General features: G+C 43.8%; 1 protein-coding gene across 1 annotated transcript; it reads left to right on the top strand.

Moving 5' to 3' along the window:
- Positions 1–25,743: 25,743 nt before the first annotated feature.
- On the top strand, positions 25,744–41,260 carry LOC115460078 (uncharacterized protein C17orf98-like). The gene is made up of 3 exons (XM_030189920.1): positions 25,744–26,005; positions 30,270–30,369; positions 41,065–41,260. Exons 1-3 carry the CDS (start codon positions 25,766–25,768, stop codon positions 41,220–41,222), a joined length of 498 nt encoding a protein of 165 aa, XP_030045780.1. The 5' UTR covers positions 25,744–25,765; the 3' UTR covers positions 41,223–41,260.
- Positions 41,261–72,089: the final 30,829 nt, after the last annotated feature.

Raw genomic sequence — 72,089 nt, forward strand, 5'->3', positions numbered from 1 at the left:
GGACACCCTGGAGGGTATGAATGACATGAGGAAGGACCTAGCGAAGCTAAAAGAATGGATTGATATTTGGCAACTAAGGTTTAATCCCAAAAAATGCAGGGTCATGCACGTGGGTTACAAAAATCCGAGGGAACGGTACAGTATAGGGGGTGTAGTGCTTCAATGTGTGAAGGAAGAGCGGGACTTGGGGGTGATTGTGTCTGATGACCTTAAAGCTTTCAAACAGGTAGAAAAAGCGACGGCCAAAGCCAGAAGGATGCTTGGATGCATAAAGAGAGGCATGACCAGCAAGAAAAAGGAGGTGATAGTGCCATTGTATAAGTCTCTGGTGAGGCCTCATTTGGAATACTGCGTGCAGTTCTAGAGACTGCACCTACGGAAAGATATAAACAGGATGGAATCGGTCCAGAGGGCGACTACGAAATTAGTAAGTGGTCTTGAATGCAAAAATTATAGGGAAGGGCTTATGAACCTCAACATGTATACGCTGGAAGAGAGGAGGGAGAGAGGAGACATGATAGAAACATTTAAATATCTCAAAGGCATTTATGTACAGAAAAGAGCCTTTTTCAAATGAAGAAGAGCTCTGGAATGAGGGGGCATACGACAAAGTTAAGAGGGAATAGGCTTAGGAGTAACCTAAGGAAGTATTATTTCACAGAAAGGGTGGTGGAGTCGAGGACTGTTTCAGAGTTTAAAAAGGCATGGGATAAGCATGTGGGATCACTTAGGAACAGGAAGAATTAGGGGTTACAGAGGATGGGCAGACTGGATGGGTCATATGGCCTTTATCTGCCGTCATGTTTCTATGAATAGCTTTGGATATAGTGGGGCCTCTAGCTGTCCCTAGCCAGACTGGGAAAAGATATATATTGACAGTGTTGGACTTTGCTATCAGATATCCTGAAGCGGTAGCCTTATCCTCCATAGAAACAGAGAAAATTGCCACTGCCCTGCTAGAAATATTTTTCCGGGTAGGATATCCATGCAAAATACTCTCAGAACAAGGGACAGAATTTATATCTGAATTGATCCAGAATCTGTTGCCACACTGTGGAGTGAAATCTGTATGTACCACCCCATATCACCCTGAAACTAATGGGTTGGTGGAGAGATTTAATGGAACATTAAAACAAATGTTACTTTCATAGAAACAGGGAACCATGACTGGGAAAAATACTTACCCTACCTACTGCTTGCATACAGAGAAGTACCTTAGGAGTCTACATGGTTCTCTCCAATTGAGCTGCTTTATGGCCGGAGGGTGAGATGTACCCTTGACATAATAAGAGAACATTGGGAGGGGAAAGTGGAAACATCTGACACCCCTATAGTTGAATATGTAGTTATTATGTGGCAGAGATTAGAAGAACTTGTGGGCTTTATCAGAGATAACTTCCAGGCAGCCCAAACTAAACAAAAGACCTTGTATGATCGTAAGGCCCGAAATAGACAGATTTATGAGGGCCAGCAGGTATTTGTTTTAGTCCCAGTTCGTCAGAATAAACTTCAAGCTAATTGAGTGGACCTTACAAGGTTACACGGTGCTTGAATGATACAAACTATGTTATATCTATGGACTCTCAAGATAGAAAGCAGCGTATCTTTCATGTAAATAGGTCAAAGGCCTATGCAAATCACACAGCTATGGTGCTAGCTGTGTGCAACCTACCAGACCAGTGTCAGGATAGTGAGCCCATACCTGACCTCTTAGCAGAGACATTAGCAGAGAGAGCTGACACTGAAGGTGTGGGGAAGTAGAATACTTGCATAGGTTGCTGAGTCAGCTTCAAAGAGGCTGTTTAAAAAAGGCCCCTTAGGTTCAAAACTATATAAAGAGGAAAGGTCCCACTGAACTTTCTTTCTGAGAAGTTCTGAGAGAAGAGGACATTTCTCTGGTAAGTGAACAGTATTTTGCTTTGTGCTTTGGGAACTTAAAGATTGGGGTTTAAAGGAGGAATTGTAGGTTAGTGATAGGCAAAATAAAAATATAAAAAGCAAATTTTATCAACTAATCTCCATAGTCTTTTCCACTTAGTTTTAAAAACTTTGAACCACAGCATTAACAGATAGAATCTAGCAGGCACTGCAGAATCTAGTTTAGTCTTCCCGTTCACCCTCCCCAACACCTGCCCACCCCTAGGACAACTCTTCATTTATAGTCAGTTATTTTAATTAGGGTAACAAGCAAGGAGTGCTCTTACAGAGTTTTAAATACATTTCATTATCATCTAAGAAGGAAACACTAAATAAAACATACAATATACTATATAAGCTCAAAGACACTTTTATATTAGGTTAATATCCTTAATACTGTAGCAAGTTTTAAATTATTGAAAAACTCAAAAACACTAAGATGGAGTCAGAATTCCAGTAGCGAGAGGGGTGCTATCCAGTCTTTTGCATTGAGTGTCACATGTATGATTATCTCCCAGTTGGTGAGATGTCATATGTGTGTGCCCAATGCAAAGAGCTCCTAGCTCTCAGAGAGCATGTCCGTTTACTTGAGGCTAGAGTAGCAGACTTGGTGGAGCTGAAGGAGACAGAGAGGTACATAGAGGAGACCTACAGGGATGTTGTAGAAGTCTCACCTCCACTCTGGTAGCCCCTGTGCTAACTTGGAGAGCATCACCTTGGTGAAGTAGGAGGTACTGCTGTAGCCAGGACCTGGCCACCAGGGGACGTACTATCCTTTCACACCAAGGATATGTCTCCAAGTGCTACCCAGGAGGGAAAGGTTAGGACAGCTGTTGTAGTTGGCGATTCAATCATTAGGCATATAGATAGCTGGGTGGCTGGTGGGCGTGATGATCGCCTGGTGACTTGCCTGCCTGGTGCAAAGGTGGCGGACCTCACGCGTCACCTAGATAGGATATTAGATAGTGCTGGGGAGGAGCCGGCTATCATGGAACATGTGTGTACCAATGACATAGGAAAATGTGGGAGAAGGGTTCTGGAAGCCAAATTTAGGCTCTTAGGTAGAAAGCTCAAATCCAGATCCTCTAGGGTAGCATTTTCTGAAATGCTACCCATTCCACGCACAGGGCCCAAGAGACAGACAGAGCTCCAGAGTCTCAATGTGTGGATGAGATGATGGTGCAGGGAGGAGGGTTTTAGATTTGTTAGGAACTGGGCAACATTCTGGGGAAGGGGGAGCCTATTCCGAAAGGATGGGCTCCACCTTAACCAGGGTGGGACCAGGCTGCTGGCATCGGCATTTAAAAAGGAGAAAGAGCAGCTTTTAAACTAGAAACAGGGGGAAGGCCGACAGTTGCTCAAAAGCGCATGGTTCGGGATAAGGTATCTTTCAAAGATATCACCAAAACAGGGAAGCTAGAGTATCCTGATAGTGAGGATGCAAAAGAGACCATAGTAGATCAGGTGTCCTTAAATAAAATAAGACAAAAGATTGCAAATTAATACTGTGAAGTACTAAGCATGATGTAAATAGGAACAATAAACATAGTTTGAAATGTCTATATGCGAATACCAGAAGCCTAAGAAATAAGATGAGAGAGTTAGAATATATTGCACTAAATGAAAAATTAGATATAATAGGCATCTCTGAGACCTGGTGGAAGGAGGATAACCAGTGGGACATTGTCTTTCTGGGGTACAAATTATATCGTAGTGATAGGGTGGATCGAATTGGTGGAGGGGTAGCATTGTATATTAACGAGAGCCTTGAATCAAATAGATTGAAAATTCTGCAGGAAACAAAACACTTCTTGGAATCACTGTGGACTGAAATTCCATGTGTAAAGGGGAAAAGGATAGTGATAGGAGTGTACTACCATCTGCCTGGCCAGGATGAACAGACGGATGCAGAATTGTTAAAGGAAATTAGGGACACAAACAAACTGGGCAACACAATAATAATGGGTGATTTCAATTACCCCAATATTGACTGGGTAAATGTAACATTGGGACATGCTAGGGAGGTAAAATTCCTTGATGAAATGAAGGACAGCTTTATGGAGCAGCTGGTACAGGAGTCGACGAGAGAAGGAAAAATTCTAGACCTAGTCCTTAGTGGAGCGCATGATCTGATGCGGGAGGTAATGATGCTGGGGCCACTTGATAACAGTGATCATAATATGATCGGATTTGATATTAGCCTAGAAGTAAGTATACATAGAAAATCAAATACGTTAGTGTTTAACTTTAAAAAAGGAGACTATGATAAAATGAGAAGAACGGTGGAAAAAAAACTTAGAGGAGCGGCTGCAAGGGTCAAAAATTTACATCAGGCGTGGATGCTGTTCAAAGACACCATCCTGGAAGCCCAGGCCAAATACATTCTGCGTATTAAGAAAGGAGGACGGAAGACCAAACGGCAGCCGGCATGGTTAAAAAGTGAGGTGAAGGAAGCTATTAGAGCTAAAAGAAAATCCTTCAGAAAATGGAAGAAGGAACTGACTGAAATTAATAAGAAACAGCATAAGGAATGTCAAGTCAAATGCAAAGCGCTGATAAGGAAGGCTAAGAGGGACTTTGAAAAAAAGATTGCATTGGAGGCAAAAACACATAGTAAAAATGTTTTTAGGTATATTAAAAGCAGGAAGCCGGCAAAAGAATTGGTTGGACCGCTAGATGACCGAGGAGTAAAAGGGGCAATCAGGGAAGACAAAGCCGTAGCGGAGAGATTAAATTAATTCTTTGCTTCGGTCTTCACCAAGGAAAATTTGTGTGGGATACCGGTGCCAGAAATGGTATTAGAAGCTGACGAGTCAGAGAAACTTAATGAATTCTCTGTAAACCTGGAGGATGTAATGGGGCAGTTCTACAAACTGAAGAGTAGCAAATTACCTGGACCGGATGGTATTCATCCCAGAGTACTGATAGAACTGAAAAATGAGCTTGCGGAGCGATTGTTAGTAATAAGTAATTTATCCTTAAAATCGAGCGTGGTACCAGAAGATTGGAGGGTGGCCAATATAACGCCGATTTTTAAAAAAGGTTCCAGAGGAGATCTGGAAAATTATAGACCGGTGAGTCTGACGTCGGTGCCGGGCAAAATGGTAGTGACTATTATTAAAAACAAAATTACAGAGCATATTCAAAAGCATGGATTAATGAGACAAAGTCAACATGGATTTAGTGAAGGGAAATCTTGCCTCAAAAATCTACTACATTTCTTTGAAGGGGTGAACAAACATGTGGATAAAGGGGAGCCGGTTGATATTGTGTTTCTGGATTTTCAGAAGGCGTTTGACAAAGTACCTCATGAAAGACTCCAGAGGAAATTAGAGAGTCATGGTATAGGAGGTAGTGTTCTCTTGTGGATTAAAAACTGGTTGAAAGATAGAAAACAGAGAGTAGGGTTAAATGGTCAGTATTCTCAATGGAGAAGGGTAGTTAGTGGGGTTTCCCAAGGGTCTGTGCTGGGACTGCTGCTTTTTAACATATTTATAAATGACCTAGAGATGGGAGTAACTAGTGAGGTAATTAAATTTGCTGATGACACAAAGTTATTCAAAGCTGTTAAATCGCGGGAGGATTGTGAAAAATTACAAGAGGACCTTACGAGACTGGGAGACTGGGCGTCTAAATGGCAGATGATGTTTAATATGAGCAAGTGCAAAGTGATGCATGTGGAACCAGGGAAAGAGGAAACCAAATTATAGCTATGTAATGCAAGGTTCCACGTTAGGAGTCATGGACCAAGAAAGGGATCTAGGTTTCGTCATTGATGATACGTTGAAACCTTTTGCTCAGTGTGCTGCTGCAGCTAAGAAAGCAAATAGAATGTTAGGTATTATTAGGAAAGGAATGGAAAACAAAAACGAGGATGTTATAATGCCTTTGTATCGCTCCATGGTGTGATCGCACCTTGAATATTGTGTTCAGTTCTGGTCGCCACATCTCAAAAAAGATATAGTGGAATTAGAAAAGGTGCAGAGAAGGGTGACGAAAATGATAAAAGGGTTGGGACGACTTTCCTATGAGGAAAAGCTAAAATGGCTAGGGCTCTTCAGCTTGGAGAAAAGGCGGCTGAGGGGAGATATGATAGAGGTCTATAAAATAATGAGTGAAGTTGAATGGGTAGATGTGAAGCATCTGTTTACACTTTCCAAAAATACTAGGACTAGGGGGCATGCGATGAAGCTACAATGTAGTAAATTTAAAACAAATTGGAGAAAATCTTTCTTCACTCAACGTGTAATTAAACTCTGGAATTCGTTGCCAGAAAATTTGGTAAAGGCGGTTAGCTTAGCGTAGTTTAAAAAAGGTTTGGATGGCTTCCTAAAGGAAAAGTCCATCGACGTTTATTAAATGGACTTGGGGAAAATCCACTATTTCTGGGATAAGCAGTATACAATGTTTTGTAATTTTTCGGGGATCTTGCCAGGTATTTGTGACCTGGATTGGCCACTGTTAGAAACATGATGCTGGGTTTGATGGACTTTTGGTCTTTCCCAGTATGGCAATACTTACGTACTTATGACCATCTAAATGTTAAGACTGTGAAAAAACTTTCATTCAAAAGGGGGAACTAGAAGAACAGGAAACATGTATAAAAGAGACATATTTTACCTGAAAAATAATAAAGAACCTGGAATATGGGAAAAGCTGTATTAATAAAGCAACATTACAGAATATCAGAAAAACACTGATAATAGAATATCTTTTTTGTCCTGGTTATGACAGTAGCTTCAACCAGGAAGAAAGATCCAGAAGAAATTCAAAATTTTCACCCAGGAGAGAGACCAGTTTCGAGAGTAAGAAAAGTTTCAGTTGCTGGAATTTCTTGTCAAAGCAGCATAGAATCCATTCAGGGAAGAAACTATTTACATGCACTGAATGTAGAAAAAGCTTTATTCGTAAATCATAGCTAACAAAGCACCGGAGAATCCACACGGGAGTAAAAACATTCTTTCAGAAGATACTCAATATTCACAAAATGAAGCATACAGGATTAAAACTGTTTGATGATTCCCAATGTGTCTGTTCCAATAATCCTTATTCTACCACAATACTACATTGTATCTGTCCTAACGAAGCCGGCGTATGCCTCTATGGTATTATGTAAGCCACATTGAACCTGCAAATAGGTGGGAAAATGTGGGATACAAATGTACCAAATAAATAAATGTACTGAGTGTGGTAAAGTCTTCTGTTATAAGCACCGGAAGGGCAGTGAACATTGTAAAGCTGATGGACTCTCCAGAAAGGAAGAACCAGAACCACCCTGACACTGGACTCTCAAGTCCTCATCAGCGATCTATAGAGGTCGCAGTCCAGAGTCTCTCTCTTGCGGAGGGAGGTGTAACAGAACAGTGTGTTTTAAGCCTGTAAAAAACTGCCTTTAATAATTCTTGAAGTGCATTTCTCTAGGTTGGCCAGCAGGTGGTGCATGTTATGTTTTAAGCTGTTACAAAGAACTGACCTTTTCCTTCTTTAGTTAACACAGATAAAGGAAATGACTGTAGTGATGTAACCAGCTTTTTTAAAATGTTGTTGACTGAGCTCTGATTGTCCCAGGAGCTTTTTACATTTGAATTGTATTGACTTTTGCCCCAGTTTCAGCCTGGGAGACTGAGAGAATGCTCTTTGCTTAAGCCCTGTAAAACAGTTATATTTGATAACTGGTAAGTAGCTATATGTCCTGATCTCCGCAGGTACTTTCTAGGAAGTAAACAAATGTTTAGTTAGTGTTATAATTAATCCATATTTCAGTTACCTGTTATTGTTTGCGGATTGCACATTTTCTGTCCACTGTTCAAGGTCTGAGAATAAACACATTTATTTGTTCGCCCTGCCTGTCTGGACTGATAAAGAATCCTGGTGGTTTGTGTGTTGGGTCTGTGAGTGCTTTCTGGGAACTGTGGGACCACTGGGAATGTGTGACAAAGCTATAAAGTTTGTACCAATGATCTACAAGCTGACTAGCTGAAAAAAGATGCAATCATTCTCAGTTTTAAAAGGTGTTAAAAGCTTGCATTGATTTGGGGTTCAAGTGTTTAATTCTCATCAAGAATGACACCTAATATTTTTAGCTGTTTTTCCAATTGATAAGAGATTCCTTGAATTGTGATAGATGTGTCCAAAAATGGTTTATAGGAATTCCCCAATACTAAGAATTGTGTAAATACTGGCATTTGTCCCAAACAATTGTCAGCTTTTCTTGATAATGTTTCCTATACAAATTGGTGTTACTATCTAGGTAACTGTAATTTACTGAGGTTAATTTGGGTGTTTAAGTATTGCATGTATGGCATCCATTTCTATAATAATTATTTCTATGTTTTTCCTACTGAAATTTCTCCCTTAATTGATGGCTGAGAGCATAAATATTGTTCCTTTAATTTTTCTTCATTTCTGTATCCGGTATTTACTTGTTTAAGTCTTTGATAAGCTACTGTAGTCATAAATAAAACATTTTTAAAAATTGGCATTTGCACGTGCATATTTTATTCACATGTAAAAGCTAATTTTAGAAAACTGATATTTATACTTGCAAAGAGGGTGTGGATTAGGCCTGAAATAGGTGGGGCTTGAGTAGGACTAAAATCTACAAGTATATTTCTTATATCACAAAGGGACTACATGTGAATGTGCGAAAATTCACATGTCAAGATTTCCACGTGCTCTAAAATGCATATAGATTTTTAAAAGGGCTCGTTTTGGCCAGTCCATTATAGGAGGAACTAGAGGACTCATCCTCCTTAAACCCTTGTTGTTTCTTTCCCTCACTAACCCCCCCCCCCCCCCCCCATCTTTTACAAAACCAAGCTGGTGGCTGCTGCATGGTAATTATTTTATTACATTTGTACCCCATGCTTTCCCACTCATAGCAGGTTCAATGCGGCTTACATATTATTTTCAGGTACTTATTTGTACCTGGGGCAATGGAGGGTTATGTGACTTGCCCAGAGTCACAAGGAGCTGCCTGTGCCTGCAGTGGGAATTGAACCCAGTTCCCCAGTACCAAAGTCCACCAATCTAACCACTAGGCCACACTCCACTCCACTTTGAATGGGCTGTGTTGGCATTACTGCACTGGCAGCCGCTAGCACGGCTTTGTAAAAGGGGTGGGGTGGGGTAAATAAGAAACAAAAAGAGACTGCAGACTCTGTGCTTAATTAGCAGCAATTACACACCTGTAGATTTGCAAAATGGCTGACATAGATGTATAAGTGTCGCATTTCCAGTTGCACCTGTGGCACATGCCAGCACATACACATACACTCCTGCCTATATTTTAGAAATGGTTCTAGATCAGGAGATCCTTTTCTAAAATGCCACCTAAATTAAGCACACCCTGACCTGGATATCTCAATTCCAATCTCTATGTTTTGTGTAAAATAGGGCTCTGTGGCAAATTTATCCAGCAACATCCTAGCTCATATGAATGGAAAAATGAAAACCTGTGCTCATGTGTTGGCAGGAAGCCCAGAATGATAGTGGTTCATGGGTGTGATCAGAGAAAGAAGCTGAAAGGGTAAGGAGTCATGGATTTGATATACCATCTTTCTGTGGTACAACCAAAGCAGTTTATGTATATTATATGCAACTACTTTCTCTGTCCCTGGTGGGCTCACAATCTAAGTTATGAGCCCACAGCAATGGAGGGTTAGGTAACTTGCCCAAGGTCACAAGGAGCTGCAGTGGGAACTGAACCCAGTTCTCCAGGTCCTTAGCTCACTGCACTAACCATTAGGCTACTCTTCTGAAAGGCAGATCTGGTGCCCTGTAGTGTATGCAAACATAATAACATAGTAAGTGATGGCAGATAAAGAGTTGTACGGTCCATCCAGTCTGCCCAACAAGATATACTCATTTTACTTGATACGCGATACTTTATCTGTATATCCCAGTTTGATTTGTCCTTGCCATTCTCAGGGCTCATATATGTCATATGTCCTGGCTCACCACACTGAAAGGGCAAAGGAATTATTCCCTCATTATGAATAACTAAAGGACTCCAAAGAGCAATTACTTTGTTTGGGTGTTTGAGCAAATCACTTTTCCTCCTTGTACTTTTGCTTGTCCCGTAGTTGTTCACATGCCCTTTCTCTGCCTCAGAATACCCCAGGCAGGCCCTCAGCATCAACCACACCAGAGGCCTTCCAGACCAGAGGGGATTCACTTCACTTTCTAAAGACCCATAGAAACAAACCTTATTGGGATCATCTCTGTCTGAAACATATTCAATTTCAGGCTATTCTAGCGTGCAAGAATGCTTCCTATATAGTTACGTAATGTCTACACAACTGTGCTGGGTTTCCTTATCAGGCTAAATGGCTCGTACTCAGTTTTTAATGTTCTGTGAATACGAATTACAAAACATTTCAAAATTAACAGTGAGCAACATTGATGATAGTTATTGGTCTTTTGCCAATTAATTAGTTTATGTAACAATTTGCCATAAATGCTTCATGTGAGAAGGGGAAAAGCTGCATTTCTCTCCCATACGCATATCTTGACTCATGGCTGCTTAACCAGCAGAATTCAGCAGCTGAAGTGTCTCTGCTTGTTCTCTCTACATCCAGAGGCGATGATTTGAAACTTCCGTATGTATAGGTCATAAGGATTAACCCGTAACATGCATTCAAATGCCTTGTTTACATCAATGAATCTCACTTACAAAAGAATATCTTCTTTCCAGTAGCACTTCAGTCTACTTTTAATAATATCTTTGTTTGATTATTATGCCCTGTGGCAGTTTTAGGACTGGCCAGCTCAATTTTTACCCAACACTGCAATTGTCTAACTACCTTCTCTTAGCAACTCTAGGGTTGGATATTCTGGAAATGCAACATTTTGCGATACTCAGCCTTTCCATGCAGCTTGGCTTCAAACATCACGCTGGCACCCTCAGCCAGATCAAATAATTGGCTCAAACTTTCAGCGTGAATAAATCTCTCTCTGTGAATAGCATCAAAAGATTACTTAGTTCGGTGACACATCCAGTTTGCCTCCTGCTTGAGTCCTCAAAGCCCAGCACCTGTACGGCCTCATCAGCCGAAATCCAGATCACAAGGCTCTGTTTGGCTTTTGGCACTGTGCAGGCCTGCCCTATGCAAATAACCAATGTGAAATCCATACCTTCTTTGAACCTGTTAAGATAAAAGAAGATAGTTAATAGCAATGATGATAATCAGAGATGAGGGCCAGCTGTAGTCAGTTAAGCTAACAAATGACAGATTCAGATATAAGATTTATAGTAATTAAATTACCACCTGCTATTGCTTTGCTCTGAACTCTGGAGGCCTGATTGTTTGGTGTAGCTGCTGCCGAAGGAATACAGAAAGACCATGTTCACAGAAGGGAAAGACCTGCTCTCCGCCTTATTGGTGGAAACAGAAGCTGGAAAGCAAACTCTGGGGGGCTTTTACTAACTTAGAACTAGGAGTAGCAGACAAACATCAAAACACTATTATGCTTTTGCTAAAATTATGAACTGAAAGACAAGCAGACAAAAATTAACAGCTTAGGTGGAAACCTCTGCGTTGTACAGCCCTATACATACTATGGGTCAACTGTTAGGAACTATCCAATCATTAGTCTTCTCCAGCCAAAGAAACAAGCATTAGAAACTGAACAAAAAAATGGCCAGAAAATTCCTGAGGAGACTGATGTCGCTTGACTTGCAGATCATATATATTTAATAAAGTACAAATTGTCATACCAGATATGCACAGGAACATAGAAACAGAAGAAAATGAAGGCAGATAAAGACCATGTGGTCTATCCAAGCTGCCCATCCCGGAACAAATTACAAATTTCTAAACAAATAATTCTCAGTTCAGAAAGCAAAAATCACATTCTTAAAAATCAAATCATAAAAACGTCTCTCTATGCATTCCAGTCATTTATTCACCCGACAAGGACCCCTTGTTTTGCTGCTCACTGCTTCATGGGTTTAGATCAACCAGCCTTTTATCAACCCAATAATCATACAAATACTTTGCTGCTCATGGCAAAGGACCAAAAAGTTAAAACATAGAAAAAGAAATAATTTCAACTTTTTCTTTTAATTCACAATCTTTGCACAGCTCCATCAGTGCTAAGAGAAAAGAATTTCAGGTCATCAGCTCTGTGAGCAAAATCATTCAACAGGCAGCAGCTCTCTATCATCGGTCCTAAAAAAATTCCCAACTCACTGTCCAATAAACAAATACAATTATCAGTATAACTTGTAGTCTTCAAATTGATAGTCCATTCAATAATATAAATTAAATTCTTCAAACCAATAATAATCCAAACACCGGGAGGGGGGGGGGGTGGTTATCAAGCGATGTTAGGGCAGTAATTCACGTTAGTTTGCCCTTGATGTGCATTATTTGGCCCTAATGCTGTTTGGCTTAAAATACCACAGCAAACATTAAGTTGCTTTGGGTTAGGGAGTAATGAGATGCAAAATATGCAAATGTATATTGTGCATCTCAGTATTATTCAAATACCCTAATACGACTTGCAGTGATATACTGCAAGTTACATTAGTGCCAAAAAGGCATGATAAAATAACCCTAGCTTTATGCTGGGGTTATTTTACCACCTGGGAGCATCTGAGGCCCAATGATCCTTGGCTGACAGACTGGGTCCCTTTCTCCTGATAAAGACCCCCTCTGGCCTTGGACCTCCCCTGAACAAGACTCCCCCCACCCCATCCCCCACAGGGGCTACCTTTCACAGCATTGGTGGTCCAGTGGGAGGGAGGGTTCTGTGAGGTCTTCAGGGGGATCATCTGGTGGTCTGGGTAGGTCCAAAGAGTCTTTGGGCAGACTACTACTAGGGGCACCATTTGGAGAGCAGCACTGGATAGGGCAGGAGCGATTGGGCATCAAAGATCCCTTGGATCCCTCCAGAACCCTAGATGACTCCCCTGAAGACCCTCTGGACCCCCTCACAGGACCACCAATGCTATGAAAGGTAGCACCTGTGGGGGATGGGGCAAGGGGGGTCGTGATCGGGGGGTCTGAGGATAGAGGGGGGTCTTAATCGGGAAGGAGGGCTTAATCAGGGAAGAGGGACCCAGACCGGGCCCGTTATTCAGACCTGGCCTGAGAGCACTGGGCTATGGCTTTGTGGCCCAATGCTTCTGGGTCGTAAAATAACCCCAGCAAAAATCTGGGGTTATTTTATCATGCTTTTTTAGGCAGAATTCAGCAACCTGTGGTATTGAGATCCTGCAGGTTGCTGAATCCCATGGAAGATCAAAGTGCTGTAAAAGGCAAACTTTTACCTTACCTTGATAAATCCCCCCCCCCCCCCCATAGCTAACATAAGGTGCACAATGGGGGCCCTTGTTTTGTAACCTTTGCTGCATCAGGGGCAAGACAATAACTCCTCTTTTAATTCGCTCAGGGATCCTAGATGGTGACAACAAGTTTATACAAACATTCCAGTTAAAATGGAGTGTCATGGGGAGTTAACACAGGAATTAGCACACACTGTTAGAGTATACCCCCATTAACAATTAACACTGTGGAATGACATTTAGCATGCAATGATTTCCGCATTAACTGTATAACATGGAATGGAAAAGAGACTGAAAAGAATTAGAGCTGCATGAGAATGGGGATTGTGGGATTCCCATGGGTATGGAAGAATTTGTCACAGGATGCCTGTGAGTGTGGAAGAAGTTAACTAAGCAAACAATTGGGGTGAGGCACCTTAAGCATTCAGATCAGGGTAAATAATATTATATAGGTCCTCAATGAGAAACGTGTGACTGTTATGATACAGGTACTCCCAGTAACTAATAAAGATTTTTAGAGGAAAAGGCCTCGAGAAACCCCATGACACAATGTAAAGGTCATTCGGGGTTGGACTTCCTCATCATTGGCCAGAAAAACCTCTAAACTCTGTTGTCTAAGAGCTAAATAGTAATGTTACACAAACTTAGCTTAATCAGATCTCTGTGTTCTCTTTGAGAATTTGTGACCGTGATCAACGATAGCCAGTGTTTCGATTTCTGCTTCAGGATCACTGGACAATCTGAAATCATAAAAGAGAATCAGTGAATAAAAATACAAACTTGTTGGTTAATCAGTTCAACAACGCCGTGGCGTAGGAAGGGGGGGCGGTGGGGCGGTCCGGCACGGGTGCACGCACTGGGGGGGGGTGTCGGCTCGCTGGTTCCCTGCTCTTTCTGCCCCGGAACAGGTTACTTCCTGTTCCGGGGCAGAGAAAGCAGGGAAGCAGCAGAGCCGACGCAGCTCCCAGTGACGTGCACTGGGGGCGGATTGGCCCTCCCGCCTGACCCCCGCTGAAAGGTAGGGTGCGTTTTTGGGGGGAGCGCTCCAGAGGGGGGGGCGCCGTGCCCTGCTCCCGGGGGGGTGCGCAGCGGCGACCTGCCCCGGGTGTCAGGCACCCTCGCTACGGCACTGCAACAACGTACTTACTCGCGCTCATTACTGACGGCGGATAACACAGAGACAACCCCTCGAAAAAATGGCGCAGCTTTTAAAACCCCACTGATTGGTCAGCCTCTGTGCTATCAAAAACTTAGCTCTCAGATTACCACTCACAAATTACAAAAATTACCTTCTTATTTAAAAAGGCTGCCAGCGATGGAGCCCTTTCACTGCTGCATCCGGCCTATGCAGAAACAGGAAGCTGAATCAGAGTAGGTGGGATGCAGCAGCAGAAGAACTCTGATGCTAGCAGCCTGTCCTAATCACTGCTGCTGCCTGTGAAGCTGAAAAAGTACACCATGGGGATAGAGAGAGAGAGAGAGAGAGAGAGAGAGTGGGAGAGAGAGAGAGAGAGAGAGAGAGAGAGAGAGAGAGAGAGAGTGGGAGATGCAGGATTCGCAAGTTGTGGGGAAACAGACAAATCAAGAAAGAATGAAAGACTGGACTCTGGGCTAAAAACTTTCCAATGGGTAACTTTGTGGCTGGGCCCCCTCTAAGCAGGGGCCTGGGATAACTGCCCCCTTTGCCCATTGGTAAAAGTGGCTCTGGTGGCAACAAGCCCAAAAACAAGCAACTCTGCAGTGGCTGTTTTAGTTCTAGGACAGGTGTGAGGGGGAGGGGGTGGATGCTCAAGGGGGCAAGAAAGGGCAAAGCTGAATAGGGAAGAAGGAGGAGAAGAGAGAGAGTGAGTGAGTGAGAGAAAGAGAGAGATACTGGAATGCATGGGGCAGGATAGAGTCAGGCATTTGGTGCACCAGTGTTTGGGGGTACAATGCTCCCCCTCGCTCCCAAACTGTGCCCATGCCTTGCACATAACTACTACTTACTACTACTACTTAGCATTTCTATAGCGCTATTAGGGTTACGCAGCGCTGTATAAGTTTAACAAGGGGAAGGACAGTCCCTGCTCAAGAGAGCTTACAATCTACCTGTAGCATGGTACCTCATGTTAATTGTTAAAGCAGAAGATAATGCAGAGCAGTTAGTTATCCCAGTCGCAGTCGGTAGAGTTAAAGGGGGAAGTTATTAATGTGGGCTAGTTAAAATGTGCTATTATACTATTAGTATTATTAGTATTAGTAGTATTACTATTATTAGTAACTAGGTCTCACTGCATACAATGGGACCTGTGCTAAAATAGTATGAGTTAGTGATAAAATAGCACGTCATAATGGTAGCCCACATTGACAACTTCCTTCCTGATGGGCTGATGCTCAAAAGCTAACGCCAGTGTTAGAAGCGATTAGCACCAGCGTTAGTGAGTGCACAACGCTCAGATGGCTCTAGCACTGGGGGCAGTGTGCAAACTAAAGATTAGTGCAATTATAGTCAATCCTATGCAAATTTAGGTCCTTAGATATTCCCTCCAAACCCTGCCCTTACCGATGGAAACCTAACGCCAGGTCGGAGTTAGGTTTCCAGTGTAATAGGGTTTCCGGGGAATAGGGGGTAAAAGGTTTGCTCCGGATTGGACTATGGGAGAACAAGCTTTCCACAAAGACCTAGCTTAAAAGATCTTTTGCTTGCAGCCATTTATTTATTTTCCAAACTTCTATATCGCTTAAAACTAAGCTGTTCCCAAGGTACAAACAAAGCATAAAATACAAACCACAAGACAAAACAAATAGCATGAAAACAACATCAAAATACCAGGGCGAAACCCCTGCAGAGTCACTCACTGCTTCTCCTTGGCCCCCTCACTGCAGGCACTTTGCCTTACTGTCAGATCATCAGTCAAGATTGCTATAAAAGAACATTGGGGAAAGTTCATTTACATTTTTTTTGTGTTCTCTTGTCTTGTGCTGGAGATCATAATTGATCCAGAAGGCACTGGTGCCTCTTCCCCCCTGGTCATACATTGGACTCCCTTCTCCCCAGTTTAATTGGGCATGAGCACAAGAGGTTTGCTTACCATACTTTAGTCATGAGTAAGGACGCTCGGTGTAGTCTATAAACCGTGCAGAAATTTAGGTGTATTCTATAAATTATGTCTAAATTTAGGTGTACTTTAGAGAATACTCCTAACCATATTTCATTTCAGTGTTGATTTATTTAGGCCCAATATATAGAATCTAGTCCTAAGTGCCAATTCTATAACAGCGATTGTGTGCATGTCAAAGGCAGGTGTAAATGTCGTGCCTAAAGTTGGCAGTGTGCAATAACATTGTATAACTTGCGCATGCTGCTGCAAGACACGTCCCTGATCCACACATGTCTACACCCCCTTTGTAGTTGTGTGCTATACCATTTAGGTGCTAAGTTTATAGAATAGCAGGGCCGCTGAGAGACTGGGCTGGGCCTGGGGCAAGGCCGCCCCCAGGGCCCCCCCACCGAGGTTGCCGCTCCCCCCTCACCCCCCCAACGTCGCCCCTGCCGCTCCCCCCCCCTCCACCCACCCCCCTCTGTCCACCACCGGGCCGGGCCCCCTGCATTGAAATCACAGTGCCTCTCACTTCCATGTGAAAGTGCTGCAGGCAGCAGGGCAGCAGATCGCTTCCCTTCGGGCCTCCTTCCCTCCCTGTGTCCCGCCCTCGCGGAAGTTACATCAGACGAGGGCGGGACACAGGGAGGGAAGGAGGCCCGAAGGGAGGCGATCTGCTGCCCTGCTGCCTGCAGCGCTTTCACACGGAGGTGAGAGGCGCTATGATTTCAATGCAGGGGGCCCAGCCCAGTGGCAGACGGTCGACGACGGAGGGCGGGTGGGACTGCGGTGCCGGGCCCCCCTTGGAGGCCCGGGAATTTTTGTCCCCCCTCTCGGCGGCCCTGTAGAATAGTGCCTAAGTACAGTTACATATGTAACTGCATATTAGTGCACATTAACACCTCTTAAGGGCTATTCTTGGTACTTAAGGACAATTGGTGCCTAATTTAAGTTATATGCACAACTGGCACTATTCTGTAACTTATGTGCACAAATTTGTGCGCTAGTCAGAAATTTGGACACAAAAATGTATAGAATCTGGGGGATAAGGACTAAAAAATCTCCAGACAGCAGAGTTCTCATTGAACATATAACTCCATTTGAATATTGGGCCTATAGTCTTTACCTGGTGATTAAAAACAGAATAGTAGCTATTATTTCAGAGACAAGGAATGAAGAGACATCAATATTTAGAAATACTTGGATTTTCTTTTCTTCCCTCTCCATTCTGAGGACTCTTTCTTCCAGTCTCCAGTCCAGGATCCCTGGTCTTCTTCACTCCTGGCTTACAGTCAGGAATTTGCTCTTCTGATCTTCACTACACCAGAGCATTTCCATACTCAGCTCTCTGGCAGGGTTCCTGGACCTCAGAATAAGCCCTCTCCCACTTTCCCTCTATCTTCTCTCTCTGAATCCCTTGGTGCAATTGGAATACTAGCCCAGAGGGTCTCTCTCGGCTTCTTCAGCTCTTCTAGGCGATCCCTGCCACAATAAGACCCTGGCTGTATAGACCAGTCACTCCAGTCCTTGAGCTCTGGTCTCACCACAGCAGATTTTCAGAAATGGAACTCTTCCCTCCCCAAATTTCAGGGACTTCTTCCCTCGAAACTCTCTTTGCCTTGAATGAAAGAATACAATTTGCAATCTCTTCCCTGTGGACTTCTCCTATCACCATTTAGAATGCCCCTTGATGTTCCCTATGCTGAAAAGGAGATAAAGACCTCAACCCGCTAGGCTAGAACCCAGGGCCCAGCACTTGGCAAAAAAGGAGGTAAAATTTTCCCTCTCAACTAGGGCTTATATGTCTTTGTCTGACATCATCCCATTGGTCATTTTACCAATGAGGAAGACATCTACATACTCACTCCCATGTTATATTTATATGCAGCTACTAGGCCAGTAGTACTCCTGCAGCACATAAATTATACGTTACAGAATCAATCGAAGGGGCATGGAATAGTTAAATATTAGGACATATTAGTGATCCTGTCAGACAAATTTCTATGCATCGCATTAGTAGTTCTTACTGATGAATAATCCTGATTGTTGTCTTAAATTTCTTTGCTTCACTCTCCATGATCTACATTTCAATCACACCAATGGTGTTTGCTCAAGAGCACAAGATGATACCTTAACGCTCTAGCACCTCACTGTACAGCAAAGAAATAGCACAAAATATATACTTTTTTTTTTTTTACAGTTTTCATTTCTGAAGGACATTAAGTTTTGTCATATAGAAATTAAGAATGAAAGCTTTCACTGTTTTAGTTTTTTCATTTTTGCAACAGGCCTCAATACAACAGAGAAAACCTTGTAACCTGTACCGTGTACAACTCCGACCAATCCAATTCTAGTTCGAAGAGAATCCTAATGAACTGCACCTTAATGTCACAAGCAGACTAAAATGCATCTGGCTTCTCTCAACAGACCAAACCAATTACCTTGTATACTGGTTCAAGCACACAGAGCTTAGTAAACAACAATAACAAGAAAGGAGGTTGAGTGGTTGCAAACCCTACAAAAGGATTAATTGGTGGATGTTCCTGAACTAAGGAGACAATGACTGGGCATTAGCGTGGAATGAAAAGCAGGGGAAGACGTGGGACTGGAAAGAATGACCGCTGTACTGTCAAAAGTGTGCATATGGAGAGGTGTCAGTTACTGGCAGGGATCTGCTGCAGAAGAGCCTGAAATAGAGCTAAAGACGGTGTTTAATCTATTAATGCAAAGTGAATGGAGTAGGGGCATTTTCATAAACCTCCATGACATTTGCTTTTATTGTCACATTGGGTAGGATGATCAGCATTGGCAAATGTGCAAGATGCTTAATGCAAAATCCTCTGACTAGGGACCAATGCCAAGAAGGATCAAAAACAGTCATTCATGGATCAGAATGGGAGCAGTGCAAGGAGAAGGGATGGATGCAGAAAGTAAAGATGGGAAAAATGAAGTGCAAATGTTCTTATCACCTGCTAAAATGGAAGACAAAGAAAGCCAATGTACTGTATCAATTAGCTGTGTAGAATGTTGCCCCCTAGTGGAATGGGTCTGTGTTACACCTATGAGGCATCTTCATGCTATTTTTGATGTTGATGTGTTGCTGCCTTTGTGGCAGATGCCTGTCAGCAAGATTTAAGCAAGTTCCAATAAAAATGGCTAGAAAACCCTACTGTGAGGTAATACATCTGGTGTGGCAGCCCAGCAGACGAAATTCATGCAAAAAAATTGATAGAAGTCCAACCTCAGGCATTAGCTAAGTTTCCTAAATAGGTGGCCTGATAATTGACAACAACATGACTAGTTTTAGAAGTTGTTTGGTTTAGAGATGAGCAAGGGAAACATTTTCAGATTAGTTCACACTTGGTTCAGTTGGCCTGGATTATGAAAACTTGGTTTCATTTGTTTCACTCAGGTCAATTAAAGTCAATGAGACAAGCAATTCTGTGTTCCAACAGTGGGGCTTTCTAGCCATTTTTATTGGAACTTGTTTAAAAGTTGCTGTCAGATGTCTGTCACAGAGGCAACAACACTCCAACATGAAAAGCAGCACGAAGACAAAGGACACTAACAGTGGCATAAAGAATCCAAGCCACCGTGAGAGGAGCAAAGTAACACTAACAGTGGAATGAAGATTCCAGATCATGACAAGAGTGCCAAAATAGCACCATCATTAGCATGGAGACCTCAAGACAATGGGAAAAGAGTGAAGTAGCACTAACAAGGGCATGGAGAACCCAAGGAAGCAGCACCAGCACTGACATGAAGATTCAAGGCACCAGCATAGAGAAAGAACAGCATCAGCATTGGTAAGTAGACCGCGACTGTGGGTGTGTGATATGGAAGCACCACAAGGGTGAGGTCAGGATTGGAGTTTTATGGGAAAATGAACCCATTTGAGGGGTACATGAAGGCATATCAGAGCGTCTTCACAGATAGCTTTGCCAAAGAGAATTTGATGGCAATAGCCTACTTTTAGTTGTGTTGCCAGGAAGATCACATGAAAGGAATTAGGGCTTCTTCTTTGAAAGAAAGATTGGCATGTCTTCTAAATCCTCTGTACTAGTCCCCTGTTACAAAGAACCTACCATTGATTAGTTCAAATATAGCTTCAGTTCTGGGACAATAGAATTGTAAGATGTGAAATCAATCAATTAAATAACAGTGGCATAGAGACCTCATATCACTGGAAGGGGTAAAGCGGTACCAACGTTGACAGGAACACCCCAAGGCAATGGAAATGAAAAGTTTGGGTATTGGTGTTTAGTGGGATGGGGGGCTTTCACCAAAGAATTATCTATTGAAGTTCAGTGGGCAAGTCTGCATTAGAAGTGGCTTGAGGTCTCCTGAGGCAGTTATATGCATGAAATTTAGTTGCCTAGGAAATGTTTTCCTGGATAGCACTTTGTAATTGAGTGATAAGAGATGCAGCAATCTCTTCCTCTCTGTACAAAAAGTACAAAGACCAGGGGACACTCAATGAAGTTACATGGAAATACTTTTAAAACAAATAGGAGGAAATATTTTTTCACTCAAAGCTCTGGAACTCGCTGCCGGAGGATGTGGTAATGGCGGTTAGGATCTGCATTTAAAAAAGGTTTGGACAAGTTCCTGAAGGAAATGTCCATAGTCTACTATTGAGATAGACATGTGGAAGCCACTGTTTGCCCTGGGATTGGTAACACGGAATGCTGCTACTATTTGGGTTTCTACCAGGTATTTGTGACTTGGATTGGCCACTGTTGGAAACAGGATTCTGGACTGGAAGGACCATTGGTCTGACCCAGTATGGCTTATGTTCTTATGAGAAGACCCCAAGGCACTGCAGAAGGAATAAAGCAGCAACAGCAACGGTGGAAGGAAAATGCAAGACACTAAGAAAAATGCAGAGCTGGCAGAAGAAAAAGACTGGCAGCTACATACAAAGACACGGGTCCCAGAGGATATAAAACAATGGTATGGTCTGTCAGATTAAAATGGCAATGTTAGGAAGAGGCAGCAATGTCAGAGAATAGAGAAGGGTGCTGAAAATCTCCCCTGCAATGTGAACAGGAGGCAGCATACAATACTACTCTCCTAGTAAGATCTAAACAATTTGATTCTTTTATTTTTAATACTTTGTTCATGAAATCCTTTTCATACCATTTTTTATTTCTTCTGAAATATTAACAGGAACAGCAGTGAAAACACTTTAATAGCTTGCTTAAGTAAACAAAGAATTCTGTCTGTGTGGACCTAACCACAGCGTTTGATACAATAAGCCATTCTTTTCTAGTTCAAAGGCTAGTGAAATTAGGATAAGCTAGGTCGGAGCTCTCTTGGTTACCATCTTTTATGCCAGCTATAACACAGAAGGTAATTTGAGATAGCTGGAAATTGGGTGTTTTCTCAATGACCTGAAGTTTACCTCCGGGATCAGTATTATCGCCTTTGCTCTTTAATCTTTACCTGAGCCAAGGGGTCCAGATAGTGAAGTCATTTATTTGCTGATGACATTTAGTCGTACACATGAGACTGGAGCCAACCGCACCAAAAAACTAAACTAACAGGGTTGCTGCACTATGCAGTTGGCCCATAGAGTTGTTCAAAAAAATAAGTTTTTAATACTTTCTTAAACTCCACGTGGGAATGGATTTGCCATAGGTTAGAAGGAAGTGCTTTCCAGAGTATGGGTCCAGAGACTGAAAGCATCATCTTATGGAAGGTTTATAGGGGTACCATCTGCAGGGGGGGGGGGGTGGAGGAACCACCAGAAGTTGCTGGTCTAAGGAGCGTAACATTCATGCTGGAGAATAAGGGATCAGATATGGCACAAGTATGTTTTATTGAATGTTTGTAATATTTTAACCTATCATTCACACTAACAATCAGCTATTTAAACAAAACTATGCATAAAAAATTAAAGCTGTGTTCTCACTTTTCCATTGGTCCTTATGCTTGTGCTGTATTCTGTATTGTGCAAAGTTCAATAGGTAAAGCAGTCCACAATTCTGGACCTGAAATATGAAAGATGGAAGATCTATATTTATCCATTCGCATTGATTGATAAGATGGCACATCAAGGAGGCTTTTCTGAGAGGATCTCAGGGGACGTGCTGGTCGGTAAAATCTCAAAGTGGAGCATAACATAGGAGAAACGTGTTTATTGATAACCTTAAAGACAAGCAGTAGGGTCTTAAATTCTTTACGATGTCTCATGGGTAGCCAGTGCAGAGATTTCAGTACTACTACTACTACTACTATTTAACATTTCTAAAGCGCTACTAGGGTTACGCAGCACTGTACAATTTAACATGGATGTGACTAAAATGATAGGTACCTGTAATCATCCTGACTATGACTATGTAATTTTGGGGACTTGAAGCGCTCAGAGTGACTTCTTTGTGATACCAATAAGACCATTACAGTAGTCCATTAGGGGTGGTCACGTGATGCTTCCAGACTGAGAGGATGTGGGAGAGAGAAGATCCAGCGCTGCTTCCCTTTTACCTGCTATTATCAGCATCTTTCACCAGGTGACCACAGCCTTCTTCCATTCCTGATTTGGGCTGAATATCTCTGGAACAGTTCAGGCTGAGAAGCAGCATTCAAGACCGGCAGCTTGGGGGTTGCCACCAAGGACTCCAGAGGCATCTTGTGATAAGATCAGCACCAAGATATGCGGAATCACCCCCAGCCACGTTCACAATTCTGGCAGTGGAGTGGGTGCAAGAAATCTCCCGCTCTGTGGCAGCTACCCTTGAGAATCGACTCAACAAACTTCAGTCCACAGTGGATGAGCTGCGGAAGTGCTGTGACTCACAGGGCCAAAGACTCACAGAGGTGGAGCACAAAGTGTCTGCACAGGAGAATAGAGATGAACAGCTCACCCATCCAGTGGAGGAGCTTCAGGCAGTCACCAAGACCCTTCAAGATCAGGTTGAGGATCAAGACAACTGAAACCATAGGAATAACCTAAGAGGCTTGTGGGGTTATCAGAGAATGTTAAGGACGTAGATCTTTACAGCATCTTAGCCAATGGTTGCTGGAAAAATTGGGTCTCGTCCCTGTGGGCGGCCATTTTAGCTGCAAACACATGCATCAAATTGGCAGCAGAGTGCAGGAAGAGCTCAGACCTTTGCTGGCAATACCACGCTTCCTCAGCTGGTGGGAGAAGAAGCAGATTCTATAAGCCTACAGAAAGAAAGGGCCACTGGAATATGAGGGCGCGAGACTTCTACTTCTCAATGATTTCTCTAACAAGGTGGCAGCACAACAGAAACTTATGGTACGCTACTGCACTCCATTGCATGTTAGACTTCATGACTTCCTATCCTAATAGCTCGATTAGCTCATTTAAATGGAAGTCAGTACCATGGTCTGACCACTTCCAACTGGATTTCACCATTGATATTTGTACATCTGTACGTTTGGTTGGTTTTGGCGCATATATATATATATATATATATATTGGCGCCAAAACCAACCAAAGTTGTCTAAGGGAATATGTATTTTTTTAGAAGCAAGTGACCAACAAAGATCAAAAGATATATGACTATTGGTTGTGATTAAGATTAGAAAAGATATAGGAGACAACCTTGATACAGCGCTTGTCGCGAAACATGGAACCATGTCGGCTTTATTGTGTCTCCACCGCATGCAGTGCAGTAAAAGAGTAATTGGATTGCATTAAAAAAGCTAAGTACAAGCTATATATAAGCTGAATATTTAAGTTATTGAAAAATGATGAAAAATATAGAAAAATAGAAAAATAGGATTAGAAGATCGATGAGGATTACGTCACTACCTCCGAGACATGCTTGGCTAATTTTAGCCATAATAGAGGTAGATGCATGGATCTGATGATCTAATTAAAGGGTCTTAATCTACCAGACCAATGAGATATGAAATTTAAGGGGTATATTTGAAGCTGAGCGTTATATGTTATTAATTTCTTGCTCCCTTCATCTGTATAAGACATTTTGCCTAAGGAAGATGTGTTTACTTTTGAGCATCAAGGCCTAATTAAGACCTTGTTGGTCCCACCCCCTCAGATGTGACTGTATGAGTCAGAGGGGGTGGAGCCAGCAGGGCCTCATGAGCACATGGGCTTGAAGACTCAGTAGTGTTTATGTTTGATGCTTTGTTGATTGCTACAGTGGACCTGGAAGCATGGCAACATTGGCGGCAGCAGAAAGGAGAGAGGTAGGTTTGAGGGGAAGTGCTGCATTCAGAGTCTAACAGTGAGGTGGGGGAGGGGGAGACTATTGGGGAATCTTCTAGCCTATGTGCTCAGGAATGCTCCGGTGGTTCCACCCCCTCTGATGTGATTGTGTGTTTCAGAGGGGGCGGAACCAACAGAGCCTCGCTAGCACATGGGTCGATGGCTCAGCAGCACCTATGGCTGATGCTTTGTTGATTATTACTATGGCACCAAATGCAATTCAGCGATGTGGAAGCAGCAGAAGGGATGGAGGTATGTTTGAGGGGAAATGCTGTACTTGGGGGAAGAAGAGAGAGAAAGAGAGGGTGATGGACTGGGGAACAGGGAGAGAGAGGGGGGTGATTCTGGATAGGAAAGGAGGGAGAGAAGAAGCAATGGACAGGGAAGGGGAGGAAAAGGGGCTGTGGGTGGGAGGGTAGGAGCTTGGAAGGGGAGAGAAAGAGGAGGAGGGCACTGAGTTATAAGTTGCCGGAGGGGCATTAAAAACCTTAGCACTGGCCCTGCCAGCCATAGACCTGGCATAAATATGGGAGGGATGTTACCTATGTAATTAGGAACCCTGCCCATGTCCTGCCTATGTTCCACCTTCTCATGTACTCCCTTTGCAAATACACACTAAGATAAGCGGGTATTTGTGGAATAGTGCTTAGGTGGTGTGCTAGCACTTCCACAGGTAAAGCTAATTCTAATAGCTGTCCTGTAGCATACAAAAGCAAGAATCATGTGCAATTCGGTATCTCTCAACTCCCCCTTGGTTTAGGATATAAGTTTAAACACTTATCTATCATCCTTTTGATGCTATATTACAGCAGTTTGCTTGTACTTAGATTGTAAGCTCTGTCGAGCAGGGACTGTCTCTTCATGTTCAAGTGTACAGCACTACATCTAGTAGCGCTATAGAAATGATAAGTAGTAGTAGTAGTAGTACTTCTTATGCAGGTACCTCCCAAAAAAGTGTTACTTTTCTTAGCAAGCATAAACTACCCTCTCTACACCATTCCATTTGAGATCTTGCATTTCTTCTTGCCTTACTGGCCCTGCCTGTGGAATGAAAAGTTTGCAAAACACAGACAGTTTCTAAAGTCGTCCTATAAGCTCCACAAGAAGCAGAGAAATTGAATTGAGCGAGGCAGTCAGTTCTATACTGTGTGCTGTGTCCATAGCAACTCCTATCCTGATTTGTGTTGTCTCTTGCTCAGTGTACAGAGAAACCCAGACGTGCTCCAGCAGCCTTACAGCCACATTTCACTCTTTCTTCTACTTCTCTGCAGGCCTAGGATGCTGCCTCACAGAAAACTAAGTCGTTTTGCACCATCCCCTTCAAGGACTGAGCTGCAGCAGAAGGAGAAACATTTCGTTCTGGACTGTGTGGCCGTGGGCAGCATAGCTAAAGACTACAGCCATTCCCTGCCAAAACTGGGCTCTGTGATCCCACCTTACAATGCACAGCGAGACCACCATTCAGAGGCCTACTTCCTAAGCAAACCAGTTCCAGCTTTGTTGAAAAGGACAGGGCAGGTTAGTGCTTCTGGCAAACCTCTGCTTTTAGCTCTAGGGTTCTTAATGCTGGTTTGTAGCAGCTGTGTTGCCCACTGTGCCACTGGCTCCTGGCAGCAGCCCATTTTTAACTCAGAACTTGGATTTTTACAAACCATTATGCCATTCAGGAATTTGCGTAGCCCTCTGTTTACTAAGGTGTGTTAACAAGCATTAGACACCACATTGGTAGATGTTGTAAACTTGGCTGTTTAAGAAGTATTTTAGTTGAAAGCTTGTTATCTAGGTTCTATCATGACTGTTATTGACACTGATTGGATGATTTATAAACATTTGTAAACCGTACAGAGCTCAAGGCAGAGTATATAAGATTTCTGTTAATGTTAACATGCATTAAACCCGCATTAACAATTTTATCAGTAACAAACACGTAAGTTTGACTAAATGCAAAAAATAAAAGTGCTTAATATACTGAATATATTAATGAGTTGCTTTGTTAATATTACAATCATTTACTGCAAAGCGTATTAATCTGCCTTAATCTAAAAACGTCACACTTGTAGATGTCTCACGCCCGCCCGTCCAATCTCCCTTTGCAGTTGTCAATAGCCTAAAGCAGTGCTTCTCAACCCAGTCCTTGAAGCACACTTAATCCCATCAGGTTTTCAGGATATCCACAATGAATATGCATGAGATAAATTTGCATGCACTGCCTTCCTAGTATGTAAATATATCTCATATGTATTCTTTGTGGATATCCTGAAACCCTGATGGGACTAGGTGTACCTCAAGGACTGGGTTGAGAAGCACTGGCCTAAAGTAATACCCAACCAGGAATAACACCTGGCTAGAGACTCCCCATCTGCTCTGAAGAGGTCCCTAGGTGTTTGAGTAAGAATAAGCCCCTGTCACCAGGCTCTGCCCACTGGCTCTGCCAGGCGACCTTATGCTATCCTTTGTCCCACATGGGGTGCAAGCAGCAAGGAGAGCCTGCTCAGGTGGGAGGGTGGCAATCATGCCATAATGGGCTGATTTTCAAGCTGGGGGGGTAGGGTGTTCTTCTGGCTGACAATGGCCTTTTAAGAAGAGTGGAGGGAGGTGGACAGTGTTATTGTGCTTACATAAGTACATAAGCACCGCCATATTGGGAAAATACCAAGGGTCCATCAAGCCCAGCATCCTGTCTTCGACAGCGGCCAATCCAGGCTTCAAGAACCCGGCACCCCCCCAAAAAAAAAAAAATTAATAATGTTCAATGGACTTTTCCCTTAGAAATCTGTCCAAACCCCCTTTAAATTCTGTAAGGCCAGCTGCTGTCACTACATTCTCTGGCAACAAGTTCCAGAGTCTAACTGCACGCTGAGTAAAGAAAAACTTTCTCCTATTTGTTTTAAATCTACCATATTCTAGCTTCATCTTGTGTCCCCTGGTTTTGTTGTTGTTTGAAAGTGTAAACTACTACTACTACTTAATATTTCTAAAGCGCTACTAGGGTTACGCAGCGCTGTACAGTTTATAAACGCTTCACATCTGTCCGCTCTATTCCGCTCATTATCTTGTAGACTTCTATCATATCACCCCTCAGCCGCCTTTTCTCCAAGCTGAAGAGCCCTAACCTTCTCAGCCTTTCCTCATAGGGAAGTCGTTCCATTCCCTTGATCATTTTCGTCGCCCTTCTCTGCACCTTTTCTAATTCCTTTATATCTTTTTTGAGATACCAATGTGTTTCCAATGGCTGGAACACTGCTACTAATGTCTGCACATTACTGGCTGCAGTAACTGCTTACTGTGGTGTTTTCAAAGGGATTAATGTATGTTAGCAAATACCATGACACTGCTGGCATACTATGCTTTAGTTAATAAGGGACATGGAGGGGTATTTTCGACATGGTGTTTAAATCCGATTTTGGACATTTTGCGGAAAATGTACAAAAACCCAGTAATGAATATGGCCATTTCCAAACCAGAAAAACGTCCAACTTTTTGTTTTGAAAATGGACATTTGCTAGATGTTGTTGTGCTCAGCATGTCTATCTTTTAGGACCATTTTCAAAGAGAAAAAAAGTCCAAGGAAAAAATGCACAAAAACAAGCCATTGGAATGTATTGGGGGGGGGGGGGGGGGGGGGGGGGAGGCAGCATTCTTAATAGACTGGCCACACAGACATCCCAGCAGAGCAGTGGGGCACTACAATGGACTTAACATAAAAGGTCCCAGGTACACATCTCACTGTTACCCCTTTATATTGTATGGTGAGCCCTCCAAAACCCACCAAAACCTTACTGTACCCAACTGTACACCATTACAATAGCCCTCACCTATATGTGGGTATAGTAGCTTTCTGATGGGTTTTGGACGGGTCACACTTTCCATCACAAGTGTAACAGTTAGAGTGGGTTATGGGCCTGGGTTCCCTTCTCTACAGTGCACTGCGCCGACCACTAGGCTACTCTAGGGACCTGCTTGCTGCTCTAATAGGACTGGCCATAACATCTGAAGATGTCATTGAGACTGGTATGTACTGTTCCTCTCACATCTTTAGTAGGGTGGGAGGGGGGTCAGTGACCACTGGGAGAGTAGGGGGGGGGGTCATGCCTAAATTCCTCCAGTAGTCATCTGGTGATTTAGGTCATCTTTTTGTGACTTAGTTGTGATTGAAACAGGTCTAGACCAAAACAACCCTGGATGTTTTTGCTTTGTCCAAAAGAACAGCGGTGGTGGTCCGAGGAAATAAGAGACACAACCAAGGGTAAACAAAGGAATTTTATGGAGAAAAACATCCAAATGCCACTGGATGCCGTTTTTGAGACATTTTTCTCTTTTGAAAATGAGCTCCTTAATGTACACAAACATATCGGCCAACTCCAACTCTCTTTCTTCAGTCGTATACACGAAGAGCAAAATTTTATAATAGACACCTGATTTAAGAGAGGCAAGTAGGCATGTCTTTTTACAATAGCACCCACGTAGGTAGGTGCTATTGTATAAAGACACAGATATGCCTATGTTTCTTTATAAAATACTAGTGTAAGTAGCAGAAATTGCCCTTACTTGCAGATGTGGATACTTATACCTGTTCTTGGGCTGGTGCAAATGTTCAGGCCTAGATTATGCATAGCTTCATACATTACTGTCTTTTATAATGTACACATGCTCTGTAGATTAGCTTGTTTTATAATCTATGCATGTATTTAAAGGCTCTGCCCACCTGTATATGCTACCCATGTATACCTTTAATCTAGTCAGTACTTTAGAATAGGCTACATATGTGTAAAAATGCCTTTATAAAATTACAACAGGGTCATTTTTTAAGAGGTCACCAAGGTTTGGAGGTGGAGAAAGCATCTTATTATACAAAGACACATAGGGGTTCTTTTACTAAGCTGCGGTAAAATGTGGTCTTAACAAGCCCCTATCCAGGTCTTTCCTGCAGCTGAAAAATGGCTGACTTTCCCATTTTTTTTTTTAATTAATGGCCATGTGCTAATTTTGCCATTAGCACACCACCATTAAAAAAAAATTAGTAAGAACAGTGGGAAATGGACCAGGCTCTCTGGGGACAAATCACAGAAACTTCAAATTCTTCTCGACACAGCACTGTGTTTCAGCCAAAGGGCCTGCCTCAGGAATCTTTCTATATAATCTCAGGAGAGTGAAATCATCCAATGGTAAGTGTGCCAATCGACATAGAAAACAAGTGGTCTTTAAAAGACCTTTGGAAAAGTCAAAGGTTGCTGCCTAGCGGCAATTTGCCACTCATTCTGAGAGCATGATTAACCTTTGCCGCGACTTCCTGACTAGGAAGATGCACTTGTAAATTCTAATTGCCAATTAGCACCAATAATTAATTGTTAGTGCCCATTTATTGGTACTAATTGGCTCATTGTTCAATTAAATTGCACACATGCCCAAATTTGCATGCACAATTTTGAGTGCCATGTATTGAATTTGGGGATTTGTGTCTTCATGTTTCTAATTTTATGTTAGTTGTGACCACTTAATTATAGACAGAGTACAAATAAATACATGAATACAGTAAAACAGCATTTTACACATGTAAAGAAGTTTAGAAAAAAGTCATGCATTCACTTGGCTTACATGCATTAAATCTGCATTAACACTTTTCTCAATAATGACTGCATAAGCATTACTGCTGTCAGAAATGATACCCTTGGATACTCCAGCTGCTGATTGGCTTTCCCAATGGCATCATCCCAAAATTTTGTCTTTGCTCTAACGACAAACCCTACTGCATGTGTGACTAAAGAGTCTTCTCTTTTGACAGTCAAATGGCGGAACATCCACCTATGGTGAGCTGGCAGACCGCTTTCTGGTCAAGGGAGCTGCCGCTCTCTACCTGAGCACCAGGAACAACTCCGGCGCAGGTATCAGTGAGAAATAGATTAGACATCTGTACCACAACTGCCTCAAGCAATGCAAAACTTATACCAAACCATACATTACTGGTACACATATGAAAAATATTTACAGTACTATAAATTTAGCTTATATAGCATCTTTCATTTAAGACCGATCTCAGTGCACTGTACAATTTGAGTACTTCAGAAATGTTCATATAGTCGGTCCTAGGATTTTGATGCTGGAGGCTACATGAAAAGTTTCCAAAGGGAACAGTAAAGGATGGAAGGCCATCCTCACTGTTGCATTTCCTAATGATGACATTAAACGTAACCGGCAAACTGCATCTTTGTTCTATTTGCAGGAGCAGCCCATGGGGAATGTGAAAGGATACAGGGTCATGTCCAGAGATTCACTGTGAGGCCTCATTCTCCTAAGTCAGTAGTAGCTGAGAAGCAGGGGGAAAAAGCAGGGCCATGGATGAAAATGTAGTTGCTCTGTACTAGAGCCAGCACTGTAGGGCTGGGAAAGTGGGAGTGACTTCTTTTTGCAGACGCCAGCAGTGCAACAGCAGAGATAAGTAAAGTGCCACTGTGTGCCAACCCCATAAAACAACCAATTTCTTGACATTCTCAAAAAAAATACAACAATGTAATTACAATTTTATATTTTTACAGTAACTCTGTGGCTTCTTTTTTCAAATTTTTTACATTCATCTTTCTTTCAGATGTACTAGAAAATTCTAGTACTGTCTGAAGGGTGCACACAGTACAGGTTTCAGTCTCTGGATGCCTCCTGGATGGGTGACTACCCGTATCCAAGTATGAAGAAAGAGAGTAGGCAGGACCTACTTTTTCAACTTTTCTTTCTAAGTTTTCTTACTGAGAAATTATTAGTGTAGTCTGAAGGAGAAGTTGAAAAGCCAGAACTAAGTTGCCTATTTCTTCAGACCTGGATTTAGAAGGCCAATCAATAAGGACTCAGTTTTGGATGGTCAAGTTAATCTGGTACTTGGTTTTACTATATTCTCTGGCAATGAATTCCAGAGTTTAATTACAAGTTAAGTGAAGAAAAATTGTCTCCGATTTGTTTTAAATTTACTACATTGTAGCTTCATCGCGTACCCCCTAGTCCTAGTATTTTCGGAAAAAGTAAAGAAGCGATTCACGTCTACCCAATCATTATTTTATAGGCCTCTATCATATCTCCCCTCAGCCATCTTTTCTCCAAGCTGAAGAGCCCTAGCCACTTCAGCCTTTCCTCATAGGGAAATCTTCAAATCCCCTTTATCATTTTCATCGCCCTTCTCTGTACCTTTTCTAATTCCACTATATCTGTATTGAGATGCAGTGACCAGAATTGAACACAATATTCGAGTTGCGGTCGCACCATGGAACAATACAAAGGTATTATAACGTCCTCATTTTTGTTTTCCATTCCTTTTCTAATAATACCTAACATTCTATTTGCTTTCTTAGCCGCTGCGCACACTGAGCAGAGGGTTTCAATGTATCATCAACGGCAACACCTAGATCCCTTTCCTGGTCAGTGACTCCTTACTTGGAACCTTGCATTACATAGCTATAATTCAGGTTCCCATATGCATCACTTTGCACTTGCTCACATTAAACGTCATCTGCCATTTAGATGCCCAGTTTCGTAATTTTTCACAATCCTCTCGCTATTTAACAATTTTGAATAACTTTGTGTCATCAGCAAATTTAATTACCTCACTTCTCTCTCACCCTCAATATTTTCTATCTGGACACCTGCCCCAGCTACCTAATACAATCTGCCCCCCACCACTTCATAACAGATCTCACATCCCACTTAAACTTCATGCTTCAGCAGGGTATCTTCCTTAAAGAAAAAGGCAACATCCTGCTCACCCCAATACCAAAAGACACCAAGAAAAAAAATCAATCGACATTACCAGCTACCGCCCAGTAGCATCTATCCCATTAGTAGTCAAACTAATGGAAGGACTGGTGACCAAACAACTTAATGATGACATAAACAAATTCACTATACTACATGAGTCACAATCAGGATTTCGACCCCTACTCAGCACCGAAACAGTACTACTTACTCGCCTAACCAAATTCAAGCAGGAAATAGCAATAGGCAAGTGTATTCTCCTCCTCCAATTTGACATCTCAAGTGCGTTCGACATGGTTAACCATAACATACTACTAAGACTCCTGGAATACTTCGGAATTGGTGGTGGCATTCTCAAATGGATCAAGGGTTTTCTAACCAAAAGAACATACCAAGTGAAATCAAAAACAAACATATCATCACTGTGGAAACCAGACTGCAGAGTACCACAAGGATCACCACTATCACCGATCCTTTTCAACCTTATGATGACCCCACTAGCCAAGACCTTATCCACCCAAGGCCTAAACCCATTTATCTACGCTGATGACATTACATTATACATCCCCTACACACATGATCTGGCAGAAATCACCAACAAAATCAAACTCAGCTTAAACATCATGAACTCATGAGCAAATGCATTCCAACTAAAACTCAATACAGAAAAAACACACTGTCTCATCATCTCATCCCAATACAATACATACAAACCCACAAACATTAGCACCCCAGGATACACCCTCCCTATCTCAGACAGCCTGAAAATTCTGGGAGTAACAATCGATCATAACCTCTCACTAGAGACCCAAGTGAATTCCATCATAAAGAAAATGTTTTCCTCTATGTGGAAACTCAAATACGTGAAACCATTCTTCCCGAGGGAAATATTCCGTAACCTGATACAGTCAATGGTACTAAGCCACGCAGACTATTGTAATGGAATCTATGCGGGATGCAAGGATCAAATCATAAAGAAACTTCAGACCACCCAAAATACAGCAGCCAGGCTTATATTTGGAAAAACGCGTTTTGACAGCGCCAAGCCACTCCGAAAAAAATGCATTGGCTACCAATCAAAGAACGTATCACTTTCAAAATCTGCACGACTGTTCATAAAATTATTTACGGTGAGGCACCGGGATACATGACAGACCTCATCGACCTGCCAACCAGAAACACCACAAAATCTACAAGTCCATACCTAAACCTCCACTATCCAAGCAGCAAAGGACTCAAATACAAATCCACCTATGCATCTAGCTTTTCCTACTTAAGTGCACAACTATGGTACGCATTACCAAAAGCAGTAAAAACCACGTTCGACCATCTAAATTTCCGGAAAGCACTAAAGGCAGACCTGTTCAGAAGAGCATACCCCACCGACACAACATAAAAATACCAGATACTTGCGACACAATGTAACCAAAGACCATAATGGACATAACCTGACTCTTCCTCTCCCTCTCTTAGTTCCCCCCAATTGTACCAACCATACATGTACCTCATTCTACCACATTATCATCTTGTATTGTTCATACCTTGAATTTGTTTCAGACCGCAATCGCCTAACGCCGTTAACGGTACTATGTAAGCCACATTGAGCCTGCAAAAAGGTGGGAAAATGTGGGATACAAATGTAACAAATAATTATAATCTTACTCCACTCCAGACAGTCCTTTCTCATTTGTAACCCCATCTTCCCTGCTTACTTTTTCATGTGATCAATTTTCAGCCCTCAAGGTGAACCTCCTTCCCTTCCCTGTAGCTAGAAGGAGAGCAACACCTTGCTACTTCTGCTTCCACTGGCTACCTTCATTATGAGAAGCAGGGCTGGCCCAACCATTAGGCAAGACTAGGTGGTCACCTAGGGCAGCACGGAAACAACCTTACTAATTCCAAGAAACAATAGGAGGAACTTTTAACAGAATAGAGGGTGGACAGTTTTCAAATAGCCCATTTAACAGACTATTCTGGGAAGGGTACTGTTGAGATGATCGTGATTGTTGGAGGGACCAAGGGGTCTAAAGATTAATTTTAGGGGAGGGGCACAAGGCTGAAGGTTTGCTTAGGGTGCCTTGTACCAGCCCTGGTCAGAAAGTCATTGAAGAGCACAGGGCACCACACATTGATACCCAGTGAAGTTAGCTAGCGGAAGGAGCAGATATGTTATTGAGAGTTGCTTTCTTCTTGCCAGGTAGAGGGAGGGGGTAGGGGATCAAGCTAGGGATCAGGAGGAAAACTTGGGGGTCAAAACTGGGAAGAGCAATGTATCTCAATTCCCCACACCCCCTGCCTCAAAATCTAAGGTCTGCTACTTTTATAGTTCAACCTGTAATCAACGAATATATTCAAGCAACATTATCTGTAGATCAATCTGTACTGACCTTAGCTGGCCAGTGACTCACTTGTATAGGGAGGCTGAGGTACAGAAGCAGGAGGGAAGGGGGTCAGGGGGTGTCGAGCCCTGAGCTGTACATAATTTTTCTCTTCTTTTAATTCACCCCTCCCAAGGACTTACAGACTCATACAATCTGCTTTCTGTTCCCAAAGGTATAGACTGACTGCTTATGTTGGTATTGGATCAGAAAATTTGTAACTGCTAATGGATTCAATAACAAATTAAGGCCCTGATGATCAAAAGTAAATGTGAGCGGAAGAGGCCACTAGCGCCAGACTAGCATCCGCATTTACCAGCACAGTATGAACAAAGGGCCCTGGCGCGGCAAACAACGAGTGCACCAGGAAATACCGCAGAGCTAATTTAAATGATATTTCAATGATATTTAAATGAGCTCTGTAGTATTCCACCCATATGATGAGAGCACTGCGCTGTGATCATACAGGTGGAACACCGCTTTAACCCTACTCCAGCCTGGAGCTGGTGTTAGGCTTAAGGCTCCTCTCTTCCTCTCCCCCTCCCCCCATCCAAGCCAGGCAGCCCAGGCTGCCACCATCGGTCCTGGGTGTCCAGTGGACCCCCGGACCCCCACCCTCCAACTGATAAGGCCCCCAGGCCCTACGACCCCCCCCCCCGACCCAACACAACACAAGGGCACAAAGGGCTGCAGGTCTGGTGGACTTCAAGCCTCCATAACCCCTCCTCCCCGACACAAACAAAAAAGTCCCTGGTGGCCCAGTGGGAACCCTATCCCCACTTGCCTTTCCACCCCCACCTGCCCTGGTGGCCTAGTGCTCCTCAAACCCACAATAGCACTCCCTTCTCCTGGGGTGCCGCCTTCAAAATGGCAGTGCCCTGCCCTGCCCATTGCATCCTGGGATGCACTGGGCAGGACTTCAATAAAAAGTACAGTTAAAAAAAAACAATTAAGTTGCATGTGCAAATCAGCTATACGTGCTGATTTGCGTGTGTAACTTTAGTCATCATACAGAGAATTCAGTGGAATGTGCCTAAGGTATAAATTTAGAAATGTCATAAAGGCTTCAAAAATGAAAGAAGCAAAGGAAAGTATTTTGCTTTCTTTGGTGCTATTGAAAGGATATAGAAAGGATATAGACAGAGTGGAGACAATATTAGGACACTTATAAGTACATAAGTACATAAGTAATGCCATACTGGGAAAAGACCAAGGGTCCATCGAGCCCAGCATCTTGTCTTTTCTTTCTTTCTACTGTCCCCTCAGATAAAGCGCACACACACACACACACACACACACACACACACACACACACACACACACACATATGAACTCTCATTATGTACCAGGAAGGGGTAATTTGTATTATGTTTGGCACCTCCAGTCATTTTAAAATTTGTTGCCTATGTCCATGTGGACTAACACAGTAACCACACTATTTTATTCAGTTTGAAAAGAAAAGCATGGTTTTTAGGGTTAGTGTAAATGTTATGCAAGACTTTCCCTCTTAAACCCACTTAAGGGAGTGGAGGAGTAGCTTAATGGTTAGTGCAGTGGGCTTTGATCCTGGCAACCTGGGTTTGTTTCCCACTGCAGCTCCTTGTGAACTTGGGCAAGTCACCTAACCCTCCATTGCCCCAGGTACAAAAAGCTTCAATTATGAACCCCCTAGGGACAGAGAAAGTACCTGTGTATAATGTGTACAGCACTGTGTACATCTAGTAGTGCTATAGAAATGATTAGTAGTAGTAAGCCACATGATCCACAAGGGGAAATTGCCAACACCCTTCACATGAGCCTTTGGAAAGAGCAATCTCACGTGAATAAATGTATTTGCAATAATTAGTTATTGTGGAGTTTTAACAACCTATCCATAAGAAAAGAGAAATTTAACCCAAGACGATGGTGTGATCTGGCATGATTCGACATCAGACTTACTACAGTATCTAAGACATTCAAACATTTTACACCAATTATTTGCCACTAGGTCACTAGAAGATGTGAAAGCAGATTTTAGAAATAACATACAAATCGGAATTGAGACATCCAGGTTCAGACATTATCAATTTCCAATAAAGTCTTTCCTAAAATACATGCAGGAATGTGTATGTGCCAGCTACTGGTGGCAGTAGCACCCATTTTGCAATTGTCAACATCTAAAATATCAGTGGGGTCAACGTGGCAATGTACATGTGTATATGGCGACACTTACATGAGTATGTCTGCCATTTTAGGCACATACATGTCTGTGTTTGCCCAAGCTGTCATAGATCCTAATATCATTTGCCAGTATCACTTTCAGGAGGTAATCCCTCCAGTAGATCACTATACAACACAAGCACCTTTATATTACCTACCCCCCCCCCCCCCCCCCCCCCCCCCCCAGGAGCAGGTGTAAATCCTGACATTGATGTCAGGGGACATAAATGTGCATTTCCCTTCTGAAGTAGGTAATGAATGTGTATAGATTAGCCACACTCTAGTCCCATTCAAAACACATCTATTTGCAATTTGGACAAGTATAGTCTAACTTTCTAAAATTAGGATTTAGAAGGTCATCTATTAGATGTGATAGGATTTCCTCATTCACAGGATTTCTTTATTGAAGAAACTGCATGTGTTCACGTTACATGGTCTGATCATTTCTTGTTTGATTTAGTTCTGTATTGGAAAGATCAAAGGAAAGCCAATTTCTCTCCCCATTAAGCAATACATTTCTATGAGGGGAAAAGCTGATACCCTTGATTTTTGGAATAGGATGGATATGCTTCTACCTGATGATACCATTGGGGAGAAGATTTCAATTGATTATTGGGATTTTGTTACTATTAAAATATTAGATGAGAATGCTCCATTAAAAGTTAGATGTAAAATTGGTAAGAAATCAGATAAATGGTTCACTAAGGAACTTTTGTTAATAGAGTATGTAGGAAGATTGAAAGGTTATGGGAAAAAAATCCTACCACACACAACAGGCAAAATTGGAGGATGAAAATTAATATTTATAGACAACTTTTGGTTAAAACAAACAGGGAGTAATTTTTCTAAATTAGTAGACACAGATAGATTGGATACCTCTAAATTGTTTAAACTAGCTTGTTCGTTAACTTCAATAACTGACTGTTGTAACAGGTCTCCCATTTGCCTCTGAATTGGCTGTTTATTTTAAGGAAAAGATATGTTCTCTTCGGAATTCAGTCCTATTTGAAATTCAATGATATAGGTATACCATCGTATTGGTTATGGGAAGTCTTTGAGCCAATAACAGCTACAGATGCCACCAGGTTATTAAAAAAGTTTGCATCATCTCACTGTTCTTTGGACGTATGTCATTCTTATCTTATTCAATTCAATTCAAATTAGGTCATATATACCACTAATATCCCCATCTCCTAGTCCTAGTTTTATATGTTTTTTTACCAACTGGCTAAATATGTAGTTTCAACTAGGCAATTTTCCTTCTTCACGAAGTGGTATTATTTTAACCCCAATATTAAAGAATTTAAAAGGTAGCACGCAAGATTTGACAAACTATAGACCAGAGGCATCCATTCCTCTGTTTGTTAAAGTGAAAAGGGGATGGGTAACTGAAAAGTTCAATCTTTTTTTGGATAATTTTCAACTATTGCTTGGGTCCCAATCAGGATTTCAGCGGGGTTTTAGCGCAGAGACCGTGGTCTGCTCTTTAGTTTTATCTGGTCAGAAATTACTGAGTCAAGGTCAAAGTTCCATCATAGTTCAATTTGACCTGTCTAGCGCTTTTGACCTAGTGGATCATGGTATCTTCCTTTCTCTCCTAAATTCACTAGGGATCTAAGGTTTGTTCTATGTTGGATTAAAGGTTTTTAAACTAGATTGTATAACGAGAATATGCAGGGCGATTTTTCTGTCCATGGGGTGCTGTCTGTGGAGTGCCTCAGGAGTCTCCTCTTTCTCCCTCATTGTTTAACATTTTGATACAACCCTAAGCAAATTATTTGGACTCATTTCAGTTGCAGTTTTACATTTATGCGGATGACATTACTGTGTTGATACATTTTACTCCAGGTAATTTACTTCAAGAGGCCAATTTGTTGCATTGCTTACAGGCGGTTGATGCCTGGGTATGCTCATTTAAGTTGAAGTTAAATAAAGTAAAAACCAAGTTTCTTTGGACTGGCATTTGTGAAAGATAATTCTGTTGTTAAGATGACTTAAATCTTGATTCAGTTTCAAGAGTATTAGGAGTGGAATTATGTGGAGGGGCATAATCGAACGCGAACGCCCATCTCCATAGGCGTCTATGTCCGAGAACGGGTACGTGAAGGGGCGGGACAGACCGTATTTTCAAATAAAAATGGGCGCCCATCTTTTTTCGATAATACAGTTTGTGCCGGGCAAATGCATCGGATTTATGCGGATTTGAGCTGGGCGGTTTCATTTTTCAGCGATAATGGAAAGCTCAAAAACAAACAAATCCAAGGCATTTGCTCATGGGAGGGGCCAGGATTCGTAGTGCACTGGTCCCCCTCACATGCCAGGACACCAACCGGGCACCATAGGGGGCACTTGTAACAATTAAAAAAAAAGTCAAATACCTCCCAAGTCCATAGCTCCCATCCCTTTGGTGCTGAGCCCCTCAAATCCCCCCCCAAAACCCACTGCCCACAACTCTACACCATTACCATAGCCCTTATGGCTGAAGGGGGGTACCTGAAGAGGCTTTGGGGGCGGTTTGGAGCGCTTTACCACCACAAGTGTAACAGGTAGGGGGGATGGGCCAGGGCCCACCTGGGTGAAGTCCACTGTACCCACTAACAACTGCATACTGCTGTGATGGAGCTGGGTATGGCATTTGAGGCTGGCATACAGGCTGGAAAAAAAAGTTGTTAAAGTTGTTTTTTTTTTTTGGTGGGAGGGGGTTAGTGACCACTGGGGGAGTCAGGGGTGGTCATCCCTGATTCCCTCCGGTGGTCATCTGGTCATTTAGGGCACTTTTTTGGGACTTGTTCGTGAAAAAAAAGGGTCCAACAAATGTGACCCAAATTCGCGCTAAAAACGCCTTTCTTTTTTCGATTATCAGTCGAAGGCACCCATCTCTCCTCGGCCGATAAACATGCCCCAGTCCCGCCTTCACCACACCTCCGACACCCCCCCCCCCCCCCCCCCGCCAACTTTGCCCTTTTCCGCAACAGATTGCAGTTGAAGACGCTCAAAATTGGCTTTCGATTATACTGATTTGGGTGCCTTTGCGAGATGGACGCCTATCTCCCGATTTGGGTCGAAATATGGGCGCCCATCACTTTCGAAAATAAGGCTGATAGTCAACTTTCTTTCAACATTCAGGTTAATAAAGTGGTCAGTAAATCTTTCTTTTTACTCAAAAAGTTATGGGTCATCAGCAAATGCTTTGAACCAGTAATCTTTTGTCTAATGGTGCAGCCTCTAATATTGTCATTATTGGATTACTGTAATTCCATTTATATTGGCTGTTCAAAATCTTTAAAAATGAAGCTGCAGAGAAAGCAATATGCTGCAGTTAGAGTTATTTTTTCAGCAAATAAATATGATTCTATTTCCCCTCTTATGTCACAGTTGCGCTGTTTGCCATTGGAGGCCAGGTTACTGTTTAAGGTACTGTTTTAACTTTTAAAGCTTTTCATGGAGACTCCCCAGGTTATTTAATTGATCACTTTGCTTTTCTTAATAAGAATCATAGTAGAATTACTAGAAATCTTTTTATGTTAGGATTTCCTACTGTTTGTAAAGTAAAAGCTCTGTGTCCTTTACAATCTTCACTAACTTATCAGGCAGCCTCTAGCTGAAACTCCCTTCCTTTGTTTCTTACGTAAACAGTGCAATATTTTGAGTATCAGAAATTATTAAAGACTTTCTTTTTTTAGGAAATATCTTTCTTGGCTTATAGACGTTATATATGTTGTACACATCAAAATGCCAGTTTATGCACATCCAAATCATTTCTAAAATAACTGCTATTGTGTTATCACATGTGGTTGCTATTCTTACACAGTACCAGTGGTGTATTTAAACTGGGTGCATCAATGGTGTATGCATTCCCTGTCAGACCCAGTCCCCAACACCTTAAAATCCTTTTGGCTTTAGTTTTCAACTGGGCAATGGCAGTGGCACTCATAGTTTGCTTGTGGCCTGCTCTCGAATTTCCTCCCTGAATTGCCCACCCTTCACAAAACAGGAAGCTGCATCAGAAGGGGGCGGGACAATTCAGGGAAGAAATCTCAAAGGAGGCTGTAGGCAGCCTATGAGTGCCGCTGTTGCTGTCCGGCTAAAGACTAAAGCCGAGAGGATTTTAAGATCCAGGGGGGGGGGGGGTGACTCAGGCAGCAGGGAGGGGTGGCATAGGGGAGCAGGGGGAGACTCACCCCCTGTAAAAAAATTCCTTGCTACGCTACTGCACAGTACTTCATAAATATGGTCAGTAATTATTATTTGCCTTCCTTCCATCAGGTCACTCTGCGGAATATGTGAGGGGTCATGGGCTATTCCTAAGCAGGATCAAACCATTCTTTGGATACAGTGGCAATTACGGATACAGAAGAAATGTTCCATCATTACGCAATAAACCATCCTCTTTCGGGATATTGACAGACCTGCCAATTTATTAACTCTTAAGGATTGCTTTGCTATGTAAAACGTCATCATTTCTGTTAGTATCGTCAGTGAGAGATAGATTACTGCATTATCTGTTGCCTTTTTTTTTCAGATTTAAAAAAAAAATAACAACCTTCTGGCAGGAAAATGGCTCCATAATTTCTCACACCCTAGCCAGTGATAAGATCATGGACCTTTCCTAAATGATGTAATCAAATTTCATTTTTAAGATCTGGAATTTTGGGGCTGTACTTGAATTCAGCAATCCAATTTCTGGGAGCTTTCAAAGGGTTAAGCCTCTGAGAAGAACACTGGATATTTGTCAGGGTCCCCCATACACAAATGAAAGGGTATGGAAAGATTTGAATATTTATCTTTATATCATTTGCATCTAAAAAGTAGGCCACTGCTTGGTAAAGGGACCCCTACATTTTGTTTTCATCATATCCTTTAAAACACTGCTTTTTTTTTGAGAGAGACTTTGGAAATTAATGGATCCTATGCCCTCTAGAAACAGTTATAAAAATTTGGGGAGTTATTCTTGACAGTAATCTATCTTTTGAAAAACAGGATACTTTGCTTACAAAAAAAGTTTTTCTCTATTTTTGGCAAAGGATTAGGCATTGCTTTGAATATGTCTAGTTTAAATTGATTGTGCAGGCTGTGAAACTCAGATGTCAGCATACACCCACAAAGGTCAAAGGAGAAAGAGATTGAACAGTATTTCATTTTAGTCATCTCCTGATCACTATCCCCTGGATTCTATATATGGCTAATAACCAATTATTGATGTTAATTGGCACTCATTAAAATTTGTGCACACATCTGGACGTATATCTCTAAAGGGCATGGCCATGGGCATGTCAGGAGCATTCTGAATAGTTGCTCGTGAAATACAGAATACTGTCTAAAACTGTGCCTAATTTGGGTGCCAGCATTTACACCAGGTTTCAGCTGGTAAAAGGCATTTTTTTTTCCAGAAGGAAATGGCCGTGTGGTAAACCAAGGCATTGGCACGCGGCCATTTTCTGGGGAAGCCCTTACTGCCTCCTATTTAGCCACCCGTGCTAGAAAATACAAAAGTATTTTCTAGCGCCATAATCACCATGCACTGGAAGCCAGAACTACCACCGGGCTCCTGAGTGAGCCTGAAAGTAGAGCTCATTTGGTGCACAGCGACATAGCGGTATGGCTACTGCCACTTTGTAAAAGGGCCCCTTGGTATTTTTCTAAATTCAATTTTAACCTGTGTGCAATCGCCTATTTTCAACTATATTAACATAAAATTAAGCCCCCTTTTGAGATACACAGCAAAACTGCAAGCTGATGCCACCGAAAGGTCCTTTATACTGCCCTTTAAAAGACAGCTTTTTTGGCGGACTTTGGCAATTAATGGATCCTATGCCCTGTAGAAACAGTTACAAAAATTTGGGGGTCCTTTTACTAAGGTTCGCTGAAAAATGGCTTGAGGTAGTTTAGGCGCGGGTTTTGGGCGTGCACCGATCCATTTTTCAGTGCGCCTGTAAAAAAGGCCTTTTTAAAATTTGTGCCGAAAATGGACGTGTGGCAAAATCAAATTTGCCACATGTCCATTTTGGGTCTGTGACCTTACCGTCAGCCATTGACCTAGCGGTAAAGTCTCATGCGGTAACCGGGCAGTAATGACCTACATGCGTCAAGTGCCACTTGGTGCGTGTTTGATATGCATGTCTGAAAATAACAATTATTTTTCAGCCACGCGTATTGGACACATGCCAAAAATGAAGTTACCACAAGAGCCACATAGTAACCAGGTGGTAACTCCATTTTGGTGCACGTTGGCTGCGCGTAGATGCTTATGCGGCTTAGTAAAAGGGCCCCTTTGGGAGTTGTTCTAGACAGTAATCTATCTTTTGAAAAACAGGATACTTTGCTTACAAAAAAAATTTCTCTATTTACAACAATTAGGAAGGATTAGGCATTGTTTTGAATACGTTAAGTTTAAATTGATATGAAGCCAATTGGATTACTGTAATTTGTTATACACCGGGTTTGTGAGTGCACTCTTAAATAAGCTTCAAACTTTGCACAACACGGCAATAAGGCTGATTTACTTCATTGGTATATCTGATAGAATAACTCCATTATTGGTCAAAGCTCATTGGCTATCTGTTCAGGCTAGGATTTATTTTAGAGCTGTGTTAGCGGTTTTAAGATGTTACATGGTTTGGCTCCTCAATAGATGCTTCCACTGATGATCATTTCAACCTATAACAGTATTTTAAGGTTGAGATATTTTTTGACTCTGCATTTTCCGTCTTTTAAAGAAGTTCCATTTTAAAAAGTTTATCTGTCTTCTTTTCTTTTTGTGGCAACAAAAATGTGGAACGATCTGCCTGTGGATTTTAGATATCTTAACAGTTATCTTTTATTTTGGAAATCTTTGAAAACCTGGCTATTTGAAAAATATTTGTCATAGGTTGATGAATGATATTTATAATTTAGGGCCTTTTAAATGATGTTAATTTGTAAATTTTTATTTTATTGTATAATATGATGAGATTACATCTGTATTGTCCTGGGTATACCCCGTTTCTTTCTTATATAATCCACACTGAATTTATAGGGAAACTGCGGAATATAAGCATTGTATTAGATTAGATTAGATTAGATTAGATTACTCCCAAGTGGCTGTCAGAAACAGAGCTGGTAAAAATTGTATGAATGACAGCGCAGCTAAGCTGAAGAGGGCACTTATAGAATTAGGTGCACACTTGTAGATGTAAATTATAGGAGTGGCCCATGTACATGTAAGTAGAGGCAGTATTAGGAGGGGAGAGTATATACATACTTTCCCTTTTGTAAAACTGCTGCCAATAATGTACAGTATATCTTTGTATTTATGCTTATATTTAATCATTTTCCTATTGTAAGTTTGATGTCAAGTTGTAGCTGCTGTATCCATTAAATGAACATGAAGCCAGACTCTGACAAAAGAGCCTGGTCTGTGATGGATACGTGGAGGGGCATTTTCGAACAGGGACGACCATCTCTAAGGGCGCCCATCTCTGAGGACGTCCCCGCGAAGGAGCGGGGCATCCCGTATTATCGAAACAAGATGGGCATCCATCTTTCGTTTCGATAATATGGTCGAGGACGCCTAAATCTCAACATTTAGGTAGACCTAAGAGATGGTCGATCTAAGTGTTGAGATGGTCGACCTTAGAGATGGGCGACGTCGGTTTTCGGTGATAATGGAAACCGAGGATGCCCATCTCAAAAATGACCAAATCCAAGGCATTTAGTCATGGGAGGAGCCAGCATTCATAGTGCACTGGCCCCCTGACATGTCAGGACACCAACCGGGCACCCTAGGGGGCACTGCAGTGGACTTCACAAATTGCTCCCAGGTGCATAGCTCCCTTACCTTGGGTGCTGAGCACCCCAAAACCCCACTTCCTACAACTGCACAACACTACCATAGCCCTTAGGGATGAAGGGGGGCACCTACATGTGGGTACAGTGGGTTTCGGGTGGGTTTTGGAGGGCTCACATTTACCACCACAAGTGTAACAGGTAGGGGGGGATGGGCCTGGGTCTGCCTGCCTGAAGTGCACTGCACCCACTAAAAACTGTTCCAGGGACCTGCATACTACTGTGATGGAGCTGGGTATGACATTTGAGGCTGGCATAGAGGCTGGAAAAAAATGTTTTTTAATTTTTGTTTGGTGGGAGGGGGTTGGTGGCCACTGGGGGAGTAAGGGGGGGGGGGTCATCCCTGATTCCCTCTGGTGGTCATCTGGTCAGTTCGGGCACCTTTTCGAGACTTGGTCCTGAAAAAAAAGGGACCAAGTAAAGTTGGCCAAATGCTCATCAGGGACGCCCTTCTTTTTTCCATTATCGGCCAAGAACGCCCATCTGTTAAGCACGCCCCCGTCCCGCCTTCGGTACACTGCCGACACGCCCCCTGGAACTTTGGTCATCCCCGCGACAGCTGTGGGAAATGGGGACAGGCACTGGCATCGGCACATATTTTACATGCGCACCAAGGCCCCCTTTTACCGTAGCTGGTAAAAGGGAAGTCTCGCTTTCCTACAGGAAATGGCTGGGTGGCAAGTAAATCACTTGCCGTGTAGCCATTTCGGGGGGGGGGGATCCCTTACCGCCACCCACTGAGGTGGCAGTAAGGGCTCCTGCATTAACCCAGCAGTAACTGGGCAGCGCGTGGCACTGCCCGATTACCGCCGGGCACACTCCGGTGCTACAAAAATAAACACATTTTTGTAATGCCGGAAATGACGGCACACTAGGAGGTAGGAAGTACCGCCGGACTGCTGCGGTAGCCTGGAGGTACTTCCTGTATAGCGAGCGGTAAACCCGCATTGGGCTTATCGCCACTTAGTAAAAGGGGCCTTGAGTTAGGAAAAGCTTGCAGTGGCCACTCTTCCAACTGACTGACATGCCAAAATGCCAGTTCAATAGAACAGTGTTTCTCCAGAAAACTCTATGAACGTCATTACATACAGGAAAACATGATCTTGTTCCCAAAGAAGGAATTGCTGCAATTGGTCTTTGAGGCTCCACAGAAAGCAAATTTGCTTACTTATCATAGATATAGGTATACAGTAAGTTATTGACCCAAGAAACAGCAGGACAAATGATCTGCAAACTCCAATGTGGTGACACAAAGAAGCAGACCAGGTAATAGTCAAACCAGATGTTTATTGTAACAGCGTAAACAGAAACTGCCCTACACAAGCTGTGTTTCGCTCACACTAGAGCTGCATCAGGGGCTCTAAAACAACAAACATAGTAACATAGTAGATGATGGCAGAAAAAGACCTGCACGGTCCATCCAGTCTGCCCAACAAGACAACTCATGTGTGCTACTTTTGTGTATACCCTACTTTGATTTGTACCTGTGCTCTTCAGGGCACAGACCGTATAAGTCTGCCCAGCACTAGCCCCGCCTCCCAACCACCGGCTCTGGCATAGACCGTATAAGTCTGCCCAGCACTATCCCCGCCTCCCACCACCGGCTCTGGCACAGACCGTATAAGTCTGCCCAGCACTATCCCCGCCTCCCAACCACCGGCTCTGGCATAGACCGTATAAGTCTGCCCAGCACTATCCCCGCCTCCCACCACCGGCTCTGGCACAGACCGTATAAGTCTGCCCAGCGCTATCCTTGCCTCCCAACCTCCAGTCCCGCCTCCCACCCCTGGCTCTGGCACAGGCCGTATAAGTCTGCCCCACACTATCCCCGCCTCCCAACCTCCAGCCCCGCCTCCCACTACCGGCTCTGCTATCCAATCTCGGTTAAGCTCCTGAGGATCCTTTCCTTCTGAACAGGATTCCTTTATGTTTACAAAACTATAAAAATGTAAAACATATGTGACAAAACAAGATACCAAGACGTGCCTGACATATGATTTCCACATAAAAATGTATGTAAAGCACCAAGACAAAAACAGAGACACCTATATCATAAAATAATGAAATATTAGATGCAACAACATTATTGTGACCACAGCAATAAAAGTGAAAATGTAAAAGTAAAAGTGGAACATTATTGAATCAAATATAACAACACAAACAGTGGGTAAGAGATCCAAATCTCTCAGGGGCCCTTTTACAAAGCAGTGGTAAGCCTGTGGGCTTACCGTGTGGCAATCTGGAACTACCGCTGGCCCAACGTGGGTGTCGGCATGTTCCACCCCCAGCACACGGCATTTTTGGTGGTAATCGGGTAGCGCCGCATGCTTGCCGGTTACCGGCGGGTTAGAGTGGGAACCCTTACTGCCACCTCAATGGGTAGTGGTAAGTGCTCCCCCTGCATGGTCACATGGTACGTGCAGTTTTACCACATGGCCATTTCTTTTTTCGGCCTTCTTACCCGCTGCAGTAAAAAGGGCCTCAGTGCGTAGCAAAAACGGTCACCACCACTAGTGCAGGGCCCCTTTTACCACAGCTTAGTAAAAGGGCCCCTCAGTGATAAAACATTCTGTGAAGCATTCAAATTTAAACCAAGCAACTGTGAATGTTATCAAAATCACCAGAATGTGATATATACAGTAAAAAATAGTAACAGAACATGCTAAGCTATTCATACTGTATCAATGGGACACCTACCTAAATGGTGTAACCAAAAACATCACCACTTTGGTTTGACTAGAAACAAAAAAGAAATAAAAATAAAATTAATCCAAGTCACAGAATAGTGACTAAACAAACATATGAATGCCTAAATCCACCAGACTGAATCCCCAAAAAAAATTGAAAAGTAACTTACCAAACATCTCCTGAAGATGGCAGCGTTTGTTCTTGAATCAAGCAAATTCTCTCCAAATAGCATAGTAGGTTAGCCCGAAGGGAAGCACATATCAAGTCCAGGGTTAAAGGTCAATTTTAACAAAATAAAAATACAACGTGTTAAAAAAAACAAAGAAAAATCACAGAGGTGATTAAACCAAAAAAAAAATGACTTTAAAAAATGAGCACCATAAAATCTAATTTAAAATAAACAATACTGTGGTGAATCCTGATATTAAAAAAGTGGCAGTAAAAACTCAATATAATATATTGAATGACTGCAATAGTGCAAATATTTCAAGCCACTCTCAAAACTCTGTAATAATCTGAAACACTAAAACTAAAACAATGGGCAGCATCGTCAACGGGGACAGTGACGTCACAGTGTGTTCCAAACTCGGTGCTATGTCCTAACCTCCTGCCACTATTGGGAAGTGCAGGAAAAACATAGGGGCCCTTTTACAAAGGAGTGCTGAAAAATGGCCTGCGGTAGTTTAGACGCGTGTTTTGGGCATGTGAAGAATGATTTTTTTTAGCGCACCTGTAAAAAACGTGTGTCAAAAATGAAATAACCGCAAGCATTCCAAAATGACTAATAACGAGAAAAAAAAAAAAACAAATGATAAAATGATGACTAAAAATGTATATATAATATGCAGTGTCCCATTTATACATCAAAAAACACCAGATAAGTCTGTTTCCACGTTCAAACCTCCTGGAGATAAAAGGCCCTTTTTACTAAGCTGCGGTAAAAAGGGGCCTGTGCTGGCATCAGTGCATGTTTTTGATGCACACTGAGGCCTCCCTTTTACCGCAGTGGGTAAAAGGCTGTCTTTTTTTAAAAGAAATGGTCATGTAGTAAGTAAACCACTTGCCGCGTGGCAGGGCAGCCGAGGGGGGGGGGGGCAAAATTCCCCGGGCACAGGCATCCAAGGTGGGCCTGGTGCCAGGGTCTCTCTCTCTCTCTCTCCCCTGCTCCTGACGGGACCCAGGTGATCGCGTACTGACAGGAGCAGAAGAGAGAAAACTCTGGTGCCAGGCCCCCCTTGCATTGCCTGCCAAGTGGCTACTGGGCCCTCAGTTTTGAAACCGAGAATGTGCGATGTGAGAGAAAAGCAGCCGCAGGGGCAGGCAAGGCGGCAGAGGAAAGACCAGCCCTGGAGAAAGACCTCTTCTGCTGGCGGGGCCTTGGAATCCCCACCAGCTAAAGTACTTGCAATCCTGGGGGGGGGGGGGGGGGTCAGTGGTGGTGATCCTGGGGGGGGCGGCCTTGCCCCCGGGCCTGGTGGCAGGCTCAGCTCAGTCTCCTGGAGGCCCTACCACACAGCCATTTCAGGGGGAGCACTTACCGCCACCCATTCAGGTGGTGGTAAGGGCTCCTGTGCTAATCCGGCAGTAACTGGGCAGCCCGCGGCACTGCCCGATTATCACTGGGTAAACACCAGAAGTGGCGCGTGCTGGGGTTTGGAACTACTGTCAGGCTGCCGCAGTAGCCCAGTGGTAGTTCCCGATTAGCGAGCGGTAAGCCCACATTGGGCTTACCGCCGCTTAGTAAAAGACTCCCAAAGTTCCTAATTCAAAAATGAGCTTCTGTTCTGTTCTAAGCAAGTGTATATCCAAAGGACCACCTCTCCAATATTTTTATAAGTACAGCAATAACAGAACTTATAATCATCAAATCTATGCCCTTTAACAATTGAATGTTCAACTAGAAGTTTCTCTTTAACCAATCTTTTCAATGCATTTTTAAGCTCCATGATTCTAACATTAACATAGTAACATAGTAGATGACGGCAGAAAAAGACCTGCACGGTCCATCCAGTCTGCCCAACAAGATAAACTCATATGTGCTACTTTTTGTGTATACCCTACCTTGATTTGTACCTGTGCACTTCAGGGCACAGACCGTATAAGTCTGCCCAGCACTATCCCCGCCTCCCAACCACCAGCCACGCCTCCCACCACCGGCTCTGGCACAGACCGTATAAGTCTGCCCAGCATTAAATTTTCTTGTGGTTTTCACACGTTTCCCAACCCACAGGGACATAAAGCTGCATAAACTACATTCGCAGTTTTACAGTTAGAAAACAGTTTAAGAGAAACTCTCTTGCCAGAAGAGGGTATGACAAAAAGTATCAATCCTCACGTTAACATAGCATACTGAACAAGATCCACAACGGAAATGACCCAAGGATAATTTCTTTATGCTAAGTACATTCACAGGTAAAGCAAATGCTACAAGCAAATCTCTTAGGTTTCTTTCTCGTTTGTAAGCTATCTTCACATTCTTGTCATGAAAAGGAGCCAATCCCTGTACAATATGCCAATGTTTCCTGACAATACAAACTATTTGATTAGACAATAGTGTGAACGGAAGCCTACAGACAACCTTATTGCTGGCCTTACTATTTACAGGTTCTTGCAGATTTGCTATTGTACACTTGGAAGCTTTTTTATTACATTTCTCAATGCAAGCTTTAGGATAATCTTCTCACTAAACCTTTGATTCATGTCATAATAGCATTTCTTATATGTGTTGGGATCGGAGCATAGTCTCTTTAATTGTAGAAACTGACTGTAAGGGAGGTTTGTCTTTAGTGATGAGCTACGACAACTTTTGAAATAAAACAATTGGTTCATATCAGTTGGTTTACGGTAGATGTCAGTAACAAATCTATCTCCATCAATACTGATACTAATATCCAAAAAAGGAATATACTCTTTATTGTAGTTGATCTTAAGTAGAGGAGTGTGGTTGATCTAAAATTTCAAATTTGTATCAAGATTGTTCAACCAGTCATAGAACTTTTTAAGCTCACATATACTCCCGGATTCTATATAGTGTGAGTTCCATAACAAAATCCAAGTATATTCTATAACAACACGTGTTACTTAATTGGCACTGGTACTCATAATTGGGCTCCAATTGTGAAAGTTTCTGAGACGGTGTCTTGGACATCTTCTATCAAGTCAGTCCAAAGCATGGAGCTTACATAATGACATACTTGTAGATAAAGAAAAAGAATCTGAGCCAGGCAAGTGAAAGTCCCTTTGCAATGTCTCAAATATTTTTAAGTTGCCCTCTACATCCACCAACTGCAACAGCTGGTGTCTTTTCCAGCAAGTGAACATGCCCTTTCCTTGTCCCAGCCCAAAGTCAGGGTTATCAAAAAGCGCCAGGAATGGAGTTGCATTTGGAGAAAATCCCAATCCTTTACAGATCCACTTTCAGGTTTCCCTGGCACCTTTAAAGATGTGATAGCAATTGTATAACCTCGGTGGTAATGTAGTTAATCCATGCAAAATAGCACTAAAGTGGATTCCCGGAATTAAGCTCCTTTCCAGTGCAGTGTTAGAAAAACAATTAGGTTCTCTATACCAATCATTAATATGGCGCATGGTGCTTGCCACTCCCATGTATTTCAGATTAAGTAAACCCATATCCTCGTGCTCTATGTGAGTCTGCAATATCTTCTTAGGTAATTGGGGTTTCTTCCCTTGCCATAAAAAGTATCATAGAACCCCATTAATCTTCCGATCATTGCAACCCCTTAAAAATATAAGCAGCATCTGAAAAGAGTAGAGCAACCTATGTGACAAGATCATATTAAACAATCTAATACGACCCCATACAGTCAGACGGCAGGAGTGTCCACCATAAATGCAGTCTTCGCCTGGTTTCCTCTAGTAGGGGATTAATATTCAGAGGGTAAAGGGTGAAGAGGTTGGAGGGCAGAACACCCAAATAATAGATTGCTGTGGTTTCCCACTGCAGGGGAAACAGTCTCATCCATGTAGACCTTACCTCCACCCCTTTTGACATGGCCTTGGATTTCTGTATATTAAGAGTAAACCCAGACAGGTCCCCAAAATGCATGAGCAAGGTCAAAAGCTTTGGCAAAGAATTTTTGAGGTTGCATCATAACCATCAATACATTGTCTGAAAGTCCTCAACCTGTACCCCTTTGATTTGTGAATCTGTGTAAAGCATTCTAAGGAGAAGCTCCAAAGAAATTATAAACAGTAAAAGGGATAATGGGCATCCTTGTCACATTCCTTGATTGGGAATGTCAGTGAGTGCTCTCCATTCACCACTATTTGAGCTCGGGGGTCTTTATACAGTGCTAACAGGGCCTTAGAGAACCAGCCCTTGAGCCCAAACCACCCAGCACCTTAAACAGGTACGTCCAGCGTACTTTCTCAAAAGCTTTTTGCATCCAGATTGACCAGTGCCAGAATGCCATGCAATTTACAACTGGTCATCGCCAATAGAACTTTATGTGTATTTAAAAAACAATTGTTTGGATTGGAGAAAGCCCACCTGAGCCTCCGACATCAGCAGTGTTAGGAGTGAGCCCAAGCGGGTGGCTAAAATTTTTGAAAAGAGTTTTAAATCTACATTCAATAGGGAAATAGGCTTGTATGAGTCTACGTGATCTGCTGGCTTATGGAGCTTGGGGATCAGGGTTATCAAGGCTGAGTTTGAGTAAGGAGAAAATGAGCCACGCTCTACTACTTCTGTATAGTAAGACAGGAGGGGGCCTATCAGTTTAGGTTGGAGGCCTTTGTAAAAAAAAACCCGGATGGACCATCCAGCCCCAGTGCAGAATGGATTTTAAGAGACTTAATTACTTGCTGCAATTCTTTAGCTTGAATAGGTTTGTTAAGGTCCCTTAGTGCCTCCTCTGGAACTGATGGTAATGCATCGGCCACTAAAAAGTAATTGAGGTCCGGTGAGGACTCACTGCCCTCCTTTCCACTATACAAGATGGAGAAGTAATCATGGAAAATTTGCAGTATTCTCCCATGATTCCCAGTAACCTTCCCTCCCAGAATCCTTCAACGAGGGAATTGCCCTACACCCACCTCATGTTTTCACTATTTTCACTAAAAGCTTACCTGAATTATTACCAAACTTGTAAAGATGGAATTTCTGATATAGCATAGATTGTGTGGTGTGGTCATGAATCATGGTATTGAGTGCGATTTGAGTGGATATATAGGCCCCTTTGTTGGAGAGAGTAGGTCAGCTCGTGAATGCTCATCTGGCTTTTTTCAGTTGTCTTTCTAGCTGAACAATACTAGAAGCCATGCAAGCATTCTGAGCACTAACATGATGACGGTTGAGCATTGCCGAGATCTTGGAATGTTTAATGGGGGAGATAATACTCCCCACATTCCACGTTGCTATTCTACATGCTCTCATCCCTTGTCACCATGGAGAGACAAAAGGCTTGCGATGCAGAAAATAATAAATCTTTCCAAAGTACCCAGCCCTGCGCCAGGATTTTCAAGAATCCGGTTACCCAGACCTCCAGCACCTAGGTACAGTAATAAGATGTCCGATAGTTGTGATGTCCTGAAGTAACTCACAGAAAGAAGAAGAGAAAAAAAACCACCTCTCCCTCTTCCTCCCCCCCCCCCCCCACCTCCAAGAACCACTTGTAACAATCCCTCCTCCCCATGAAAGAAGGGATACTGTAGCTCTTCTCCTGCCATTAAAAGATGTCGGTGACTGCTTACAGTCCCGTATTAACTAGTATAAACATAATGCAGTGCTAAATGTGCACAATTCCTCCAAAATAGAAATGTTAACCAAACACAGTTGTTTGTTTGACTTTCATTCAATTAAACAAATTACTTGTGCCTGTGAAACCCTGGATTCAATCATCCATCACCCAGCGTGTTGAGCCAGTCCATGGCAGCTTGAGGCATACTGTATGTTGACCAGGTCCCCAACACTAGAATCCTCAAGGTGGTTGGGTATTACAGTTGAAACTTTTTATTCCATTCAACAAGTGTCGTGCAAATGATTTTAAATGTAATCGGGGATCATCCAAATTGCAGTTCAGTCATAGCAAATCTCCTCTTTTCGCGCTCTGTAGAGTCGCAGCACTTCGGCCTTGAGTGGAAAATGATGAAACTTCACCAATATCACTCAGGGCCTTCTCTCTTCTCTGTGGACCTTTCCAGCTTAATAGGAGTTTCCCCACTTGCCTCTGGAATGTTTTTAACAGCCATGTCTCCATTAAGGCACACAAAGATGCTTCTGGAACTGATTCTGGGAACCCTACTAACCTCAAATTATCCCTTCTGGATCTGTTTTCCAGATCATCTAGTTTGTCTTGTTGGGATTGAAGTTGAGCTTTTAGTCGTTCCACAACTTCCATATGCGCTTGCAACTCATCCTCTATCTCCGATACCCGGCACTCCAGCTCGCCGAGCCAACAAAGATGTACCTGGGAGATACCAGAAATTTGCTATGAAAGCTGTGTAAATCAGGCATCCAGAGCCTCTACCACCACCGTCGTGATCTCAGGTATTAGCGTTGTTGGGCCTGATGGGTGGGAGGGAGTCGATGAGGATGCCATATGGGAATCTGATCCTTTGCCTCGCTGACATTCTTTCCGCTGTGATTTAGCTGCCATTCCTGTGTTGCAGCGCGTCAGGTACCTGCCATACACCACTTGGACTTTAGTGCTGGTTTCACTAATTTTTCTGTGGTGATTATGGGATTATTCTGTGCTTAGAGGGAGGACTCCCAGGCAGCTCTTTCGCCCTGCGTCTAGAGCCACTCACCGCATTACCTGATCTCTCCCGTATCTTCTTTTAATATTTATTTGTTGTTTTAGAACCCCTGACACAGCCTTAGTGTGGGTGGAACACAGCTTCAAAACTAAACAATTTAGCTTATCATCCACGTGGCTGTTATCACTGGATGATGTATCCACATTTTTCCCTGCTATCACCAGCAAAAGACCTTACACTCTAAGCCAGGGGTTCTCAACCCAGCCACACCCAGTCAGTCAGGGTTTCAGGATGCCCATAATGAATATCTATGAATATGTATATATGAGATAAATTTGCATAAAATGGAGGCAGTGGTGCATACAGATCTCATGTATATTCATTGTGGACATCATTAAACCTGACTGGTTAGGTGTGTCCCGAGGACTGAGTTGAGAACCCCTGCTCTAAACACACTTCCTTGTGTTTGGGTGATACTCTTGGCCAAACTACTATCAAACCAAAACCTCAATCCATACATATATGCAGACGATGTAACGATCTACATCCCATTTAAACAAGACTTACAGGAAATCTCCAATGACATCAACCAAAGTCTACAAATCATGCATTCATGGGCAGATGCATTTCAGCTGAAACTCAATGCAGAAAAACCCAAGTGCCTAATACTCACCTCTCCACACAACACAAACAAATTCACCACCATTAACACACCAAAACTGAATCTTCCAATCTCGGACATCCTAAAAATTCTTGGAGTTACCATTGATAGACACCTAACACTTGAAAACCACGCGAAAAACACAACCAAGAAGATGGAAATTAAAAAGAGTAAGACCTTTCTTCCCAAGGACCGTCTTCTGTAACCTGGTACAATCAATGGTACTCAGTCATCTAGACTACTGCAATGCACTCTAAGCTGGCTGCAAAGAGCAAATAATCAAGAAACTTCAGACAGCCCAGAACACTGCAGCTAGACTCATATTCGGTAAATCAAAATATGAAAGTGCTAAACCCCTAAGAGAAAAGCTACACTGGCTCCCACTTAAAGAATGCATCACGTTCAAAATTTGTACTCTAGTTCACAAAATCATTCACGGAGATGCCCCTGCCTACATGTCAGACCTGATAGATTTACCACCCAGGAACGCTAAAAATCATCCTGCACATTCCTCAACCTTCACTTCCCTAACTGTAAAGGTCTAAAATACAAACTAACGCATGCATCAACCTCCCCCACTCATCAAAATGGTCACTGTCTTGATCTCATCTTCTCCTTGAACTGTTCACCCACTAGTTTCCTTGCCTCTGATATTCCCCTCTCTGATCACCATCTTATAACTTTCACACTTAAATCTCCTCCCTCCCAGTCCCATCCTATCTTATCTAATTTATCTAGGAATCTTTACGATATTGACCCTTCATCTCTATCCTCCCATGTTTCAAACCTCCTCTCTACTGTGGCACCATCTACGTCTGTCAACGAAGCTGTTTCTTCTTACAACAATACTCTATCCTCTGCCTTAGACACTCTTGCACCTTTGATGACCCGCCCTATAAGGCATACAAAACCCCAACCTTGGCTGACTTCTAATATCCGCTACCTATGTTCCTGTACCCACTCTGCCGGACGCCTCTGACGGAAATCTCGGGCCCTTGCTGATTTCTTACACTTTAAGTTCATGCTGACCTCCTTCCAATCTGCTCTTTTACGTGCCAAACAGGATTATTATATCCAACTGACCAACTCTCTTGGCTCTAACCCTCAACTTCTCTTCACCACATTGAACTCTCTCCTGAAGGTGCCCCCTCCCCCAACTCCCCCTTCATTATCTCCTCAGACCCTTGCTGAATTCTTTCACGACAAGGTTCAAAAGATAAACCTTGAATTCTCTACCTCGCCACCTCTCCCTCCACTAGTCCGTTCCCCTCTCTCTCCTTCCCCTCACTCCTTCCCCTCACTCCTTTTCCTCCTTTCCTGAAGTTACTATAGAGGAAACTACACTCCTCCTTTCTTCCTCAAAATGTACCACCTGTTCCTCTGATCCCATTCCCACCCACCTTCTTAATACCAAAATGATTTTGCATCCCGTCTATTACAGAAGAGTCTTGATTATCTTACGTAAATAGGACCACACCTGGAGTATTGTGTTCAGTTCTGGTCGCCTCATCTCAAAAAAGATATAAAGGAATTGGAGAAGGTGCAGAAAAGGGTGACAAAAATGATAAAAGGGTTGGGACAACTACCCTATGAAGAGAGGTTAAGATGGCTAGGACTCTTTAGCCTGGAGAAAAGGCGGCTGAGGGGTGATATGATAGAGGTCTACAAAATAATGAGGGGGGGGGGGTAGAGCGGACAGATGTGAAGCGTTTGTTTACACTTTCTAACAATAATAGAACCAGGGGACACAAGATGAAATTAGAATGTGGTAGGTTTAAAACAAATCGGAGAAAGTTTTTCTTTACTCAGCGCGAAGTTAGACTCTGGAACTCATTGCCGGAGAAGGTAGTGACGGCAACTGAACTTGCTGAGTTTAAAGGGGGTCTAGACAGATTCCTGAAGGAAAAGTCCATTGATCATTTTTAAATTTGGGATTTTTGACAGGTTCTTGGGGCCTGGATTGGCCGCTGTCGGAGACAGAGTGCTGGGCTTGATGGACCTTTGGTCTTTTCCCAGCGTGGTAGTGCTTATTCTTATGTACTTATGTACTTATGACAGGTGGCTGGATAATAGAAAAGTTACATAATACAGAAAAAGTGGGTGAGGGATACAAGAAAGGCATTAACACGGTTTTTAGTAATACTTTTGTGCTGTTTCGAGGGACAAATGAGATTGGCTAACAATTTTCCTATTTTGTTTCTCCATTTATACAATCTGTATTTATACAACAATAAATTATATTTAGCTTTTTGATTTAGAAGAACATCTAATTCTGCTCAAACGTTTTGCATTTCCTATTTATTTGCTCTACTCAAGGTAGCAACATGTCTCTTTTCACAATACTGAAGCTGTGTGGTTAAGGTCCAAATCTGAGCATCTCTCCTCTTTGTGGTCTAACATAGCCTATAAATTTGCTCCTCAAAACACCGTTCAGAGCGCCATCATCACGTGACCTCCCCTCCTCCTCCAACATAGCATATTCTGTACCTCTGGGTTGCTCTGTCCTTTGTTGCTGTACTGACACTAAAGTATCATGAGAGATATTTGTATCCTGATCACAACTATTACATTCTTAAAGAAAAATGTTGAATGTTACAGAACAAACCAGTTTTTTCAATCCCGTTTTTTGGACATTTTTATACAATCAATCCCCTTTCTTGGAGCTCTTATCATTTTTTCACAATACAAACCTTTATAAATACCTTACCCCCCCCCCCCCCCCCCCGATATTCAAAGCCATTTAACCAGCCAGGAATGGCACCTGACCTGTTAAATGGTACTTAGCCACTGAATATCGCCGGTTAGCGCCTAGCAGATAGACAGTTATGTTGCACATTATAACCAGCTATCTGCGATTTTCGATGCATCACAATATAGGTTTATTGACCAGTGCTGAATATTGGCTTGGCTGGTTAAGTTGGAACTGGCCAAAAATAAGGTGGATATTCAATGCCGGTTACCGGAAATGGCTCAGCATTGAATATCTGGGCTCAGTGATGACCACAGGGGGCAGCCTGGCTACCTCTGGTAGTCTGAATATCGGCCCCTTGATTATTATTCAGATTTGAACATAACAGAACGTGACCAGGCACAAACCAACAAGCTTGGCAGCTATTTACCTGGTGGGCCAACTGACAACTCTGCCTACTACCACTATTTAGCATTTCTATAGCGCTACAAGGCGTACACAGCACTGCACAAACATAGAAGAAAGACAGTCCCTGCTCAAAGAGCTAGTCCCTAGGAGGCTCACAATCTAAGTTTTTTTTTTTTTATTCCTGGGGCAATGGAGGGTTAAGTGACTTGCCCAAAGTCACAAGGAGCTGCAGTGGGAATCAAACCCAGGTTGCCAGGATCAAAGCCTGCTGCACTAACCATTAGGCTACTCCTCCACCAAGATCGCCCTCTACATTCCCCCCCAGAAGATATAGGGCTGTGTCCTACCTTCACAGATGGCAGGAAAGAATTGTGCAGACTTCCTTTCAGGACTCTTACCTGAAGAGTGGAGCATTGCAGCACACACAGTGGTAATCCCTGTCTCTGTGTTATTTAGGTAGCTCCCACTGAAAGGCTAAAAATACATTAACATACTTTTAAATGTTACTCTCTTGAGTTCAGAACATGAGTGAAAGGTTTCTGGTTTAGATAAATTTAAAAAGGTACTCCATTTAAATAAAAGGCTTAAATTAATGCCGTGAGTCCAGCCGCTGTGGAAGCCATCTGTTTAATTAATGAGCACATTATATATTCAATGTAAAATAAAATCAGCATTTCTGCACCTTGCTTCTAGCTACAGTTAACAGATGGCACCAAGTCACCAGGGATAGACAAAGTCAGATCTTGTGTTGTGTATGCGTATATACATATCTTAAACATCTCATCCTGCTGCTTCCAGTGAATTGCACAGATGCTTTTCTTAGGAGTAATCCAGAATACAGACTCCAGTGTACTATGAAAGCTCAGATGAACACAGGGGAACTCAAACTTGAGTCCTCATGGGGCACAAAATATCCATTTGTCCTGCCAACCAGGTTAATGGACACATTTTGATTCCTGAGAACCTGTAAGACTTTTTGTGGGATGAGGAGACACCAGTGGATTGTCCTTTGGCATCCCCCCCACCCCAGATGGGCCACTGATGTAAACAAACTGTCCCCTCTGAGTCTGCCCTCTTACAGGCTGGCAATATAGTAATAACTGTCAGCTCATGAGCTCCAGTGCCTTTAAGGCAGCAGACTTGGAGGGATTTATTTACAGCAATTGAGGCAGGGGCTTGCAGTGATAGCAGCCCCAGCCTGGAGCAGTACAGGCTACATCTGGGAAGGACTATATTTTTAAGGGGTAAAAAAGAAGACCCTGGATATTAGTACCCATACAGTGCATCCATGAAAATGGAAGTGAACAGAGATTATAGAAGGGACTAGACCACTGCTCCTTTCTATGGACAATCCTTACAGAAAGAGATCCAAGCTTTGTTTCTTTAGGGCAGAGATCTTTGCTATTTTTCAAGAGGAAGCCAGTTCAACAGAAAAATTCAATGTGAGAACCAAACCCATCACCGGACAAAGTGGCAGGCTCCCTCTCTCAGTCTCTACCCTCCTGTCTCCACCCCCATCCCCTTCAAGCTGGCTCTCCTTCCATATCCAGTTTTTAATCTCCTCCATACCTTCTGTGGAAGTTTGCTTGTGGTGCCACCTTTTGAACAGCTATTCTGTTTTTTTTTTTTCTCAATACGACATAGTGATGGTGAACTGCTTAGTGCTCTCGCAGTTTTGTGAGAATAGAATGGGATTCACCTAGAGCTGCATGGCACAGATATTAAATAGAATAACTATGGAGGTATGCCGACACAAGTCTGAGGACAACGTGGGGACAGATTATGTACTGGGGAATCAGGGGGACACCATTAGGGTCAATGGGGGCTACTGCTGGCCCCCGGACCTTGCAATAAAAATTCTGCTTTAGTGGGTAACAAGAGTTAAACTCAACCCTACACACAATTTTAGCTCCACTTACCAGTTCAGTTCCCTTTGTCTAGTGAAATAATACTGTTCTGGAGTCAACTTCTTCAGCTAATTAATGGTAATGATCGACTCATCATACCTCATCAGTGAACCCACATTATAGTGCATAAATTCTTATATATAATGGAAGCATGCATTTTGGTTACAATTTCTAAACACATGCAGTGGATTCTAGCCGCCTCACATGCAGCACTAGTAACATGAGGAGGGTTTTCTGTTTCTGCTGCTGCTTGATTTTTTTATGTCAAAGCAGAAACATCTATATGGTTGTCTGCAGTCAGCTCTGGACAAGAAAAAGGTTGAAGGCTGAATTCATAACAGTGAAGGTGGAGGAGAAGTTTAATGAATGGACCAAGACTAGCGACAGACATGAAGGGCTGGAAGCTAGGGTAAGAGTAACAAAGGTTGAACATTAGATAGGTGTATTTTGACATTTGACACATGGATCATTTCCTGGGGTGTGTGGTGTCCTCTCCTTTCTTGAGTTAGTTTTAGCATGGTCTAAAGAGGATGTGAAAAAGAACAAAAGCCAACAGGACACTTTCAAGAAGACTCATGAGAGATGAGGATAGAGCCAACACAAGTTTATTTCATGAAAAGGACTCGACACTGCATCATGTTTCGGCAGTAATGCCTGCTCAATTACAGTATCTCATGAACTGGTAATAGATAACTTTGTGTTGAAAGGGGGTCTAAACATACAGTCTTTAAAAAGACTCTTTGGTGCTGAAAAACTAATCTGGAAGTCCATACAGCCAAGGCAGTATGAAATTCTGTCAGACATAAAACTATTCGTAGTGTTCCATGTTCCTCCACTTCGGTGGTTGAGCTCCTAAAGAGGATGTGAAAATACAGGCCCTGACAGACTTAGGCTTTAATATTTCTGCTGATCCTGGCCATTAATGCCTTCTTGTAGTGTACTATTGATTTATTTCCGCTCATTTCAGATCCAATTTTCAAGGCAGGTAGGGGAATTGGGGGGGGGGGGGGGGGAGGAATCCTAGGTAAAGAGACAGACAATTACAATCTTATAAGTAATGACTGGAAAGAAAAAATTTAGTTTGCACTGTCTTTTTTTTGTTTGATCGCACGCAGTGCATTTCTTAGACTCATGTAACATTTTTAGAAACTCGCTTATTCTATTTTCAAGGTGTAAAAACATTAGAGATATTCTAGTACTTTTTATATGTTGAAACCCCCAGGGTGAGATAGATTGGTTACAAAATCCTTTCACCGAGGGAACTTTAAATGACATAATTAGTCTGTTTGTGAAGTGTTTCTTGAGCTGAAGGTGTCGCAACATTATACTCAACTTAGACAACGTGACATTTTCACAAATGACAATTATCCCTCTTTAATACATCATATGTCACCATTTGTTCATGTCACGTACTATACATTGGTAAAACAAAACATCTAAGGTGAGTTCTTGAGCACTGCAGCTGCACAAAGAGTTTAATTTTTAAATGTTTTTTTCAAGTGTTTATTTTTGTTGTAAAACTGTGTTGCTGTGTATTTGTCTAAAACTTAGACACACAGAAAGTGTGCCTACTTTTATTCAATCTGCATGTAAGTGTCCCCAGGGACAGAGATATGACATACATGCATATTTTATCAAACATATGTGTAAATGGGATGATTGCACAGACACTTATACCTTTCTCAGAACAGTTGTAAATATATGCATCAGCATTTGCATGCTACTGGATCTGGTTCACATGTACCTGTTTATTTTTTGTATTTTTTAACGATTTAACTTGACAAGTAACATGCTTTCTCAATATAACAATTGAAACAGAGACAGAACAATCAACAATGCAATCGTTTGCCATGAGGAAAGCTTTCCCACTGTCCCAGGAATATATTCAGTCTGTCCTACAACCTGTAACAATATTTGTCCTTGTTGCTTCCAGGAATTTTCCCTGCCAATGAATAAGACAGGCTCTCTACTGTGGTACTGCCTACACTTTTATGCAAAGAGCCCTCCCTCCCCTCATTCAAACCTCTGTTAAAAACACATTTGTTTCAGTCCGCTTTTAAGGTCTGGCCCATTTGTAAATTAGCTGAACTGCTTTAAGCCTTAGGATCCAGTGGGATATAGCAGGGTTATCTAATCTTTGCTATTTATGTTTTTCACTTTTTGTAATTTTGTTCTCCGAGGACAAGCAGGCTGCCTGTTCTCACTGATGTGGGTGACGTCCACGGCAGCCCCTCCAATCGGAAACTTCACTAGCAAAGTCCTTTGCTAGTCCTCGCGCGCCCGCGCGCACCGCGCATGCACGGCCGTCTTCCCGCCTGAAACCGGCTCGAGCCGGCCAGTCTTCTTTTGTCCGTACTCGGTACGGTCGTGTTTTCGCCGTGTCGAGCCCCGGAAAGTCGACCTCGCGCGTCCAAATTTATTTTGACGTGTTTTTTCTTCGGAAAAGTCTTTCAAGTGTCGGGAAGTGCTCCGGAAACCCCCCCCCCCCGGGTTTCGTGTTAATCCTCCCCGTACTTCCAGCTTTTGCCCCGATAAGTTTTCTTTCGTCGTCGGGGTAGGCCTCTTTTCGGCCTCGGTCGAGATTTTCTCCCTTACAAATTTTTTGGTGCTCTTTTTCCGTCATTTCGGACTTTGATTTCGCCGGCGCGATTTTTCCGCCCATGACATCGAAGCCTTCCAGCGGCTTCAAGAAGTGCACCCAGTGCGCCCGGGTTATCTCGCTCACTGATCGACACTCGTCATGTCTTCAGTGTCTGGGGGCCGAGCACCGCCCTCAGAACTGCAGTCTGTGTTCCCTGCTTCAAAGGCGGACTCAGGTAGCGAGACTAGCCCAGTGGAACGTGTTGTTCTCGGGCTCTTCGTCGGCATCGGCACCGGGATCTTCGAGTGCATCGACGTCGTCAGCGTCCAGACCATCTTCCTCGGCCGCCCCTGCATCGAGTGCATCGAGGCATCGGGCCTCTGCATCGGCGCCGAGACATCGGATAGCTGCATCGACGTCGGTGGTACCGGGACCTCGTCTGCTGATGTTGTCGGACGGTGGTGCATCGTCAGGAGTGCAGGTGAGGGCTGTCCATTCCCCTGCTGGTGGCGGTGAGCCTTCGGGTGGGTCTCCTCCTACCCTGAGGGCTCCTGCGGTACAGCCCCCCCGAGACCGACCTCCTTCGGCCTCGGCCCCGAGGAAGCGACGGCTGGATTCTACGTCCTCCTCGTCGGTGCCGGGGAGCTCCGGTGACATGCTTCGGAAGAAATCGAAGAAGCATCGACACCGGTCGCCTCCCCGCGTCGGCACCGAGAGCTCTGGGTCGCCGAGGGAGTCAGCACCCAGCAGGCATCGGCACCGAGAGGACCGCTCACCCTCTGTTCAAGAGGTGTCGATGCGCTCCACTCTGGACAGCCCGGAACAGCCTCCTCACCCGGAACAGGTTCTGACGTCGACGCCTGCATCGACCTCTTTGCCTTTCTCTGCAGCCGCTCTGAACGAGAGCCTCCGGGCCGTTCTCCCAGAGATTCTGGGAGAGCTGTTGCGCCCTACCCCTCCGGTACCGGCGGTGCTTGCACCTCCGGTACCGTCGAGCGTGGCGCCGGCTGGCCCATCGCCCGGGGTGAGGTCCCCGATGTCGGTACCGCGTGCGGTACCGACTGCGGCCACCTCCCAGGAGGGCTCCCCGACTACGTCGGCGGAGGGAGCTTCGCCGATGCGGGCCAGGGAGTCTACCTCTCGACGCCCCCATCGTGGACGTGGCTCCACTGAGTCGAGCCGGGCGAGGTTGCAGACACAGGTTCGTGAACTTGTGTCTGACACCGAGGGTGAGGCCTCGTGGGAGGAAGAAGAAGACCCCAGATATTTCTCTGACGAGGAGTCTGAGGGTCTTCCTTCTGATCCCACTCCCTCTCCTGAAAGACAGCTTTCTCCTCCTGAGAGTCTGTCTTTCGCTTCCTTTGTCCGGGAGATGTCTACGGCCATCCCCTTCCCGGTGGTTGTGGAGGACGAGCCCAGGGCTGAAATGTTTGAGCTCCTGGACTATCCTTCTCCACCTAAGGAAGCGTCCACTGTTCCCTTGCACCATGTCCTAAAAAAGACATTGCTTGCGAACTGGACAAAACCTCTAACTAATCCCCACATCCCCAAGAAGATCGAGTCCCAGTACCGGATCCATGGGGACCCAGATCTGATGCGCACCCAGTTGCCTCATGATTCTGGAGTTGTGGATCTGGCCCTAAAGAAGGCTAAGAGTTCTAGGGAGCATGCTTCGGCGCCCCCGGGCAAGGACTCTAGAACCTTAGACTCCTTTGGGAGGAAGGCCTACCATTCCTCTATGCTCGTGGCCAAAATCCAGTCTTACCAGCTCTACACGAGCATACACATGCGGAACAATGTGCGGCAGTTGGCGGGCTTGGTTGATGCTCTTCCCCCTGAGCAAGCCAAGCCTTTTCAGGAGGTGGTCAGGCAGCTGAAGGCGTGCAGAAAATTCCTGGCCAGAGGGGTGTATGACACCTTTGATGTTGCGTCCAGGGCCGCTGCTCAAGGTGTGGTGATGCGCAGGCTCTCATGGCTGCGTGCCGCCGACCTGGAGAATAGACTCCAGCAGCGGATTGCGGACTCGCCTTGCCGTGCGGACAACATTTTTGGAGAGAAAGTCGAACAGGTGGTAGAGTCTCTCCACCAGCGGGACACCGCATTCGACAAGTTCTCCCGCCGGCAGCCTTCAGCATCTACCTCTACAGGTAGAAGATTTTTCGGGGGAAGGAAGACTGTTCCCTACTCTTCTGGTAAGCGTAGGTACAATCCTCCTTCTCGACAGCCTGGGCCCAGGCTAAGCCCCAGCGCGCTCGCTCTCGTCAGCAGCATGCGCCTCAGCCAGGCCCCTCGGCTCCCCAGCAAAAGCAAGGGGCGAGCTTTTGACTGGCTCCAGCAGAGCATAGCCGACATCCAAGTGTCAGTGCCGGGCGACCTACCAGTCGGGGGGAGGTTGAAAGCTTTTCACCAAAGGTGGCCTCTAATAACCTCCGACCAGTGGGTTCTCCAAATAGTCCGGCAAGGATACACCCTCAATTTGGCCTCAAAACCTCCAAATTGTCCACCGGGAGCTCAGTCTTACAGCTTCCAGCACAAGCAGGTACTTGCAGAGGAACTCTCCGCCCTTCTCAGCGCCAATGCGGTCGAGCCCGTGCCATCCGGGCAAGAAGGGCTGGGATTCTATTCCAGGTACTTCCTTGTGGAAAAGAAAACAGGGGGGATGCGTCCCATCCTAGACCTAAGGGCCCTGAACAAATATCTCGTAAAAGAAAAGTTCAGGATGCTTTCCCTGGGCACCCTTCTCCCCATGATTCAGCAAAATGATTGGCTATGCTCTCTGGACTTGAAGGATGCCTACACACACATCCCGATACTGCCAGCTCACAGACAGTATCTGCGATTTCAGTTGGGCACACGCCACTTCCAGTACTGTGTGCTACCCTTTGGGCTCGCCTCTGCGCCCAGGGTGTTCACAAAGTGCCTAGCTGTGGTAGCAGCGGCACTTCGCAGGCGGGGGGTGCACGTGTTCCCATATCTCGACGATTGGCTGGTGAAGAACACATCCGAGGCAGGAGCCCTGCAGTCCATGCAGATGACTATTCGCCTCCTGGAGCTACTGGGGTTTGTGATAAATTATCCAAAGTCCCATCTTCTCCCAGTGCAGAAACTCGAATTCATAGGAGCTCTGCTGGACTCTCGGACGGCTCGCGCCTATCTCCCAGAGACGAGGGCCAACAACTTATTGTCCCTCGTCTCGCGGGTGCGAGCGTCCCAGCAGATCACAGCTCGGCAGATGTTGAGATTGCTGGGCCACATGGCCTCCACAGTTCATGTGACTCCCATGGCCCGTCTTCACATGAGATCTGCTCAATGGACCCTAGCCTCCCAGTGGTATCAGGCTGCTGGGAGTCTAGAAGACGTGATCCACCTGTCCACGAGTTTTCTCGAATCCCTGTATTGGTGGACAATCTGGTCCAATTTGACTCTGGGACGTCCTTTCCAAATTCCTCAGCCACAAAAAGTGCTGACAACGGATGCGTCTCTCCTGAGATGGGGAGCTCATGTCGATGGGCTTCACACCCAAGGAAGCTGGTCCCTCCAGGAACGCGGTCTACAGATCAATCTCCTGGAGTTGCGAGCGATCTGGAACTCTCTGAAGGCTTTCAGAGATCGGCTGTCCCATCAAATTATCCAAATTCAGACAGACAACCAGGTTGCCATGTACTATGTCAACAAGCAGGGGGGCACCGGATCTCGCCCCCTGTGTCAGGAAGCCGTCAGCATGTGGCTCTGGGCTCGCCGTCTCGGCATGGTGCTCCAAGCCACATATCTGGCAGGCGTAAACAACAGTCTGGCCGACAGACTGAGCCGGATTATGCAACCTCACGAGTGGTCGCTCAACTCCAGAGTGGTGCGCCAGATCTTCCAAGCGTGGGGCACCCCCTTGGTGGATCTCTTCGCATCTCGAGTGAACCACAAAGTCCCTCAGTTCTGTTCCAGGCTTCAGGCCCCCAGCAGACTGGCATCGGATGCCTTCCTCCTGGATTGGGGGGAGGACCTGCTGTATGCTTATCCTCCCATTCCTCTGGTGGGGAAGACTTTGTTGAAACTCAAGCAAGACCGAGGCACCATGATTCTGATTGCTCCTTTTTGGCCGCGTCAGATCTGGTTCCCTCTTCTTCTGGAGTTATCCTCCGAAGAACTGTGGAGATTGGAGTGTTTTCCGACCCTCATCACGCAGGACGAAGGGGCTCTTCTGCATCCCAGCCTCCGGTCCCTGGCTCTCACGGCCTGGATGTTGAGAGCGTAGACTTTGCCTCTTTGGGTCTGTCAGAGGGTGTCTCCCGCGTCTTGCTTGCTTCCAGGAAAGATTCCACTAAGAGGAGTTACTTCTTTCTGTGGAGGAGGTTTGCCGTCTGGTGTGACAGCAAGGCCCTAGCTCCTCGCTCTTGTCCTACACAGACCCTGCTTGAATACCTTCTGCACTTGTCTGAGTCTGGTCTCAAGACCAACTCTGTAAGAGTTCACCTTAGCGCAATCAGTGCATACCATTACCGTGTGGAAGGTAAGCCGATCTCAGGACAGCCTTTAGTTGTTCGCTTCATGAGAGGTTTGCTTTTGTCAAAGCCCCCTGTCAAGCCTCCTACAGTGTCATGGGATCTCAATGTCGTTCTCACCCAGCTGACGAAACCTCCTTTTGAGCCACTGAATTCCTGCCATCTGAAGTACTTGACCTGGAAGGTCATTTTCTTGGTGGCAGTTACTTCAGCTCGTAGAGTCAGTGAGCTTCAGGCCCTGGTAGCCCAGGCCCCTTACACCAAATTTCATCATAACAGAGTAGTCCTCCGCACTCACCCTAAGTTCTTGCCAAAGGTTGTGTCGGAGTTCCATCTGAACCAGTCAATTGTCTTGCCAACATTCTTTCCCCGTCCTCATTCCTGCCCTGCTGAACGTCAGCTGCACACATTGGACTGCAAGAGAGCATTGGCCTTCTACCTGGAGCGGACACAGCCCCACAGACAGTCCGCCCAATTGTTTGTTTCTTTTGATCCCAATAGGAGGGGAGTGGCTGTAGGGAAACGCACCTTATCCAATTGGCTAGCAGATTGCATTTCCTTCACTTACGCCCAGGCGGGGCTGGCTCTTGAGGGTCATGTCACGGCTCATAATGTTAGAGCCATGGCTGCGTCGGTAGCCCACTTGAAGTCAGCCTCTATTGAAGAAATTTGCAAAGCTGCGACGTGGTCATCCGTCCACACATTCACATCTCATTACTGCCTGCAGCAGGATACCCGACGCGACAGTCGGTTCGGGCAGTCAGTTCTTCAGAACCTGTTTGGGCTTTAGGATCCAACTCCACCCCCCGAGGGCCCTGTTTGTTCTGTTCCAGGCTGCACTCTCAGTTAGTTGGTAAATTTTTTAGGTCAATTTCAGTTATGTCCTCGCCGTTGCGAGGCCCAATTGACCATGGTTATTGTTTTGAGTGAGCCTGGGGGCTAGGGATACCCCATCAGTGAGAACAGGCAGCCTGCTTGTCCTCGGAGAAAGCGAATGCTACATACCTGTAGAAGGTATTCTCCGAGGACAGCAGGCTGATTGTTCTCACAAACCCGCCCGCCTCCCCGTTGGAGTTGTGTCTTCCCTTGAAGTGTATTGTCTTGCTACATACTGGACTGGCCGGCTCGAGCCGGTTTCGGGCGGGAAGACGGCCGCGCATGCGCGGTGCGCGCGGGCGCGCGAGGACTAGCAAAGGACTTTGCTAGTGAAGTTTCCGATTGGAGGGGCTGCCGTGGACGTCACCCACATTAGTGAGAACAATCAGCCTGCTGTCCTCGGAGAATACCTTCTACAGGTATGTAGCATTCGCTTTATAAGTAAACTGCTTTGATGGCACAGCCCTAGGCAGTCAAATAAACACAACCTGAGTCAAGAAGTCTCCAAGATGGAGGCCCTGAGGCAAGAGGTCTCCAGGAGAGCAGCATCTGAGGTTACAGTACATGAGGTAAGTGCCAGGGAAGAGAAGTGGTCAGTAATTTCCCTGGGGTAGGAAACTGTGTTTAATTCTCAGCCTCCAAGGATTAGATGTATGTGTAAGGAAGCCAGTCAAGTTACTTGACTTTTGAGTGTGTCCAGACAGGACCCAAGATGTTGTTAGAAGCCATTGTGTTGGGCTAGGCTATGCCAGCCCCCAGAAGAGAGTATTGACAGTGATATATTAAAGAAACTAGTGCTGGATTAGAGCCTGTGAAGTAACAGGTGTGCACATGCTGAATCATAGCAATAAAGTATTCCTTTTTGATTGCAAAGCCTGCGTTTGCCACAGCTCCAAGCCACATCCTTGATTGCATTACCACATACCAGTATGCAAATTATGGAGTCTCTTCCAAAAAGTAGCAATAGTGTATCTAGCAGCATATCACAACTAACCAACCAGCAAACACTTGTCCTTAGACAATGTCACACTCCACCAGTACCCCAGAGATGTAAGAGCCATCTCTTTACCCAGGACTTCCACATCTCCATATCCCCCTGCATCCAAAATAGGTCTATTCTAGGGTGCCACATGTACAGGTGCTCTCCAGGATGGCCACGCTCATGCCAACACAGGGCTAACCTGGCTCCCGAGTGGTTCACATATGTATGAGATAATACTCACCTATAAAGCATGGAAATTGAAAGAGCTAACTACCAAACTCAGCTAGGGATTCCCTGGAATTCATCATTCCTTTTGTCTGCAAACAGTTGAATTTTTACTGGGGGAGAGTAAAAAAGATAGTGATAATATTATGCAGATTAGATATATACTTTTTGGGATTGAAGGTGCAGAAATGCATTTCTAGGGGGGAGGGTATGCTGCCTACATTGCTATCCCATTCCCTCTAGCAGTACCCTATCACCTCCCTAACCTGAACATGTAAGTGATATGTCCTATTTTCCATATTAAATTCATCCGCAAAAGCAATAAAATCCTTCAGCTTACTCCCAAATCCAAATCCAAACTGCCAATGAAACTTCATTCCTCTCTGCTCCTGTGTAAGAATTTGTAGACATGCAGCTGAATCTCCATCAGGCACAGGCAGCTCTTTATGACTCTGGGCAAGTTACTTAACCCTCCATTGCCCCATGTAAGCTGCATTGAGCCTGCCATGAGTGGGAAAGCGCGGGGTACAAATGTAACAAAATAAAAAATCATCCCCCGGATTCTATATATCATGTCTAAAAATCTGCGCAGAAATCAAAGCGTATTCTATAACAATGCACACAACTTAATTGGTTAACTAGCTAATCAGCACTGTTAATTGGATGTTAGCAAGCAATTATTAGCACTAATTGTCATTAAGATATATGCACACAACTTGCTAAGCGTATTCTGTAACGTGCTGTGCCTAAATTCTAAATCACATACTTGAAAAAGGGGAGTGGCCATGAGGGATGTAGGCGTTTCTAAAATCTATGCATATTATTATAGAATACACCCATATCTGCGCCTAATTTAGGCATCAGGATTTACACCAAGTAAAACATGGCGTAAATGGTTGCAACTAAAATTTGGTCGTGTGAAGCGGTGTTCGGCATATTCTATATACCGCGTTGATAAGATTTGTTTGAACATTTCCTTCCTGAAGCAGCAAAGAAATTTGCAAAACGAGACGTTCTTGAAGGGGCAGTAACAAGTGATGATGAAGGAGGTGAAGCAGAGATACAACTCCACTGAAGGAGAATGAGCACAAGGAACGCACCAGCCAGACAGGAGAAACTTGAGTGGCTGCAGAGGGTCAGCACTTCTTCCCTGTCTCCACTTTTGTGAAGAGGGACCATATCCGCTCGTCTCCAATCTCGCGGAACCTCTCCCGTCTCTAAAGATCTATTAAATAAATCTTTAAGAGGTTCCGCCAGGACCTCTCTGAGCTCCTACAGTATCCTACCCCATCCAGCCCCATAGCTTTGTTCATCTTCAGATTCTCCAGCTGATACTGATAGTGAAAAATGATTGGAGATGGGCTGCACTGCCTTAAGCACTGTCCTGTTTGTCTGTCCTAATTAGATTGTAAGCTCTGTCAAGCAGGGACTGTCTCTTCATGTTCAAGTGTACAGCACTGCGTACGTCTAGTAGCGCTATAGAAAAGATAAGTAGTAGTAGTAGGGACTTATGTGGGTCAAGGATGGGGGGGGGGGAGTAGCCTAGTGGCCAGTGCAGCAGACCCCAGTCCTGGGGAACTGAGATCGATTCCCGCTGCAGCTCTGTGTGACCCTGGGTAAAGTCACTTAACCCTCCGTTGCCCCAGATAAATCACCTTGGATGTGGTTACAAAAACTGTAGAAAAACGGTGTTAGAAGTAACTATGGAACATTTGCTTTCTTTATGTCTAACAGTTTGGAGTTGTTACCATTCAGCTATTACTTGCAGATCATTAAATGTACTATAGTAAATATTGGTAGATAAGATAAAGATATTACCATTACTATTGCTTATTACTTTTGTAGTGCTTCTAGTTATATGTAGCAATGTACACAAACACTTAAGAGACAGTCCCTGCTTGACAGAGCTTGAAAGGACAAATAAGAGATTAGAAAATGATTATACCAATGTGATATTCAACAGATCAATGCATTGATAAGATTTCAAAGCAGCCTCAAAAAAGGTGGGCTTTTAGCCTCTATTTGAATAGGGCCAGAGGCGGAGCATGACACTGACTCAGGAAGTCTATTCCAGGTGTAGTGCACAAGATGGAAGGATTGGACTTTGGAGTTGGCAGTGGAGGAGAAGGGCACAGATAAGAGTGACTTAATGGAGAGATGTAGAAAGATTCGCAGTAGAGGCACATATGAATGTCTGAGCATGTGGCTTCTACCAGGAGCGTAATAGTATGGAATGCAGCTAGTTAATTGTAGGTACATTTTATGTGGCAAAAATGGGGGGGGGGGGGGGGTATGCCGAATGTATGCGCACAAGGTTTCGTAGTAAATGAGGCTCCTCGTGCCCATGTCTAAACCAAAACTGAAAGTGTCAATACTTGCACAGGCTTCCTTCAACTTGCAAAACAAAACAAAACCAGCATGTAAATGTGAAAGATTAAGAAGAAATCTTCTTTGCTACCCTGGACCCTCATGGAAAATTTCTCACTTTGTGCACATGTCAAAAGTGGGCGGCATACTCTCGACATAGCACAGAATACCTAAAGTAGCTCATCAGCATATATTTTAATACAGCTTGTGGATGTCTTCCGTGCAAGTTAACACCCACACACTGCATTGCTTGGCACATAGCACTGGTGTTCAATCCCCCGTAATCCTGCAGTTAAGCCTGTGGTTGCTTTCTGCATCTGTCCCCATGAACAGCGTTCCCAGGGAGGGGTGTAGGGAGAGATACGATAGGAGAGATACTGAGGAGTAGCAGAAGGAATGCACTTGTAATTCAGAAAGAATAGTTTAAACTAGGGGTGGGCAATGATTAAACATTTTAATCATGTGCTTAATCACGCTTAATCATGGCATGTATTTTGGATAATAAAAAATACAATTTCAAATAAAATATAATACTAAACTGAAAATCATTATTTTTGATGGTACTGTAAACTTGAATATTTAAGCTGTCATAATGCCTTTTAAAATTCTATCCTGCACATGCTTTTCAATTTAACTTGAGATGATTTTTTAACGCCCCCTCCCTGTTTTCCTTAACGTACCTCCTCTTCTTTTGAGTCTCTGGCTCTGGCAGCAGAATTGGCTGATTACCCTGCACATGCTTAACTTTACTTGACCCAAAATGTTTTAACATTCACTCACTCCTCTGTCCCCTCCCTCCCCCCTGCATTTTCCTTAACATCTCTCTGGCTCTTGCAGCAGCAATGGCTGAGTATCCTGCATATGCTTTTC

This window comes from Microcaecilia unicolor, chromosome 1, assembly GCF_901765095.1.
Source record: "Microcaecilia unicolor chromosome 1, aMicUni1.1, whole genome shotgun sequence".
In the NCBI taxonomy this organism is placed as follows: Eukaryota; Metazoa; Chordata; class Amphibia; order Gymnophiona; family Siphonopidae; genus Microcaecilia; species Microcaecilia unicolor.

Bases quoted from the DNA above. Each gene is read 5' to 3' on its own strand.
- LOC115460078 (XM_030189920.1), top strand. From the start codon at position 25,766: ATGCTGCCTCACAGAAAACTAAGTCGTTTTGCACCATCCCCTTCAAGG. The intron at 26,006-30,269 runs GTTAGTGCTTCT...CTCTTTTGACAG, and splicing joins TGTTGAAAAGGACAGGGCAG to TCAAATGGCGGAACATCCAC. The intron at 30,370-41,064 runs GTATCAGTGAGA...TCCTTCCATCAG, and splicing joins CAGGAACAACTCCGGCGCAG to GTCACTCTGCGGAATATGTG.